At 42.8% G+C, this 72,089-nt stretch overlaps 1 long non-coding RNA gene across 1 annotated transcript; it reads right to left on the bottom strand.

The window, feature by feature from the left end:
• Nucleotides 1-33,461: 33,461 nt before the first annotated feature.
• On the bottom strand, nucleotides 33,462-61,536 carry LOC132893843 (uncharacterized). Its single transcript, XR_009655598.1, has 3 exons — nucleotides 61,310-61,536; nucleotides 34,635-34,731; nucleotides 33,462-33,869 (listed from the first exon to the last, which is right to left on the bottom strand). It is a non-coding gene; the product is annotated as an uncharacterized LOC132893843 (long non-coding RNA).
• Between the last annotated feature and the right edge of the window lie 10,553 nt (nucleotides 61,537-72,089).

Below are 72,089 nucleotides of genomic sequence, written 5' to 3'. Positions count from 1 at the left end.
CTAAGTCCCAGATTCATAGGTCCCTTCCCTATAGTGAAGCAGATTAACCCAGTCACTTATCACCTTCAGCTTCCTCCTGATTATAAGATCCATCCTGCTTTTCAGGTGTCTCTTTTGAAACCTTATCACTCACCCCACTCTCCTTCCTCCACAGAACCTGGCGCTGTCTCAGAACCCCCTTTGCTGCTCCTCCTGGACGAGGGTCCCGTGTATGCCATCAGAGAGATTATCAATTCTCGGCGTCGCAAGGGCCGTCTCCAATACCTCATTGACTGGGAGGGGTATGGTCCAGAGGACTGCTCTTGGGTCTACAGGGATGATGTCCTGGACCCCTTCCTGCTTGCAGAGTTCCACCGAGCCCATCCCAGTCGACCGGCCCCTCGCCGCCGAGGCCGGCCGCTTCACCGGGCACCCTCATCCTCAGTTGCGTCTCCAGGAGGGGGGGGTATTGTCACAGCCAGGCCAGGTTCCCAAACTGCCAATCAGTCCCACTCTACCACACCTGCCCGCTCACTCTCCCCAATTTACTAATTAACCAATCTGTCCCCACTGCTCTTTCTCCCTCTCTCCTGATTGGTCATCACTCACCTGCATGTCATTAGACTGCTCCCTACTTAAGTCCCACTCACCCAGCACTCTGTCTCTGACCTCTTCACCGGATGCCACAAGACTCTTGGACTCTGATACTGAAACCGTACCGAAAACCCTCCTTTGTTGATGTTTGGTGTTCCTTTGTTCTTCAAGTACAGTACGAACTCTCTTCTGAACTTTTGCCTGTTGGCTTGTTTTAGTTTTTCCATGGAATGTCCAAGAGAAGATTTCCTACGTAAGTTGCCTTTGACACTGTGTGCTATAATAAATCACCCTGGATTGAGTTCTTGTCGTGTCTGTCTCTGTGGGTCCTGACAGTACCCTAGCAGCTGAGTTTTGGACATATTGCAGTCTATTTAGTCGCTTGGCTGGAATGCCATCGAGCAGGGCATTGCAGTAGTCCAGTCTTGAGGTGACAAAAGCATGTATGTGTTTCAGCTGCAGATGAAGTCAAGGAGGGACGGAGTTTGGAGAGACTTTTCAGATGAAAAAAAGATGTTTTAGTGATACTTTTAATGTGTGAATCAAAAGAGAGAGTACAGTCCAGAATAACACCCAAATTTCTTAATTCAACAGTAGTGGAAGTAAAATAACCAGGAATAGATAGCTGTGAGTGCTCCAGTTTTTTCAAGATAAAAGGGGTGGAAATGAGGATGGCTTCTGTTTTGTCATGATTTAATTTAAGAAAATTCTGCACCATCCAGTTGTTAACAGCATTTAGACAGTTGACGAAATTAGACGGAGGGAGTGAGTGAGAGGGTTTGGTATGAATATAAATTTGGGTGTCATCTGCATAACAGTGAAAGTTAAGCCCATAATGCTGTATTATGTGGCCAAGAGGAAGGATGTATATTACAAATAATAAGGGTCCCAAGACAGAGCCCTGAGGGACACCATGAAGGAGGGGTGATTTCGGGGATCTAAATTCTCCAATTGACACAAACTGTTCTCTCATGGTAAGATAAGATTTAAACCAGGCTAAAGAAGAACCAGTGATACCAAGCAGAGTTTCTAAGCGGCTCAATAAAAGATTGTGACATACAGTGTCAAAAGCTGCTGTAAGGTCGAGGAGAACAAGTATACTGACATGGCCAGTGTCAGCAGCTAACAGCAAATCATTGACAACCTTGACCAGGGCAGTCTTGGTGCTGTGCATGGCCCTAAACCCAGACTGAAACTTCTCCCAAAGATTATATTGAGTTAAATGCTCTTGGAGCTGATTGGCAACAATACGCTCAAGGACTTTTGCAATGAAGGGAAGATTGGAAATGGGGCGATAATTTTTTTTTTAAATCATCAATAGCTGCTCCAGGTTTTTTCAAGACAGGAGTGATAGCTGCTGTTTTGAGAGCCTGAGGGACTAATCCAGTTGAAAGGGATGAGTTTATTATCTTAACCAGCAGGGGACAGAGAACTGGCAGGCAAATCTTGACCAAAGAGGTGGGCATAGGGTCGAGGAAGCAGGTGGTAGGCCTGGATTTAGATACTAAGCCAAATACATACTGCTCATCAACTAATGAAAAAACAGAGAAAGATCCAACTGGTGGTGGACAGGAAAAGGGGACATTAGAGGCAGTGATGGAAGTGGATTTGATCTGCTTGTATATAGAGTTGATTTTATTTTGGAAAAATTCAAGAAATTTACAACAAAGGTCAGTGGAAGGAGTAAGAGGAAAGTTTTTAGCAGACAAAAGAAGTTTGTTTACAGTAGAAAAAAGCGCTCTGGGGTTTCCTTGGCCTCTGGAAATAAAGGTGGTGTAATAGCTGGTCTTGGCATCAATTAGAGACTCTTTATAGGCAGAGACATGGTTACTATATGCTAGTGCATGAACTGTCAGGCTAGTTTTACGACTTAGTCTCTCCAGCTGCTGACCAGCAGCCTTCATTTTACGAAGCTCAGGTGTAAACCACGGAGCAGAGTGAGAAAAAGAGACAATACGCATCTTCAGGGGGGCAAGGTGATTGAGAGAGTCAGCAAGGTGAGAGTTATAGAGCATGACTAACTCCTCAGGGGATGAGTTTAATGATTTAGTGGTCAGAATAGGATGTAGTGTGTCAAATAAATCAGCTGTAGCTGTTTTTTGTGTTCCTGTATGTGATGGTGCGAAATTCACGCCTACGATGGAGAGGCTCAGGGACAGCAATATTAAAAAAAATAGCCAAGTGATCAGAAACACAGAAATCTCTGGAATATAAATTTGATGGTGTAATGCCAGAGGTACAAACAAGATCCAAGATATGACCCTTTGAATGGGTGGGAAAATCTACATGTTGGGTGAAATCAAAACAATCAAGGACAGCCACAAAGTTTTTAGCAAAATCACAGTTATCTGAGTCTACATGAATGTTCAAATCACCAAGCACCAGTACAGATGGACACAGAGCACTGACAGATGAAAGCAGCTCAGACAATTCATTAATAAAAACAGAGGAAACTCTGGGAGGCCGGTAAATGAGCAAAAGCAGTAGAGGTAGACCACCAGTAAACTTCAGAGCAAGACATTCAAATGATGAAAAATCCTGCAAGGGCATAGATACAATCCTGTAACTGGAGCGATAGATCACAGCAAGACTGCCCCCCCGCCCAGTTAAACGTGGCTTCTCCATATACTCATAACCTACAGGAGTAGCTTCATTTAGAGCCAGAAAATCATTTGGTATTTGCCACGTTTCAGTTAAACATAATACATCTATGCCAACATCAGTGATCAAATCATTAATATAGGGTGCTTTTTTATTAAGAGATCGCACATTTAATAAAGTAAACTGCGCATTTCTTGAGGAAGGGAAATTCTGCGAAGTTTTAACGAAATTTATGGGACACAAGTTCGTAAAGTCAACAGAGCGCCTCTCAACGACAGTCCGCTTGATGTTACGATTCCAGCTCCAAAACGAATCAACGTTGTTTGGATGTTGATGGCGAGCAAACGTCCGTCCAGAGCCCCTGTGTATATATTTAGGTCGACGCAGGAACCCAAGATGTTTGTGCGCAAGCAGAGTGTCAGGGAACTTATATGTTTTATTCCCCAAATAGTGGAGATAGGCAGACGAATATTTAAGCGCCATGGAGAAGTCCCAGGAAAGCCGATGCAAGAGTTTTGGCTCACTGTAAAGCCGGTGTCGGTGGCTTAGATCAAGAACAAGGAGCCAGAGTAGAATCACTGTTGCACGCACCATCCAAGCGAGCAAACGTAGGCTACACATAGAACAGCTAGACAAACACCTGTGCCCTTAACACGTTAGCCAACAGGATACTCACTTGACACTCCAGAGGGCAGGCAACTGAAATAGCCAGCCCTAGGTAGAGCAGTAGTTCATTCAAACAAAAAACTTCCCCTCATAGCGAGTAAGAGACTTACCCAAAAGACAGAGGTGGAAAGAGTACTAAAATATTATACTCAAGTACAAGTAGTGTTACTCTGATGAAATTTTACTTAAGTACAAGTAAAGTTACCAGACAAAAAATCTACTCAAGTAAAAGTAAAAAGTAGATCATTTAAAATGTACTTTGAGTAAAAGTAAAACGTTACTTTTAACAATGGGTGTTTTCTGCCTCCATTGTGTTGTGCAAAAATGAAAAAGAATAGGAAACAAGGATATATGTACATCTCAACCCAGATGTTTTATTTAAAGGAAGTGTATCAAATTTAATGCTTAGGATAATGCTGCATTAAAACTGAGACAAACAAAAAAGGTCAATACACACAGTCATGTCATTTACATCACCCTGACCACACACAAAGCATTGTACACAAAATATGAAAGTGAAATGTTGCACTGAAATCTCGTAGCTTGCCTGTGTGCACTGTGTGTTATTGAACAATTCAATTCAAACATTATTTGTTTTGCTTAGTATTCCTTTCTGGCCTGTTGGATGAAGAATGGTAGGAGGACTGATCACGTCAGGTTGGCGAGCTAACTTGCTTGCATGATTAGCCAACCGAATAACAGACTAGTTACCGTTATGTTACAGTACCAACAGGTTGCTACTTCAACATTAGCAATGCCATCCACTATTTTTGGAATATAACCAGCCTATTGTCGGTTTTACTATGGAAAGGAAACATTATGATCAGGGGCGCAGATATGTTTTTTGAACTGGGGGGGACAAAAAACTGGGGGGGACAAAGCTGCCAGCAAACCAACCCCAACCCCGATATGCCTGTCAAACTTGTTGTGGGTAACCATAGCAACCAAGCTCGAGCTCGCAACCTGTGCAGTCTGCGCAGCTCAACCAACCAAATATCAGTCTTTGTTTTGTTTTATGTGAGTTGTTGCAACTATGTATACACTGCTGTGCACCTCAATAAACCGAATGGTAATTAGTCTTTTGATTTTTCCGTGAGGTTTGCCTTATGCAAAGAAAGACAGCATAGACGTTTTTTCCTCCCTATAAGTGGGGGGGACTGAATGAGGTGAATTTAAATCTAAGTGGGACGAATCCCACCCGTCCCACCCTCTATCTGCGCCCGTGATTATGATGCCAATGACAATACTTACCTCAACATGCTTGCGCAGATTAGACGTCGAATTTTTGTATGCCGCAATGGTTGTCTTCTTGGGCACACATAATCTGCATTGCATAATGAAACTGTCACCCCTTTTCTCTACGAAGCTGAAGTGATCACATATGTAGGGCCAGGGGTGCACTTCATTACTGGAAGAAATTGCGTTTTCTGCAGGGTCATCCACCACAGGTTTCTCAGTCTCCTCCATGTCCACAGGGGCACTTTATCAACACCCGTGGCCCAGGGGCTAGGCCCCTCATAGGCTACCTGTCAACCCTACCCTTACCGTTGGCCAGGAAAACACTCTTATTTTATTTGCAATACGTGTCAAGCATTTACAGTGTAAGCGCGTAATTAGCCTAGAAGCCTACGATAGGTTACGTTTGGCTCAGTGTAGCTGCGCAAGGCCCACGCTCACATCGCTCAACACATCCGACCACAGAGGGAGAGAAGAACGCGCGCATTATCATTACAGAGCTGGTTCTGATTATTACCACGGACAGGACAGTGATACTGCATAACTTTCACGCAGGGGCATGACCAGAGATAACCACACAAGCGCTAATGTAGACCTATGTGTTGTAAACATAAAACACACACACCTACAGACAAGTCCTTTTAAAAAATAAAATACATAAAAATAGCTCGGCGGCATGAAAACAAACATTCACTGCAAGACAAGGTGCCCTAGAATCGCCATCAGTTTTTAATATCTATATGGACTTTGTTGTCAGGATTGCACAGCATGAGATATCAAAACTGTACCCAGATACAGGCTTCAAGTTCAGATATTGCATTCCAAATGAGGTATCCACAAGAGAAATGCGTACGAAAGCACGAGCATCAGGAGAGGGTTGCATAACAGAGATTCTATACGCAGATGATCAGGCCATACTCGCTGGATCCATCGAGGAGCTTCAGAATATTCTTCAGTTGTATGATAAGACCTACACCCACTTTGGTTTACAAATATCATATGTCAAAACAGAAACAATGGCTTTTAACATCAATGAGGAGATCAAATGTAAACCAAGTATCATTTCCCTTGGCGGCACTAATATTAAAAACGTCCGCACCTTTAAATATCTTGGTTATAATGTCAGCAACTGTGATGAATCCTCACACTTCCTGCATGCTAGGATAAGTGCTGCATTCATGAAATGGAATGAACTGAAACACGTTCTAACCGAACGTGACCTCCGGAAACTGACAGGAACCCAGGATATAAAACTATCCTGCTACGTACAACAACTAAAATATATTGCTCACGTTTGCCGGATGGGCAATAACCAAGTGCAAAAGCAGCTCCTGTTTGACAAAAATGGTTACAAATGGACGAAATGGGAAAATCTGCTGGGCATAGACACCCAACAGATAAAACGTATGATGATGGACAAATCAAACTTTGAGCAACTGCTGCAACTGCTACAGCAGAAGCACCCCTAGAGAGTTTAACTTTTGACAGGGGAACATGATGATGATGATGATGAAGGTACTTGGCTCGGCGGCCACATGAAACGTAAACACCATGGACAGCGGCCAAACTCATAACTCTACAGAACAGACCGAAATACACGAAACCAAGTCCTACTAGGGTCTATTTTACCGATCTATGTTCAAGCATCATGCAAGTCTTCCTTCTCCTTGAATAAGACCGTGCATTCAACTGCCTTTTTGACATGACTGCATCGAAATACCACTTGCAACAATATTTCACGCACTCCATCAAGAAAAAAGTTAAACATGATGAACACGGGCATACTGTTTTGAGCATATGATTTTTTAAAAAGAAACTAGCTACATCAAAGTCCTTCAATAAACCCATCCTTTAGCGCAAATGAGCTTAACCTAGTTCAAAGCATGACGTTAGCAGTATCTGCATAAGGCAAAATCATGTGGGCCTTTCGTCAACAACAAGCCACGGCGGGCAAACATTAATAATCAAGTGTCCTTACCTTAAAACGTTGTCTTGACCACAGAACTTCTCAAGTATTTCACTTAAATCCACACGGGTTAACAACACACCCAACACAGCTAGCGAGAAATGTGGATCTGCGCTAGCTTTGTATTGCTATTCCCCTCAGTATGCTTACTCTGTCTGCTGCCCGAACTGTGACAAGTATAGGCTACAATCTTTTCATCAATTTCTTCAGTAGATGCCGTTTTAGACATTTTATTATCCCCATCGAAATATGCTATTATACTAACAGGATTATAACTCAAATCACACGACACATATTCAAATCACAACTGATTTATTTTACTGTTGGACAGATCATAGCATATCTAGCCTAGCTGCACATAGCCTAGCTGCTGGTAGGCTGATAACTGATAAGTAGCTGATATTCTGAACAGATTGGTGATCCTTACCTTAAAAAAGTCTGTGACTTTAGGCAACGATTCTATCATTACCTGCATCTCTCTTTTTTCCTTTTATGCGCCCCGCTAACATGTGAACGCTTCATCTTTCAAAGCCTCTAAAGTTGTGTCTCTGTAGTCTGCAGTCTTTGGCGTGCTTTCGTGCGTGACGTTACATTTTGGCTACGTTCACACTGCAGGCTGAAGTGACTCAAATCCGATCTTTTCGCCCATATGTGACCTGTATCCGATCTTTTATTGACAATATGAATGACACAGATCCGATTTTTTCAAATCCGACCCAGGCCGTTTGGATATGTGGTCCTAATTCCGATTCCTATCTGCTCTTTTCATATGCGACTTCAATCTGAACCGCCAGGTCGCATTCATCTGACTTACACGTCATCAACAAGCCACAAATGTCACTATTCTGCGCTGAAGTAGGCGGCGGGTCTCTCAAAAAAAGTTACAACAACATGGCGCATAATCACGGGCGCAGATAGAGGGTGGGACTCGTCCCACCCAGATTTAAATTCACCTCGCTCGGTCCCCCCCACTTATAGGGAGGAAAAAACGTCTATGCTGTCTTTCTTTGCATAAGGCAAACCTCACGGAAAAATCAAAAGACTAATTACCATTCGCTTTATTGAGGTGCACAGCAGTATATACATAGTTGCAACAATTCACATAAAACAAAACAAAGACTGATATTCGGTTGGTTGAGCTGCGCAGACTGCACAGGTTGCGAGCTCGAGCTTGGTTGCTATGGTAACCCACAACAAGTTTGACAGGCATATCGGGGTTGGGGTTGGTTTGCTGGCAGCTTTGTCCCCCCCCAGTTTTTTGTCCCCCCCAGTTCAAAAAACGTATCTGCGCCCCTGCGCATGACATCAATGCGAGGGACACTTCGGGCTGTGAAGGTTCTGAATCTTCTCAATGGAAGGACGCAGAGGTTAGGGAGCTGATTTCCATTTGGGGGGATACAGCTATTCAAGCTAGATTGGATGGGTCATACCGCAACCGGGCGGTTTTACTTCCGTAAAAACTGGCCATGCTCACTGCGTGTGACGTCGTCGTATCCTGCAATGCGCATGCGGAACACTTTTAGGTCGCTTTTCGTTCATACTGAGGATCACATACAAGTCGCACATATTTGTTAATGTGAACGACCTCACAAAAAAATCGGATTTCACAAAAAAATCCGAATTGAGCATTAAGCCTTGCAGTGTGAACGTAGCGTTTGTTACATTTTATTCTGGTACAGTTGTGGGTGTTCGTTTCGCGAACCACATCCACCATGTCTCTTACAGCAGGCTACTGTGCGCTCATTTATTTCTAACCTTATTTCTATCCGTACATTAATATAGGCCCACGATTCCGACAGTTTATTATTTTATTAATATTACAAGGCCCCTGATTGGCTGTGGCCCAGGGGCTTGAGCCCCCCCCCTTAAAGCGCCGGTGCATGTCCGCCATCGTCTGTGTGAGACTCACGCACGCGACAACTGTCCTTCCCGTGATTCATTTCCAGAACGCATTTCCCCTTCTCCATTTTAGCCTTTTTTAAAATTTTTTATTTATTTATTTTTTTTACTCAGTAACGGTTGTGATGTAAAATGTACCGAAGTACACTACTTAAAAGAAAACATACTTAAGTAAAAGTAAAAGTAAACTCTTTAAAAATTACTTGAAAAAGTATAAGTACACAAAAAAGCTACTCAAGTACAGTAACGCGAGTAATGTAATTCGTTACTTTCCACCTCTGCCAAAAGAACAGGTAAGGCGGACACAGGGTAGTCAGCGTTAGTAGCAGCCTAGTCCATTAGTTTGACCAACAGTTCAGTAAACTCCTGTTAAAGTCCAGACAGGTAGATAAGATGAATCCCCAGTCAGTACAAAGTCTATCTCCTGATTTCAACAGTAGCAGATGGCTTGGGCTCCGGAACCCAGCTCCTTGAGAGGGGCTGGACTCTCCACTTCTCTGGAGGTGCCCACGGTGAGCGGCGGCGGGCTGGTGTGGGCTTGCTTATAGCTCTCCAGCTCAGCCACCATGTGTTGGAGTTTACCGCAGTGAACGAGAGGGTTGCCTCTCTGCACCTTCGGGTCGGGGAAAGGGCTCTTGCTGTTGTTTGTGCCTATGGGCTGAATAGCAGTATAGAGTATCCAGCCTTCTTGGAGTCCCTGGGAGAGGTACTGAGAGGTGCTCAGACTGGGGACTCCATTGTTCTACTGGGGGACTTTAACGCTCACGTGGGCGACAACAGTGACACCTGGAGGGGTGTGATTGGGAGGAATGGACTCCCTGACCTGAACCCGAGTGGTGTTTTGTTATTGGACTTCTGTGCTAGTCATGGTTTGTCCATAATGAACACCATGTTTGAGCATAGGGGTGTCCATAAGTGCGCGTGGCACCAGGACACCTTAGGTCGGAGGTCGATGATTGACTTTGTTGTCGTTTCATCTGATCTCTGGCCCTATGTCTTGGACACTCGGGTGAAGAGAGGGGCTGAGCTGTCAACTGATCATCACCTGGTGGTGTGTTGGATCCGCTGATGGAGGAGGAAGCCAGACAGACCTGGCAGGCCCAAACGTATGGTGAGGGTCTGCTGGGAACGTCTGGCTGAGCACTCTGTCAGGGAGGTCTTTAACTCCCAGCTCCAAGAGAGCCTCTCCCAGCTTCTGAGGGAGGTGGGGGACATTGAGTCTGAGTGGAACATGTTCTCTGCCTCCATTGTTGACACGGCTGTTCGGAGCTGTGGCCGCAAGGTCTCCGGTGCCTGTTGGGGCAGCAATCCCCAAATCCGGTGGTGGACACCGGAAGTAAGGGATGCCGTCAAGCTGAAGAAGGAGTCCTATCGGGCCATGTTGGCCTCCGGGACTCCTGAGGCAGCTGACGGGTATCGGCAGGCCAGGCGTGCCGCAGCTCGGGCAGTTGCGGAGGCAAAAACTCAGAACTGGGAGGAGTTTGGTGAGGCCATGGAGGAGGACTATCGGTCGGCCTCGAGGAAATTCTGGCAAAACATCCAGTGCCTCAGGAGGGGGAAGCAGTACTCTGCCAACACTGTTTACAGTGCGGGTGGGGACCTGTTGACCTCGACTGGGGATATTGTCAGGCGGTGGAAGGAATACTTCGAGGATCTCCTCAATCCCACCATCACGTCTTCCATTGAGGAAGTGGAGGCTGGTGACTCAGAGGTGGACTCGTCCATTACACAAGCCGAAGTCACTGAGGTGGTTTGCAAGCTCCTTGGTGGCAAGGCACCGGGGGTGGATGAGATCCACCCTGAGTATCTCAAGTCTCTGGATGTTGTGGGGCTGTCTTGGCTGACACGCCTCTGCAACATCGCGTGGCAGTTGGGGATAGTGCCTCTGGAGTGGCAGACCAGGGTGGTGGTCCCTCTTTTTAAGAAAGGGGACCAGAGAGTGTGCTCCAATTATAGGGGAATCACACTTCTCAGCCTCCCCGGGAAGGTTTACTCCAGGGTACTGGAGAGGAGAATTCGGCCAATAGTCGAACCTCAGATCCAGGAGGAACAATGCGGTTTTCATCCTGGTCGTGGAACACTGGACCAGCTCTATACCCTTCATAGGGCGCTCAAGGGTTCATGGGAGTTTGCCCAACCAGTCCACATGTGCTTTGTGGATCTGGAGAAGGCATTTGACTGTGTCCCTCGTGGTATCCTGTGGGGGGTGCTTTGGGAGTATGGGGTTCGAGGCTCTTTGCTAAGGGCTGTCCAGTCCCTGTATGAACGGAGCAAGAGTCTGGTTCACATTGCCAGCAGTAAGTCAGACCTGTTCCCAGTGAATGTTGGACTCCAGCAGGGCTGCCCTTTTTCACCGGTTCTGTTCATAATTTTTATGGACAGAACTTCTAGGTGCAGCCAGGGGCCGGAGGGAATCCTGTTTGGGAACCACAGGATTTCATCTCTGCTTTTTGCGGAAGATGTTGTCCTGTTGGCTTCTTCAAACCAGGACCTTCAGCATGCACTGGGGTGGTTTGCAGTCGAGTCTGAAGCGGCTGGGATGAGAATCAGCACCTCCAAGTCTGAGGCCATGGTTCTCAACCAGAAAAGGGTGGCTTGCCCTCTCCAGATTGGTGGAGAAGTCCTGCCTCAAGTGGAGGAGTTTAAGTATCTCGGGATCTTGTTCACGAGTGAGGGAAGGATGGAGCATGAGATCGACAGGCGGATTGGTGCAGCCTCTGCAGTGATGCGGTGACTTTACCAGTCCATCGTGGTGAAGAAGGAGCTGAGCCAAAAGATGAAGCTCTCAATTTACTGGTCGATCTATGTTCTGACACTCACCTATGGTCATGAGCTTTGAGTAATGACCGAAAGAACAAGATTGCGGATACAAGTGGCCAAAATGAGTTTCCTTCGCAGGGTGGCTGGGCGCTCCCTTAGAGATAGGGTGAGAAGCACAGTCACTCAGGAGGAGCTCGGAGTAGAGCCGCTGCTCCTCCACATTGAGAGGAATCAGCTGAGGTGGCTAGGGCATCTCTTTCGGATGCCTCCTGGATGCCTCCCTGGGGAGGTGTTCCAGACATGTCCCCCCGGGAGGAGGCCCCGGGGAAGACCCAGGACACGCTGGAGGGACTATGTCTCTCGGCTGGCCTGGGAATGCCTCGGTGTTCTTCCCAAGGAGCTGGCCGAGGTGTCTGGGGAAAGGGAAGTTTGGGCTTCCATGCTCAGACTGCTGCCTCCACGACCTGGCCCCGGATAAGTGGAAGAAAATGAAATGAAAAAAAGAAAAATAAATTCCTATGTAAATATAAGCATAACTGCTGTGCCACAGCTTTTTCAAGGATCTTGGAGATAAAGGGGAGGTTTGATGTTGGCCAATAATTGGACAGCTGACAGGGATCAAGGTCAAGTTTTTTAATCAGGGGTTTGATAACTGCTAGTTTAAAGGATTTGGGTACATAGCCAATCCTAAGAGAAGAATTTATTATTTTTAGAAGCGGTTCAATTACTTCAAGTATTATCTGTTTGAATAGACGTGTAGGTAAGGGATCTAGTACACAAGTTGAGGCTTTTGATGCCGAGATTAATGAAAGTAATTACATTTTTCTAAGGGGAGTAAAACATTCTAATTGCTAATCTGATACAGTTATATTGTTAACTACAGGGTCACCTACATTGTCTGACCTTAAATTAGTAGTTTGAATTTTTTGTTGGATATTCTCAATTTTGTCATTAAAGGTCTCCTTGCATCGTTTTTTCATTAATTCTGCGGTGGTCTCTAGTATGAATGAATACCCTGTGAGCCGGTTTTGGTGAAACAAATGCTGTGGTTCTCCTGTTTCAGGCTGTTCTAGTTTGGTGGAGGAGTGGGTGGCGGGAGAACGACAGGATTTCAGCCCTTACTCATTAATATTCATGACATGTAAATGTGTTACCTCTGATTGGCTAACAGTAATCAGTAAACGTGTTACCTCTGACTGGCTAACAGCACTGTGACGCTACCTCCAGTGGGTCAGAACAAGTGGATGTGGGTGTCTTTGTAAAAACTGTTTTGATTGGTTATTATGGTCTCGACATTGATGTTTTGACCAATAACCATGTAGATAGCACAAATTTTACATCACATTCAACGAGATTTAAACGAGACTAAAGATGGCGACTTACAAATAATGTGTAAACATCGTTGGAGTTAATAAAGTTTGAACAGCATGAAGGAACATACCCCAACCCCCCGAAATTAATAAAAAAAAATTCTCAACAGATTTGGCATAATATAAAAAGGTCGTTTTTTACTCAGAAAAAGCGGAAATCCACCGAAAAGCGGGAAACTCTCATCCCTGCCTAGCTTGTGACCATGTCATGCATGCTAACGTGGAGAATATGAACAAGCTATTTTGTAACAAAAACCTTCAAACAAAAAGTTCATGTTTTACTTACAGCTTGTGAGCTGGTGGTCGATCGTCTTGATGGTACAGATCCATTAAAAACAACCTCGAAGCAAAACCACTACTGAAGGCACCGAAGTTTGAAAAGTCACTGTGGTTGAAATGATCAGAACACAGTACTAACGTTGCATTATACTTTGCTGGTGGTGTTCCAAAGATAAATTCCAACCATTTCTTCTTCAGCTCTTCTATCTTGGGCAAGAAATGCAACGTTGATGTGTTACTGCCACAAATAACACAGGCACAAACTTGTTCAGACATGTTTTCAACTTGCTGTTAGGTGCTCTTCGTTAAATAACACAGGCACGAACTTGTCCAGACATGTTTTCAGCTTGCTGTTAGGTCCTCTTCGTTAGCTACTGACGAGATGGGCTCTGCTATAGCCTCGGTCACAACCGGCTGTATGTGCTCCTACGGCCGGTCTACATGCAAAAAACGCAAGAAACACACGGAGGGCGCGCATGAAACGCATGGAGGGCACGCGTGTGATGTGCTGATTTTTGAGCCGTAGACTGGCCACAGAGGTTCTTTGTCATGTCAAACAAACTCTACGGGTGCTTACATTTTGTTCAGGTTGCAAGAAAAACTTACGGCTAATGTGCGTCTTTCTCCACGAACAAAAAAAAGGCAGCAATTTGGGAAATGCCAAAAATCGCACGGCCAAAAAATCGTATGTCCAGTTGTGACCTAGGCTTATCTCTCCTTGCGCTTAAATCCGAACTTTCTTCCCATGGGCGGTCACAAGCCAAGGTGGGCGAGGCCATGAATACTAATTTTCGAAGTGACATAACTTCGTATGGCTTTTTCTGATCTGCTCATTTTTCCGACTATTTTCTTTCATAAGCTAATACAGGGAATGGGAGTAGAATTAAATTTTCACATGCAGCATGCATATGCAACTCGGAGTGAACTATGGTATTTCAAGAAAAGCCAGTATTAAACGTTTTTGGTGGAAGGGCACCTTTAAAAAAAATTCATGAAGTCGTTGCTACTACATACTGCAGGTGTGCATGTGTCTATAGTGGACTTATTCCTGGTTAATTTTGCTACAGTATTAAATAGGAATCTCAGATTATTTTTGTTATCTTCTATTAGGGAGGAGCGATATGTTGATCTCGCAGCACTAAGAGCTTTTCTATACTTCAGGAAGCTCTCCTTCCATGCTAATTTGAACACTACCAATTTTTTTTTATGCCATTTACATTCCAATTTTTGAGTGGTCTGTTTTAAAGTGCGAATGTCATCATTATACCAGGGTGCTAATTTTTTGTCTCTGACAATTTTCCTTTTAAGAGGAGCTACATTATCTAAAGTATGGTGGAACATTGACTTTAAGCATTCAGTTGCCTGATCAAGTTCTGCAGGGCCTGACAGTGACCCGATCAAAGTTGATAACTCTGGGAGATCATTTACAAAGCTCTGTGCAGTAGTTGACGTGAATGTACATTTAATACAGTAGCGTGGTGAGGTGCATATATTATTACTCAGACATTGTTAGAACCTGCGTCTGTCCTAGTTCAGATGCGTCGACATAAGAGCGCTCTGGAGCAGGGTAAAAACAAACCACACGAATGAAATCAATCTGGTTTATTCTTGCACTGCTCAGTGATACATAGAAAAAGCAGGGTTTATATACATCAGAAGCTTGCGTGACAAGACAAGGTGAAACTCGCCAGATAAGGAGTCGTTTTTGTTATACATGAAAGAGCAGACCATACACCCCCTAGAACAAGAGGAACCAGGAAGGTGGTTTCAGCGAAACTAGAAGGTACAGAGAAAACAAAAGAGTCTGTTCTCGCGATTATGCACGTTTACCAGGGTGTGAAAGGGTCATAAAGCTCAGGACAGCTATGCACGAGAACACACACAATCTTACAATCCCCTCTTTTATACTTTGTTTACAGAGTATAACTACAGTTTAGACTCTAACGTATTGACAGACATAACAAGACTGATTAGTATGTTGTTTAGCAGTCCAATTGGCAAATCGCCAAAAAACGTTGTCCTCGTGGCTGGCTTGAGCGGGATTCCCTGCTCCAAGCGCTAAGACCAATACCAGAAGGAAAGTCATACTGGTCACTGACTTTGTTCTTTCTGTGTCCACAGGATGTAGATAGTTGAAGGTAGCCCAGGCTCACGTGTCTTCCAGATTCCTCAGTTCAGAAGTCTGCGGGACGCACCGACCATCCCCTCTTTGTAGATCAGCCGAAACCGGATCACTCCGGATGCTGGAAAGGGGATCCCTGAAAAGGCCGTCAGCTATTGTCACAGCAACTTTCTGAAACACAAAAACCTGTTAAGCATCAACAATATAGATTTCTATTACATTGGAGCCTTCTTTATTCGACTGGCATGAATCCACTGTGGAAAAAGGTCAGTTAGTACAGCCGTTCGAGTTACAGCGAGCACATCCGTGGGTTCACTGTAGGGTGGTTCCTCTAGAGGAGTGCCTAATTTAGCGAATTTCTTTACCAACACTTTATCCCCTACCTCAAAGGGGTGAGTGGGTGCCTCAGGAATGGGAGGCTTTTTGGAATTTAGTCTCGTCCAGTACTCATCCAACACCCGCATGAGACCCACGGCGTACTCACTGAGATGTACATCAAGATCACTCGTTCCTATAGCCTGCATACCTCTGCGCCAGGGTGTAGGAAAAGGCCGGCCCATCACGAGCTCATACGGAGACAGGTTGTCGAGGGCCACTTGAGCGGTCATTCGCATGTCAGCGAGAACTAAAGGCAAAACTTGTACCCAATTTTTAGTACCAGCTTCTTGCATGGCTTTACGCAGCTTACCCTTGATTGTTCTGTTTGCGCGCTCCACAATGCCGGAGGACTGCGGATGGTACGGGATGTGGAAACGCCAATGGATTTTTAGGTCCTTACATAGTTCTTGGGTCACCTTAGAGGTGAACGGCGTACCTTTGTCAGAGTCTATCCCTACCGGGAGACCATAACGCGGAATGATTTCTTGCGTCAATTTGTTTACCGCCGTGCGAGCGTCTTCTTTCCCACAGGGGAAAGCCTCCACCCATCGTGAAAATTTGTCGACCATGACCAAGAGATACTTAAAGGGGCCCTGTTTTGGCATGTGAGTAAAGTCAATCTGCCATTCCTGGAACGGCGTGTCAGGTATGGGAAGGTGCTGATGTACCGCGCCTGGTTTAGATGGATTATTCTGGGCGCACGTTAAACATCTGTCTAGAATGTGATGTACATCAGTGTGTATTTTGTCGATGCAAAATATTTTGGATAAATCCTCCACTACCCCCCTTCGTCCGCGGTGAGTGGGACCATGAAACTCGCGGACGAGAAATGGAGTGCAATGTCTAGGCAAACAAAGGCGGCCCTGAGCATCGATCCGAACGCCGTCAGACGGCTGCGCGCCGCATGAGTCCCAGAAATGGTTGTCTGAGGCCGAAGCGGAGGCCTGGAGGGAGATCAAGTCAATGTCCGGAAGAACGGCACTAATCATACGGCTGGATGAGACCAGGGAGAGAGTAAGCGAAGGCGGAAAAACACCGGAGGCAGCCGCGGCTTTGGCAATGCGATCGGCGAGAGAGTTTCCCCTGATCTCAAAAGAGTCCCCAATACAATGAGCACGAGTCTTAACAATGGCTAAAGAGCGCGGGAGAAGACACGCTGTAATAAGATCAGTAACAAGCGAAGAATGAGAAATGGGCTTACCGTCTGCAGTGGTGAACCCACGCGAAGCCCAAATCCGACCAAAGTCGTGAGCAACGCCGAAAGCGTAACGTGAGTCAGTGTAGATAGTGACGTCTGTGTCCTGAGCAATAACACATGCACGGGTTAGAGCGTATAGTTCGGCAGCCTGAGCCGAGGAGAAAGGAAGAGAAAAAGCTTCAACAGTTTCATCAGGAAGGCGGCACACAGAATAACCACACACAAAAACGCCGTCAGAGGGGCGTGAACACGAGCCATCCACGAACAGTGAATCACCTGAAAGTAACGGGGTGGAACGTAAGTCGGGGCGGATACTTGTCTCGAAAAGAATGCTAGAAATGCAGTCGTGTGTTTCAGAAGGAAGAAAATCATCCTGTGAATTGAGGAGGCGCTGAAGAGCGTGTGCGAGAGAATCAAAGGAGGAGGAGGGCTTAACAGTAAGGTTTTCGGTGGCCAAAAGAATAGACTCGTATCCAGAGCGACGCTGCGCAGATAAATGCTGGGTACTGAGGTTCTTTAAAACGTGCACTACATCATGTGAGGTGTGGAGAACGAGCGGGTGAGATAAGACCAGCCGTTCAGCGTCCGTGACCATGACAGCACATGCAGCCACCGCCCTGAGGCAAGCAGGGAGACCCTGAGCCACAGAATCGAGAGTTTTAGAGAGGAACGCACAAGGCCGCATACCCCCCCCGTGCTCCTGCGCCAAAACCCCAGACGCAGTTCCCTGCTGGTTGCACACATATAAATGAAACGGCAAACGGTAATTCGGAAGTCCGAGAGCAGGAGCCGAGCATAAAGCCTGTTTCAAGGCCCTGAAGGCCGACAACATCTCGTCAGACCATACCAAGGGCTGAGTCAAAGGGTCCGAGTGCAGAATTGCAGAGCGCAGACACTTGTCATAGGTGGAACAGTCAGGAATCCACTGGCGGCAGTAATTGATAAGTCCCAGAAAAGCCATGAGGGCGTGTTTGGTGGCAGGCACCTGAGTGTCTAGGATGACCTGCACACGCTCGGGGCTGAGCCTGCGGGAGCCCTGGGAGAGATCGTGACCCAGATATCGAACAGTGGGGAGGCAGAACTGAAGCTTAGTTCGTGAGACCTTGAAACCTTCTTGCGCCAGAAGAGAGAGGAGAGCGAGTGTAGCTGTAGCGCAAATGTCCTTATCCTCCGCCGTTACCAGAAGATCATCCGCATACTGGAGCACGGAGGAGCCCGAGGGGAGGCACAAATCGGCCAAGGCGTCCCTCACTACGGCTGTAAAAACCGCAGGAGAATCAACATACCCTTGAGGTAACCTGGTCCAGGTGTACTGCTTACCCCTATGCGTAAAAGCGAACAGGGGCTGCGTGTCGTGGCCCACAGGGACGCTGAAAAAGGCAGAACAGAGATCAATTACAGAGAAAAAAGCATGTTCACACGGAATCGAGGCCATAAGAGAGGGAACGTCTGGAACTAATGGGGCGACTGGGATAATTAACTCATTAATCTTACGCAAGTCCTGGGTGAAACGCCACGTGCCGTTGGGCTTCTGCACCGGGTTCACTGGAGTGTTATAAGGGCTAACACAGGGAACAACCACACCTTGCTCTAGGAGAGAACACAGAACATCATCAATGCCAGATAGTTTAGCGGGGGAAAGGGGGTACTGTTTCACATACACAGGCGAGGAATGTTTAATGACCGCCTCGTAAGGGGTACACTTAACAAAGCCCACCTCGTCCTTATGTTTCGCCCAAAGAGAATCTGGAAGGTCAGAAAGAGAGGGTGTGAGGTAGGTAGCGGCACAAGCAGCATTAAGAAGATTATGAGGAAGGGAAAGGGAAGTGAGAGCTTGGGCATCCGATGGAGCGTCGTCAGGTATATCCACACGCATGTGCGAACCACTGAAGGAAATAGAAAGCCCCAAAAGGCTCATGAGGTCCCGTCCTAGCAGATTGAAAGGGCATTCAGGCATGCAAACAAAAGAGTGAGAAAACGTTAGTAGAGGATCAAGGGCACAAGTAACAGAAAGGGGGGGCGTGCAACTGGAATGGAAAGGAACCCCTTCTATTCCCACAGAGCTTACAGACCGTGTAGATAAAGGACCCGCATATTCCCTCCCCACCGAAGACATCGTGGCCCCAGTGTCAAGTAAGAAAGAATACTCAGTCCCTGCTAGGCATAACACAATGGTAGGGAGATCTTCGTTAAGGGGGGAGCTGAATGAAAGATTTAACATAACAACGGTCGGGGTTTCATCGCTCTGAGGGCAGCCCTATGGGCGGGAAAAATCCCTCTGCCCAGAAGGGCTCGGGGCAGCGTGAATGACAGGCTTTTCACGTTCCCGTTCATCACGCTGTCTCGCATGGCACTCTCTTATCCAATGTCCCTCTTTTCCACAATAGTGGCACTTTCCATTTCTCCTCCCTCCCCCGCCGCGCGGCCCCATTCGGCGACCCCTCTCCTGTCGTCCATCCACCCGTCCGCCCGGCACAACAGATAAACATGCTTTATTCATCTTACAGTCTAGGAGACCATCGCTCTCCAACGTGCGCACCCGCTCCCCGGCCTGACGGAGGACCAGATTATTCCGGTCACTCCAGTGATGTTTTAATACGCTCTGTATTTCGGGGCGACAATTAGACAGAAAGGTGGACAAGAACATTGGGTTCGGGTTTGCCAAATCAAGTTCAAGACCTCCCAAGTGTTGCCAAACTTCCCCAAAGCGCTTCCAGAAAGCCGACGTCAGCTCAGAACGCTCCTGTTTGCAGTTAGTGACCTGTGACAGGTCTCTATTTGCTTGTTTTAAGGCGAGCAGGTATCGCGTCAACTGCTCACGAAGCTGCTGCAGTGCGTTCGGCGTGTCCTTCCAAAAGAAGGTAGTCACGGTGCGCCGACGCGGGCGACCGTCATCCCCTTCATACTCTTCCTTAATATTTTCAGCTTGATCATTGACGGGGGCGAGAACCTGAACGTTTTCTAACAGGGCTGTCTCATCATATGCGCCTCCTAATTTATTTTGCAGAATAAACCGGTAATCAGCTCCCGTAAGCTGACAATTACGAGAAACATTAATTAACTGATCAACAAAAAGCAAGGGCTTATCGGGTGACGGAAGAAGCGAGATGATGTCCTTAAGAGCCGACGGGGACGGGGGAGTTATATCAATACCACTGCGCTTTGCAACCCATACACAAGCAGCGTTTTGTGGCGGATAAGGACGCGAGCCGGCGTCTGGACCCACACCATCGGGATTATCCCAATCGTCATCATCAGTGTCATCATCGGTATCGTCACTACTTTCTTCGTCTTTGCCGTTCTTGGCTGATGCAGGTGCACCTTTTATCCCTCCGGGACGCTGCCCTCTGTCAACCGTGGGGGGGGGGCACGCAGACACAGCAGCCAGGGACGGATAAATTTTAGGAATTGTTTTTACAGATGACGACGATTTACCAGTAGCTTTTCCGGTCTTACTATAAGGTGGAGGTTTACTGTCTAACGAGGCTGGAGGAGCAGAATGAGATTTGGATTTTCCTAGCGCCGCCTCCTCCGTTTCCTTGGTGACGGGTGCAGCCCGAGGCTTCGGGATGGATTTCAGGACTGAACGGGGAGTATAAGCCTGTTTAAAATTATCCCAAATCTTCTTCATATCATACCATTTGGCATATCCATCCCGCATATACGGGCGATCCCAGCCGGGGTCCCCTAATCCCTCATAAATCATGCGATAGGCCGATGCAAGATAACCAGGATCGAAAGTACCTTGGCGAGGATATGAAGGAATTTGAGGGTTGGCCTCGGTCCAACCTGCCAAATTATCGAGCCAAGGAGAAACATAATAAGCGAAACCGCACCTAGTCATCCATTCGGCCGGGGTTTCCCCTGGCGCAGGCTTAGGGAACGAGCTTCCCATCGTACAATGACAACAGACGGATCTGAAGAGGAACAGACGGAAATGTGTCGTAAATTTGTATAGCGCGCTCTTCCTGGACTCGAACCAGGGAAAACAAAATCGAAACTACTGCCAACCAGGTAGTCAATTAAACATGTCTTACCTGATTGAGAGTATCACGTCGGGGTCACCAAATTGTTAGAACCTGCGTCTGTCCTAGTTCAGATGCGTCGACATAAGAGCGCTCTGGAGCAGGGTAAAAACAAACCACACGAATGAAATCAATCTGGTTTATTCTTGCACTGCTCAGTGATACATAGAAAAAGCAGGGTTTATATACATCAGAAGCTTGCGTGACAAGACAAGGTGAAACTCGCCAGATAAGGAGTCGTTTTTGTTATACATGAAAGAGCAGACCATACACCCCCTAGAACAAGAGGAACCAGGAAGGTGGTTTCAGCGAAACTAGAAGGTACAGAGAAAACAAAAGAGTCTGTTCTCGCGATTATGCACGTTTACCAGGGTGTGAAAGGGTCATAAAGCTCAGGACAGCTATGCACGAGAACACACACAATCTTACAGACATATTATGAATGAGATGAGATAATGATCTGAGATGACTTCAGACTGTGGAAGTATGACTATATTTTCTACGTTTAACCCAAATGTTAGTATTAGATCAAGGGTGTGACCACCATTATGGGTCGGTCCTGTGACATTCTGATTAATCCCTACTGAATCTAAAATGGACACAAACGCTATTTTCAAAGGGTCTTCTGGGTTATTGAAGTGAATATTAAAATCTCCGACAACTAAAGCTTTGTCTAAGGAAATAACCAGATCTGAGATAAAATCTGCAAATTCAGAAAGAAACTCAGAATATGGCCCCAGGGGCCTGTAAATAATAAGTAACAGAATTAACTGGGTAGACCTATTTTTTGAGGCTACATACATTATATGAGTATGAAGAACTTCAAATGTATTAAATTTATAACTAGGTTTGTGTGTTACACCTAGATAATCATTATAAATAACTGCGACGTCTCTTCCTCTATCAGTTAGACAAGGCTGGTGCATATAACTGTATCCAGGAGGACTCGCTTCATTTAATGCTATATATTCATTTGACTTAATCCATGTTTCAGTTAAACAAAGTACATTAAACTCCTGATCAGTAATAAGTTCATTAACCATTCGCGCTTTAGATGTAAGAGATCTAATATTTAATAGCCCCACCTTTAGATCAAAGGTGCTGGCAGCAGCTGTATAGTCAGTATGATCTAATTTTATATTGATTAGGTTACTGGAACAAACTCTCTACTATTTCTACTTTTTTGTTGAGCTTGGAGAAGAGACACAGTCTCGATGTAGTGGACCCTGAGTGACGACTCTGTGCAGCTAGTAGACAGTCGGTTTAGCCTGTTCGTCTGCTCCCTGGCCTTGGCTCTGGATTGTCAGAAATTAACTAGACCTGTTCTGAGACTATGACCTATGCTGCAGGAAATGAGAGCAGCACCTTCCCGAGTGGGATGGATACCGTCCCGCCCTAACAGGCCAACAGTGCCCTCAAAATTAGCCCAATTATCTATAAAGCCCACACTGTTTTCAGAGCACCACCTGGACAACCAGCAGTTCGGCGACCATAACCTGCTGTAAGCTACATCGCCACGCCGCATTGGGATGGGGCCAGAGCATACTACAGCATCGGACATCGCCTTCGCTAATTTAAACATCTCTACAAAGTTACTCTTAGTAACCTCAGACTGATGAAGGTGTATATCATTAGCTCCTGCATGGATAACTATCTTTGAGAACCTGTGCTTGCCTAGGACCCTAAGATTACCTGCTATGTCCGGCACCCTAGCTCCTGGTATACACCTGACTAAAGCTGCTGGTGCCCCTAAAGGCTGAGCTAATTTCACGTGCCGTATGATAGAGTCCCCTGTAACCAGAGCTCTTTCAGGTTTCTCAGTGGGTGCATCACTAAGGAGAGCAAATCTGTTCGACACATGATGCAGAGAGGAGTGGTGCTCCCATGGGCGAGCCTCAGCGGTAGCTTTGGCTCTACGCTTATGCCGCTGAGTCGTCACCCATTCGCCCCACTGTAAGGGCTCTAATGCTGGAGTTGGGGGATTACTAACTCCACCTAGGGCATCCAGACTTTCCCCTACAGAAACTACACTATTCTCATTCTCACTGACCTTCTCTAAAGCCTGGATACGCGCTTCTAACACTATAATCTTCTCTGTCAGAGAGCTAACTAATCTGCACTTATCACAAATAAAGCTATCACTAGCAATGGAAGAAGAATGACTAAACATCCTGCACTCAGCACACTGAACAGGCTGAAGGTGTGCCATGATGAAAGGATTCACGTACCTTAATCGAAGATCTGTTGATAATAAAGCAGATCTGATGTGGATGGCCTCCGCTTGTGGTCTTTACACAGGAGGAGAAAAAAAAGAGAAAGCTTCCGGTCTTGGTGTTCTTCTGAAAAAAGAGAGGGGGGAAAAATGGAAAAGGAAAGCAAAAGTGGAAAGTACAAAAAGGAAAGTGAAACTGGAAAGTACAAAAAGGAAAGCGAAAGTACAATAAAAAATTAAGAGGATACTGGAAAATTATTTGTAGAAAAAATAAAAAAGATTAGTAATTAATGCCAACACTCGCGGAAAAAAGACTCATCGCAAACAACTCGGGAACCAGGAAGTGCGTAGCACAGAATGCCACCACAGAATCTGTCAGGCTCATTTTAAAAAAAATGTTTTTGTGTAAGTAATACTGTTCTCACATGAATTATCACAGACAGTAACAACAACATATTGTTGAAAATTCAATATTATGTCATCATGGTCCCTTTAGATACCATATGAGAAGGTAAGGAGTAACTTAAAAAGACTGATCTAAAGAAGTCTGCTGGCTTGTCACCAAGGATCATAGGAAGCCCTCTTAGCACCAGTGTCCAAATATCAGTTGGCTCTAAAATTTTGGGGGGAGTAAGATGACAACTCAAATTAAACAATTGGTAAGTTAATGCTGAAAGCTCAGAGCAATTTTAAATTTGATTGTATATCCCATCTAATACAACAGCACTTTATGTGATATGTCAAGTTGTGAAAAATTAAGGATGTGCATAATGTCTATACACAAACCTTGGTTTGTTGTGAAAGCTGTGACAACAGCTGCCCAATGTTCCCTCTCTTTGATTGAAATATCTTGAGAAGATGAGGACTGTTACTATTGAGACTCATAGAATTCTTGCTTCAGGTCTTTGCCCACAATTCTGTTGAACTCCATGCACACCTGAAAGACATCGAGAATACTCCAGTATTACATTTTAAGAAAAAGAATACAATGGCTGGAAGCTCCAGCATGAATACCTGTATCATATGCATCTCAATACTGAAATATACTGTATATATATATATATATATATATATATATATATATATATATATATATATATATATATATAGACACACACACACTTGAATATACCTGATCTTCGGTGAAAAGAGCAGGCCAACGTTCCACCACAACGTTCCTGGCTTATGGCACTCCACCACCTCTTTTCTTCTCAGTGCAAACATCAAGTCCATCTTTTGTTTCACAAGCTGCCTATTTGGTGTTCTCTTCTGCATTTCATCAACCAAATCTTTGCGGGCATCTTCAAGGGCTGCTAGATCAAATCCCTCTGGAAAGTTCACCTTTCTTCACCTTCTTAATATTCTTGTTTGCTGGTTCTCCTTCTGCTGCTTGCCCTCCACATTTTCCTGCATTTACTGCAACATCAAGGCATCCTGATCTTCTGTGCTTTGTTCTATAATTAGCCATCTTGTATTTCAGGCCATTTTTCCAACCACTACAGCGATTGGATGAGCCTTATTCCTGGAGACAGGGGTGTTTGGTTATCAGTGCTAGTGCTACACTTTCGAACTGAGCATTATTTGGATATGCTGTGTAGCTATACATGCTCTCGGCCAGTCTCTTAAGGACCTCATGTTTCAGGTCCTTTGATACTTTCAGGTGTGTGCCATCATGAAGATACAGCAGATTTGCTTGCCTAAGTCTGTACTTTACGTCAACAGAAAAGTTTGGAATATCAAAGAATTCTGGCCACGGTTTCTGTCGATCCTGGGATGATGTTGAGAGGATTTCTGTGTCTGCTGAACTGAGTTTGTCACTCTGGAGTTCATCAGATGTTGAGACAGGTACCAGATCAAGTACAGGGATGAATTTGACTGTTGTTTTTCTTGAAGATCTTTAATATCTGTCAGATTGCATAGTTCATAATTGAATTCTGGATCTTTGTACTGAAGAGAGAAGTTGTAATTAAGTCCCAGTGTTGCTGTAAGCTGATTAGAAGAAGAAACCTTTATTTGTCACATGCACACTTCAAGCACAGTGAAATTCATCCTCTCCATTTAACCCATCTGAAGCAGTGAACACACGCACACACCCAGAGCAGTGGGCAGCCACACTAGAGCGCCCAGGTTAAGTACCTTGTTCAAGGGCACTTCAGCCCAAGGCTGCCCCACGTTAACCTAACTGCATGTCTTGGACTGTGGGGGAAACTGGAGCACCTGGAGGAAACCCACGCAGACATGGGGAGAACATGCAAACTCCACACAGAAAGGCCCTCACTGGCCGCTGGGTTCGAACCCAGAACCTTCTTGCTGTGAGGCGACCATGCTAACCACTACACCACCGTGCCGCCTGCTACACCACAAATGCCTGTAGCAGGCCATGTATTCAGGATGACCTTTCTTATATCTGACTCTGTGAGAATGACCCTCAAGGTCATCTTCTGGTATGCCAACATCTTGGGAATAAAAACAATAATTAGCTCATTAGAAATATGCATGTCCTCAAGAACAGTTGGTTGCTGAGCCATTGCCAAATATAACAGGAAAGTTACAATATATGTAATAGGTGCAGCGCATTATCAAGAAATAGTTTAATACATCTGGGGCCCAACCGGGCTCAGCCCAAAGTGGTGATGTAGGTCCGACCTCCTGTGGGTTCACCACCCACAGAGTTAGCCGTAGGGGGCCGGTGCAGTGTGGATTGGGCGGCAGTCGAAGGCAGGGGCCTCGACGACCTGATCCCCGAACACAGCGGCTAGCTGTTGGGACATGGAATGTCATGTCACTGGGGGGGAAAGAGCCTGAGCTTGTGTGGGAGGTTGAGAGGTACTGGCTAGAGATAGTTGGGCTCACCTCCACGCACAGCTTGGGCTCTGGAACCCAGCTCCTCAAGAGGGGCTGGACTCTCCACTTCTCTGGAGTTGCCCATGGTGAGTGGCGGCAGGCTGGTGTGGGCTTGCTTAAAGCTCCACAGCTCAGCCGCCATGTGTTGGAGTTTACCTCAGTGAACGAGAGGGTCGCCTCTCTAAGCCTTCGGGTCGGGGAGAGGGCTCTTGCTGTTGTTTGTGCCTATGGGCCAAATAGCAGTATAGAGTATTCAGCCTTCTTGGAGTCCCTGGGAGAGGTACTGAGAGGTGCTCAGACTGGGGACTCCATTGTTCTACTGGGGGACTTTAATGCTCACGTGGGCGACGACAGTGACACCTGGAGGGGCGTGATTGGGAGGAACGGCCTCCCCGACCTGAACCCGAGTGGTGTTTTGTTATTGGACTTCTGTGCTAGTCATGGTTTGTCCATAACGAACACCATGTTTGAGCATGGGGTGTCCATAAGTGCGCGTAGCACCAGGACACCTTAGGTCGGAAGTCGATGATTGACTTTGTTGTCATTTCATCTGATCTCTGGCCCTATGTCTTGGACACTCGGGTGAAGAGAGGGGCTGAGCTGTCAACTGATCACCACCTGGTGGTGAGTTGGATCCGCTGGTGGAGGAGGAAGCCGGACAGACTTGGCAGGCCCAAACGTATGGTAAGGGTCTGCTGGGAAAGTCTGGCCGAGCACTCTGTTGGGGAGGTCTTTAACTCCCACCTCCGGGAGAGCTTCTCCCAGCTTCCGAGGGAGGTGGGGGACATTGAGTCTGAGTGGACCATGTTCTCTGCCTCCATTGTTGACATGGCTGTTCGGAGCTGTGGCCGCAAGGTCTCCGGTGCCTGTCGTGGCGGCAATCTTGGAACCCGGTGGCGGACACCGGGGAGAGGGCTTCCATGTTGGCCTCTGGGACTCCTGAGGCAGCTGACAGGTATTGGCAGGCCAGGCATGCCGCAGCTCGGGCAGTTGTGGAGGCAAAAACTTGGACCTGGGAGGAGTTTGGTGAGGCCATGGAGGAGGACTATTGGTCGGCCTCGAAGAAATTCTGGCAAGCCATCCGGTGCCTCAGGAGGGGGAAGCAGTACTCTGCCAACACTGTTTACAGTGCGGGTGGGGTGCTGTTGACCTTGACTGGGATATTGTCGGGCAGTGGAAGGAATACTTTGAGGATCTCCTCAATCCCACGGTCACGTCTTCCATTGAGGAAGTGGAGGCTGATGACTCAGAGGTGGACTCATCCATTACCCAAGCCGAAGTCACTAAAGTGGTTTGTAAGCTCCTCGGTGGCAAGGCACCGGGGGTGGATGAGATCCACCCTGAGTATCTCAAGTCTCTGGGTGTTGTGGGGCTGTCTTGGCTGACATGCCTCTGCAACATCATGTGGTGGTTGGGGACAGTGCCTCTGGAGTGGCAGATTGGGGTGGTGGTCCCTTTTTTCAAGAAAGGGGGCCGGAGAGTGTGCTCCAATTATAGGGGAATCACACTTCTCAGCCTCCCCAGGAAGGTTTACTCCAGGGTACTGGAGAGGAGAATTCGGCCAATAGTCGAACCTCGGATACAGGAGGAACAATGCGGTTTTTGTCCTGGTCATGGAACACTGGACCAGCTCTATACCCTTCATAGGGTGATCGAGGGTTCATGGGAGTTTGCCCAACCAGTCCACATGTGCTTTGTGGATCTGGAGAAGGCATTTGACCGTGTCCCTCGTGGTATTCTGTGGGGGGTGCTTCGGGAGTATAGGGTTCGGGGCTTTTTGCTAAGGGCTGTCCAGTTCCTGTACGAACGGAGCAGGAGTCTGGTTTGCATTGCCGGCAGTAAGTCAGACCTGTTCCCAGTGCATGTTAGACTCCAGCAGGGCTGCCCTTTGTCACCAGTTCTGTTCATAATTTTTATGGACAGAATTTCTAGGCACAGCCAGGGGCCGGAGGGAGTCCTGTTTGGGAACCACAGGATTTCATCTCTGCTTTTTGTGAATGATGTCCTGTTGGCTTCTTCAAACCAGGACCTTCACTATGCACTGGGGTGGTTTGCAGTCGAGTGTGAAGCGGCTGGGATGAGAATCAGCACCTCCAAGTCCGAGGCCATGGTTCTCGACTGGAAAAGGGTGGCTTGCCCTCTCCAGGTTGGTGGAGAAGTCTTGTTTCAAGTGGAGGAGTTTAAGTATCTCGGGATCTTGTTCACGAGTGAGGGAAGGATGGAGCATGAGATCGACAGGCAGATCGGTGCAGCCTCTGCAGTGATGCGGTCGCTTTACCGGTCCATCGTGATGAAGAAGGAGCTGAGCCAAAAGGCAAAGCTCTCAATTTACCGGTCAATCTACGTTCTGACTCTCACCTATGGTCATGAGCTTTGAGTAATGACTGAAAGAACAAGATCACGGATACAAGCGGCCGAAATGAGTTTCCTTCGCAGGGTGGCTGGGTGCTCCCTTAGAGATAGGGTGAGAAGCACAATCACTCGAGAGGAGCTCAGAGTAGAGCCGCTGCTCCTCCACATCGAGAGGAATCAGCTGAGGTGGCTAGGGCATCTCTTTCGGATGCCTCCTGGACGCCTCCCTGGGAAGGTGTTCCAGGCATGCCCCCCCGGGAGGAGGCCCCGGGGAAGACCCAGGACACACTGGAGGGACTATGTCTCTTGGCTGGCCTGGGAACGCCTCTGTGTTCTTCCCGAGGAGCTGGCTGAGGTGTCTGGGGAGAGGGAAGTTTGGGCTTCCATGCTCAGACTGCTGCCTCCACGACCTGGCTCTGGATAAGCGGATGAAGATGAGATGAGATGAGATGAGATGAGATGAGTTTAATACATCCACAAAAAAAGTGAAAAATGTGACCATTTAAACCTAATTTAGACTCCTTTCTGAGCGACATTTGTTAAGAATCCAGCAAGGACACTTTTGGCTTTTTAACAGAGAATATAACGCCTCAGTGTCACTATGAAATTCTCCCCAAATTTAAACTTTTAGCTGCAGTAACGTTAACCTGACTGACAAACCTCTGCTAATGAACGGGTCTAAAAATAACACAAAACAACGACGGAAAAGAAATGTAGTCGGCGAATTCTGAATGACCGTGTTAACACCCGACTCATATTACCATGGTAGCCCTACCAATGGTCGCATCCTTTGAAAAATTTGTTACGTTAACAGTATTGATATAAATGCAAGAATCACCTCTGTTTGATACCAAATGCAGGTTAACTATGTTAGCCCGCCAGCTTGTGGTTAGCATTAGCCACAAACACATGCAAACAAGCGCGTTACTGTAAACACTGAACCAACAGATAACCTTCTTCTTAGTTGACATTAGCATTTAGCTACAGTAAATCATTATCTGGACTGGTCTTATGGGTCAATCCAGTAAGATATCAACTTTAACACTCACCAGCTTTCTTCAAATACTCGTCCAGGCAAACTCCTCACAGTGGGGTTGAAAACGCAGGACTCCAGATACATTGAGTTTCGAAAAGAGCCCCACCCCCTCTGACAGAAACATAACATGTTCAGTTATCTTTGCTAATCATGACTATTGCACTGCATAATGTTGAAAAGTATTACAAACAACTTATTTGGTTCTAGTAATGAGACACTGTTTATACAAAACACGAAATAATAATTAATCACTACTAAACAGTTTATATTCAAACAAAATCCAGGTTTACAGTGCAGTAATTATCCAATCTTATCCAAGGCTCTTATGTATTTGATTATTTAAATCCAAATGGCAGCTTTTTTTTTTTTTTGGCCGGGCAGTGTAGAAGATACCTTAAATTTTGGTGTTACTATTTTACGATTTTTAATATAAATTAGTAGCACTTCACTTTGTGTGAAATGAACAAAGGTATTTCTGGGATTTTGACAAGAGGCTAATTCTGTGTCCTGGAAAGGTAATGGGGTCAGAGAGATGTCCCTCTCTTACTGCTCTGTTGAGTGAAGCTGTCACTGACAGTGCAGGAACAATGGCTCTTAACTACAGCTTCTGGACTCCATGTGTTTTGGACTTCCTGTCTGTGGAAAAAAGAGTGGAGCAGAGGTGAAGCCTTCAACTGCTTATTGTGTTTTATCTCATGTTGGTATAAATGACCCAAATCCAATGGGAAACATGAAGAAACGCTCATCGCTGCTAGCTGTATACTAATATTTATTAGGTACAAAATTGTATGTATGATGAGTGCACCAATATTACAGAAAAAATATCCCTTTGTGAGGTCATTTCACTGCAGCCTAAAAAAAAATCTTTTTAACAATAATTTTTTTTTAATTCCTAAAACAGTTAAAGTTAGGTGTGTGGTGGAATTATTCAGTTAAAGTAGTACACAAACTAATAGAAATAGAAATAAAACTACATGGGAAGGTATATTACTTAATTACTTAATGGGGCTAGGGCATATTGTAGATCTTTCTATATGAAGTTTAAATCATTAAAATTTCCTTTAAAAACTTTTTTCAGTCTTTACATATATTTGTACTGATTGTTTCTGGGCAGCATGGTGGTGGAGGTAGTGTAGCTAAGGTTGCTGTTGTTGCATAGTTCCTTGTAGTCTCCCAGTGTCTGTGTGAGTTTCCTCCAACCCCCAAATACATGCCAGTAGGCAAATTGATAACTCTAAATTGTCTCAAGTGGTTAGTGTGTGTGTGTGTGTGTGTGTGTGTGTGTGTGTGTGTGTGTGTGTGTGTGTTTTGACATCCCACATTGAGTGTATTCCAGCCTTTTCTCCAGTGTTTCCTTGGATGGGTCCACTGCGTCCCTGACATGGATAAAACTGAAGATGACTGAAAGCTTTTCAGAGTTTGAAGAGTACGTTGATGAAAATTTGATTGAAGTTTCTTGAAAATTCTACTTAAGAACATTTGTAACACACATTTGTAAGCCAAGGAGGTCCATCTTTTATGGTGCTACTGTTGTTAGGAATGAAAACAGAGCTGTTCACTTTACTTTTTAACAGAACTTGCGTATCTCACATTGATAAGAAGTGCTAATCTACTTGGAAACATGAACCAAATGTCACTGCTGTGTGTGTGTGTGTGTGTGTGTGAGTGTGTGTGTGTGTGTGTGTGTGTGTGTGTGTGTGTGTGGCATGCACATATTTTAACCTCATTGGTATATTTGGCTGGTTAGGATTAGATTTAGGTGTAAGCATAGAAGTAATCAGCTAGATTAGTAATTATGACAATGGAAGGCCCTCAAGCCTCACAAAGAGCTGTATTTAGAGTGAAAATAGCACATATTAGTATTCTGGACTTCAACGTACTGGCACTACTACACACTTAATTGCTATTCATACAAACACACATTATGATTTCATGATCTGAATATAGTATCTCATGGGTACATTAAGTTGTGTGAACAAGTACTATTTGTTGGTGCCTGATATTAAAAAAATAAAATGCAAAATAATAAGATGTGCTGGTTCTAGTGCTATTTTTAATCTTCTAAATTTGGATTGTGATAAGTACAACTACTGTAGGTCTAGGTCTATTCAAGCAGCAATATACTGGCAATATACTGTAGTGCTATTAGATGTGTATTTCAATGCTTCCCATGTTTTCAATCATATATCGTTGTATTAGTCTTCTTTCATTTTTCGTATTTAAATTGCCTCTTGCTTTTATGTTACATTGTATTACATTTGCTCTGCAATAGATTGGCAGCCTGCCCAGGAAGTACCCCGCCTGTAGCCTGAAGTCAGTTGGCTCCAGAGCTTCCCCCGCAACCATAAATGATAAGCAGTGTAGATAATGGATGGATGGATGTATTACATTTGGCAGCAAAGAAAAAATTTTCTGTCCCTCTTCAGCCCACATTTTCTATCCCTCATTATTTTTTTCAGGGTTAAAGACAAGTGCTTGTGTTTAAAGTCAGAAAATTTACTTAATTAAGTCCATGCGTAACCAAACTCTGAACACATACATGTTTCTCAGCATAAATGTTGATGTAATAGCTGGACTTAGGGTACCAAGTCTGAATACGGCCCAAGGACAGTAAGACAAATGTGTGTGTGTGTGTGTGTGTGTGTGTGTGTGTGTGTGTGTGTGTGTGTGTGTGTGTGTGTGTGTAAAGGATTCAAATTGTCATTGAGGCCACAGACACCGCAGGCTAAAATGAAGTACCTGTCAGTCAAGTGACAGATTTAAGCTTGCATGTAGCATGTGCTGTGCATGCTTTCATGCTGACCTCCACTTACACATCTGAACTTCTCATAACGCTGACATTCACATGCTGATAGTGACTCAAATACCAACACCATTTAAGCCAGGGTTAACGGAAGATCATAATAGTGCACAGCACATTTCTGGCACGAGCTTTTCATATTCAACGTTGTTGGTCTTACAGTTTACAGTCAAAAGTCTGTGTAATTTCAGAAAGTGAGAATATGAGAGACAAACAGAGAATGAAGATTATGGATATGACTACCAATAGAGATTTTGTGTGTGTGTGTGTGTGTGTGTGTGTACTCTCTGATGATGCTCTGCCTATTGTACATAATGCAGCCATTTTCAGTTTCTATTTCAGGTTCGAACCAAAACACACTAAACTCTAAACAGCTCTGTCATCTGTTTTTTTGTGTATTTGTATATTGATTGGACAATGTGTGCTTGGTCCATCTACTTTTAGTTTCTCCTCCAAAGACATTTCATGGTAAATTAATGTAGAGTATATAATCCACCTTGTTCACATCCATTACATCTGCATCTGTTTTTCACATGTGCCTTCTCAGTCATTTCAGAAGATGTATCAGCAGAGCAGGCTGAAAAACATCAGCCAAAAAGGAGATGAACTCTAGAGGGTGTTTCACTCTGTGTAATCACCTGAAACAACTGTCACTGATCAGCTGCATGAATCTATAGACTGGGCTTTAAAGAAATCATGCCCTGCTTGGCTTTTTCATACCATTCAATGTATTTTTTTCTTAAAACATTTTTACCAGCAAATAATGTGGTGTAGTGGTTAGCGCTGTCGCCTCACAGCAAGAAGGTCTGGGTTTGAGCCCTGTGGCCGGCGAGGGCCTTTCTGTGTGGAGTTTGCATGTTCTGCCTGTGTCCGCGTGGGTTTCCTCCAGATGCTCAGGTTTCCCCCACAGTCCAAAGACATGCAGGTTAGGTTAACTGGTGACTCTAAATTGACCGTAGGTGTGAATGTGAGTGTGAATGGTTGTCTGTGTCTATGTGTCAGCCCTGTGATGACCTGGCGACTTGTCCAGGGTGTACCCTGCCTTTCGCCCGTAGTCAGCTGGGATAGGCTCCAGCTTGCCTGCAACCCTGTAGAACAGGATAAAGCGTCTACAGATAATGAGATGAGATGAGGGTGGTATGGTGGTGCAGTGCTTAGCAGTGTCACCTTACAGCAAAAATGTCCTGGGTGAGAACTTTGCAGCTGACTGGGGCCTTTCTGTGTGGAGTTTGCATGTTCTCCTCATGCCTGTGTGGATTTCCTCCAGGTGCTCCAGTTTTCTCCCACAAACCAAAGACTTGTAATTTAGGTCAGCTAGCTACTCTAAATTGTCTGTAGGTGTGAATGTGAATGGATATTTGTCTCTGTGTTAAGCCAGGGAGAGACTGGTGACCTGCCCAGATTGTACCATACCTCTCGTCCAAAGTCAGCTGGGATTGGCTCCAACTTCCCCTGCAACACTGACGGATAGTGATATGGATGGATGGATGGATGGATGGATCATTTGATCTTCACTTCACTTGCTTTATGTCAAGACAGTTTTTCCTTGTTTCTGGAATTGACAAATGTAAAAAGAAACACTGAGCAAACTCAAAGGCCAACTCAATTAGGCAAGTGCCATATGCACCCCAGTGAAGATTTTAAAAAATGCTATTTGACTTTATATTAGGTTACAGAATACATAACAGGTTACATAATACTAGTCAGCTTGCTAGTGTTAGTTAGTAGGTTGCTAGCAAACTTTGCTAACTTTTGTAATTGCATGATATAATAGATTAACCTTTGCTTGTTAATGTCATATTTAATATCTAACATTTGCTAACTCTCTAGTGAGTTTAACTAGCTTGCTAGTGTGCTTTGATACCTATTCATGTCATATGCCTGCTTATGAAGGGGTAATATTAGTAACTTTGAGATTATCTTTAGTGCATTTCTAGGTCTAAATAGCCTAGCTAATGTTGTTAAACTATTATTTTGTGTAAATAGTGGTGACCTTGTGATCAAATTTGCAACTGACTGATTCGTTGTTATGATGCTATTTTCACTCAAGGCAAAAAGATACTCCAATTAAATTATCATCCATTATTAAATTATTTGTAGTCTCAAAGATAAACCTTAGGTATAATATCCTACTGGTGTCCAGTGGCATTACATCATATTTGCCAGGCATTACCAAGGACACCTATATTAACATCTGACCCTCAGCTTCAACAGTTTATAGTTGTTTTACAAACATGATGAATGTTTGAATATTTCCTCAGGCCATAAAATTTTGCATGTTAACTTGAATTAAACTTGAATTAAAATGTCAACTCACCTGATATTTCTGTGAGACTCACTGACCTTCACCCAGGGGTCTTCCTTGTGATCTTATATCACATGATTTTCTTGTCACCAAATAATAAATCAGCTTTCTAAACATGAATAAACAAAACTATTAGATCAGTACTTGTTCTGCAGTCATTTGCCTATCTCATCTCATCTCATTATCTCTAGCCACTTTATCCTTCTACAGGGTCGCAGGCAAGCTGGAGCCTATCCCAGCTGACTACGGGCGAAAGGCGGGGTACACCCTGGACAAGTCGCCAGGTCATCACAGGGCTGACACATAGACACAGACAACCATTCACACTCACATTCACACCTACGGTCAATTTAGAGTCACCAGTTAACCTAACCTGCATGTCTTTGGACTGTGGGGGAAACTGGAGCACCCGGAGGAAACCCACGCGGACACGGGGAGAACATGCAAACTCCGCACAGAAAGGCCCTCGCCGGCCACGGGGATCGAACCCGGACCTTCTTGCTGTGAGGCGACAGCACTAACCACTACACCACCGTGTCGCCTCATTTGCATATTATTATTATTATTATTATGTATTCTATCAATTTACATCAATAAAATAGGATTGGAAATAGAATAGGACTTTTCGAGAAAATATGCATTATTAGGTAATAACATTCATTATACTGGTTCAGGTTTGTTGTTTTTTCATATATTCATGATTCTGAATCAGTTTTAGGTACGGGTCTAACTTTAATCAAAAACAGCAGATAGGCATCCATTTTAATCAGCATATCAGCCTTGTTATATGCGAGCCCATGCGTGTTGTACAGCAACATGTGAGGTTGTGCAGGCCGTACTTGGCATGCAGGCATTGAGATTGTCACCTGAGCAGTTTCGTTGAAATTACTTCCAGCACTACAGCTATCTTAACAGGTCGCACTAAAGACACAAGTCTGTTTTTTCTTCTCAACCAAGCAAACATTTAATTTCAACACATCTTATGATTTGGATATGTTTCAGATTTTCCCAACACTTGTAACACATCTCCAGTCTACAGCAATAGATATGTTTCCTAAAACTGAGTCAGTCGTACACTGAGACACAAATGAGCAGTCAACGTTATAATTACTTTTGGTTTTCTACAACAGTCTAATTATTATGATAATATTTCTCTTTTGCAGTTTTACATGATAGTTTCACCATATCACTATGACATCACCATCAAAGTACATACAGACAGCTCTCTTTGTGTTTCTGTGTGCATACTTTTCTAAACGATTTAGTATAAAACTGTTATTTTTAGACACACAGGCATCGTTGCCTCATTGGAAAACAGGATATCCCATCCTTTGTTTTTGCACAGTGTGTGTGTGTGTGTGTGAGTTTATATCTTTGTGAGGACCAAATGCCCCCGCAAGTATACAAATATCTGATGGGCACACAAACACAATATGCAATACACACCCTTGTTGGGATATTTGGCTAGTGCTCACAAGTGTATGTGTGGGTGGGTGTGTTTGTGCCTATTTTGTGTAGTAAGAATTTCATTATTGCTTTATTTATTGTGTCAAATAGATGATTCAGTGAAACAAAAATAAGCATTATATTTTGCTACAGCTTAGAGCTGTATAATATTTATATGCATATATGCACAGTAAGTTTAATTTTAATCAGCTCTGTGAAGTAACTCCATAATGTTTTATGAGATTGAGTAAATTAAAGAGAGCTAAAAGTCAGTTCTTATTCTTGTGAACAGCATGAACTTTGAACAAACGAGAAAGAGAGATATAGTTTGAAATAGGCCAAGTTTAAATGACAACTCAAAACCACGACATTATCACTCAGTACCCTGCTGCCTCAGCTATGGTGCAGCTGTGTGTGTGTGTGTGTGTGTGTGTGTGTGTGTGATGTGGTGTGATGGCAAAAACCAACACTTTAACCACTTGGCACTGTGGAAGAATGGCTACGTGCAGCTGTGCACTTTGTGTGTGTGTGTGTGTGTGTGTGTGTGTGTGTGTGTGTGTGTGTGTGTGTGTGTGTGTGTGTCCTTAAATTGTGTAGGAGGGTTGTGTATCAGGGTGGAAGAGTAGAACAAACACTGAGAAGGTTAAACTTGTGGTGGCTCAGAAGAGGCAGACGACCTCGTGTAGGTTTTAGCCGCACGCTTTTGCCCTGTTTTTCAAATCATCACTAAAGATATGCACACCCTCACACTGCCTCTCCACTTCCTTTATCTCCTTCTAGCTCTCTCGTCCTCCCTGACTGGATGCGTGAGTTGTTACTCTTGGCAGGCTGCCCACTGCACCCTTACAGTGTAGAGCCCATGATTGTTTTTCTTTTTCTCTTGCTTGCTTCACCTCTCCCTTTCTCTCTCTCTCTCTCTCTCTCTCTCTCTCTGCCTCCATATCTCACGTTACACACACACACACACACACACACACACACACACAGAGAAAAGAAAGAGAGAGAGAGAGAGAGAGAGAGAGAGAGAGAGAGAGAGAGAGATCCAGCTGCTGGCTGACTCATGGATATTATTCCTCTCTACCATTACTATTTATTGTTCCTTTTTAGAGCTTTGTGGTCAGTGAGTGTATCTGCCCTTTCTATACTTTTATATTCCTTTCAAAATCCCTTTTAGGTCAACGGGTCAAACATAAGCAGGGATTAATTGACCGTTGATGTATTTTTAAAAAAAAAAAAGATGTAGGAAACAGCAAGACTGTATGTGACTTGTTTTTTTGTGCAGGTAGAACAGGTACTAGAAAAGTGTTCTCGTTTCCATGAGAGGAAAATTTGTTACATTGTCTCTCTTCTTATAGTATCCTTTTACAACAGTAAATCAGGAAAAAAGTTGGGATGGTATGGAAAATGCAAATTAAAAAAATGAAAGCAGTGATTTCTAAATTTACTTTGATTTGTATTGCACTGAACCCAAGATATTTCATGTTTTGTCTGGTCAACTTCATTTCATTTGTTAATATACATCCATTCCTGTGTTTCAGGCCTGCATCACATTCCAAAAAAACTTGGGTCTCGGTCAATTTAGGGTAAGTAATGAGGTAAAACAAATAACGATGTGATTTGAAACAGGTGATGTCAACAGATGATTGTAATCATGATTTGGTACAAAATCAGTATCCAGGAAAGTCCTAGTCTTTGAGGAGCAATGAGGGGCTGAGGATCTCCAGTGTGTCAACAAATGCATGAGAAAATTTCTGAAATGTTTAAAAACAAATATTCATCAAAGAAAGATAGGAAGCGATTTGGATATTTCACCCTCTACGGTGCATAATATCTCCGATCCCTCAAATGGCACTGCATCAAGAATCGTCATTCATCTCTTGCTGATATAACCACATGGACTCAGGATTACTTTGGCAAACCTTCATCAATACTACAATACGGAGTTACATCCACAAATGCCAGTTAAAACTTTACTGTTATAATAGGAAGCCTTATGTTAACTGTGTCCAGAAGCGCCATTGACTTCTCTGGGCTTGGAGGCGTCAGGGACGGACCATCACACAGTGGAAATATGTACTGTGGTCAGACAAATCAGTATTCCAGGTCGTTTTTTGAAGAAATGGACACCGTGTGCTCTGTACCAAAGACAAAAGGACCATCAACAAATCCAGCAACAAATCCAAAAGTGAGGGTCTTTCATGGTATGGGGTTGTGTCCGTGCCCTTGGCAAAGGTAACTTACACTTCTGTGATGGCAGCATTAATGCAGAAAAGTACATTGAGATTTTGGAGCAACATATGCTGCCTTCAAGACAGCATCTTTTCCAGGGAGATTTCAACAGGACAATGCAAAACTACATTCTGCACACATTACAAAGGCATGGCTGTGGAAGAAGAGGGTGCCTGTCCGCTCTGTTCCCAACAGAGAATGTGTGGCGAATTCTGAAACAAAAAAATATGACAAGAATGACCCTGTACTGTTGCACACCTTAAGACCTGCTTGCCAGAAGAATGGGACAAAATAATACCTGAAACACTTCATTACTTGGTGTCTTTGGTCCCTAAACATCTTGTAAGTGTTGTGATAAGGAATGGCAACATTACAAAGTGGTAAATGCTTTACCATCCCAACTTTTAAAGAGAAAAAGTCAAATCAGAAAAAATTGTGATGGTAGGTTGAAATTGAAATTTGTAAATGTTTGTAATATCTCATATCATCTCATTATTTAGTCACTGTGAGTTGTTAACCTAGGGAGAAATAATAACATAAGCTTAACTATTTACCCCTTAAAGCAGTTGCTACAGCCACCCTTGTATATGTATATAGACCCCTTTCACTGATGTCACCCGAAACCGGAAGTAAACAGACCCTGCGCCATTTTGGAAGACCAACAAACTCGTGATTAGGGGGAAATAACGGCAGCGGTATGTGAACCCACGAGAATAAAGTGGAGTGGCAAACGACTCAAACAAACAAATCTGAGCTGTTTTATTTATGATTTATTGGCCCAACAGTAGACTTGAAAGAAACCTGTGTGAGACTTCGCAAAAAACTGTGGATATAATGGATAAGTCTGTGCATGATCTGCGGACACTTTGAGGTAAGCAAACGCAAGAAATTCAGATTTAAAACATGCTAAATTGGCCCCAAGTTGATAACTGTATGAGGAGCAAGCCTCCCAGACTTCTACAATTTAATAATAATAATAATTTAGGATGGTTTGGGGCTTGCTCGCTGCTGCCAGGTTGGTTGTTGAGTAGCCTGACTGTTTTTTTTTTTTTTCTTGCGTGTGGTATCATTGTTGACGCGAGGTTGTTTTTTGAACATGCCAATGCGGACACAATTTCCCCTGATGAGTTATGACTTCAGACGCGATGCGTGTGTGGAGGTGTGGAGTCCGCGTGATATGTGCGTAAGATAGGCTTCTCATGTGTTTGGAGATCCGTGCTCCGAGACAAGCGCAAGCGCCCCCCAGGGAAAAAAAGGGACCCCCCTGAAAATATCGACATAGTTCGAACACTGAGTGTAGGCACTGGGTGTAAACAACAAATAGTTTACAATGTCTGGGTAGCAAACAGATGGCAGAATTGGTGTCCGGTCCTCCTTATGTTTCCATTCTCCCTTGCCGCAAGTCTTATCATATGGGTCAAACCCATCAATCACAGCCAGTTTCTCCACATACCGTGCCCTTTCTGCAGCTGGTAATGTACTCACATACCCAGAATTATCATCCATCGTGTCACTTTACTCTCGCTCGTACTTTGTTTTATATTGTGAGTGCATGTACTTGGTCTTCCAATATGGCGCCTAACAACATCTCGCGGCGCGGTGACGTCATGTGAAAGGGGTCTATACTGTTCACCCTTAGAACATCTCATCTCATTATCTCTAGCCACTTTATCCTGTTCTACAGGGTCGCAGGCAAGCTGGAGCCTATCCCAGCTGACTACGGGCGAAAGGCGGGGTACACCCTGGACAAGTCGCCAGGTCATCACAGGGCTGACACATAGACACAGACAACCATTCACACTCACATTCACACCTACAGTCAATTTAGAGTCACCAGTTAACCTAACCTGCATGTCTTGGGACTGTGGGGGAAATCGGAGCACCCGGAGGAAACCCACGCAGACATGGGGAGAACATGCAAACTCCACACAGAAAGGCCCTCGCCGGCCATGGGGCTCGAACCCAGACCTTCTTGCTGTGAGGTGACAGCGCTAACCACTACACCACCATGCCACCCTGTTTGTAATATGATTTGTAAATAATCTTTGACCTGTATTGCACTCAAAACAATACAACAGCACATTATTTGATGTTTTGCTTCATTAATTTTATTTTATTTTTTAAATAAACACATTTCATTTTTGATTCTTACAGCACATTTCAAAAACAAAAGTTGGGACAGTAAAGCATTTACCACTTTGTAATGTTGCCATTCCTTCTCACAACACTTGAAATATGTTTTGGGACTGAAGACACCAAGCAATGAGTGTGAATGGTTGTCTGTGTCTATGTGTCAGCCCTGTGATGACCTGGCGATGAAGCGTTTCAGGTGTTATTTTGTCCCATTCTGTCATGCTCCGCCCTGATCATCCACTCCGGAGATTACGGATCTCTCACGCCAGCGCGGATCCGGGACAGTAATTCCTTCTCCCCTCCTGGTTTTCACTGCTGCCTATTTAAAGGCCATTCTCAGACTCTGTTTTTGCCAGAGCGTTTCGTTTGCTCCTCTAGCCAGTTCTGTGCCGCTCTTGCTTCTCATGGGTTTTTTGTACTAATGTTTTTCTTGTTCATGGTTTTTCACCAGGGGCATCAGAAGCATTTTTAATGTGGGTGGGGGTCCTCCCCCAGAAAATTAATTAATTAGATGCCATTTCTTGTATTCTGGTGCATTTTTAACAGATTGTGAAACACCTAATTTTACCTACAAAAGTTACTTAATGACTATTTTAGAGACTCAACAATAAGTCCTCATTCAACTAGTCCATATATTCATCAGCCTGTTTTTAAACCCACTGCTATGCCTAAGATAATAAGATGAATGTAACACAATTTATCACCAACAATGACTTTTTAATGAATGAACCCTTTATTATCACTAGTCACAAGTACCAGCGAAATTGACCATCAACCTGTCCTTACATACACACATACAATTGACAGAGGGGGAGTAGACAGGGAAAATAAAAAAATACAGAGTAACATGAGGAAAGGGGAGGAGAAAAAAAAGCAACCCCCACACTATGCTCCTGTGAGGAGTACAGTGTGGGAACATTAAAAAAAACACCTCAGCACATAAGCACAAAATAACACAAGTACACTTTACAACATGAAAACTCGGGACTTGAGGGGGCGATCGGGGGTAAGGGGGGAGGAGGTAGAGGTAACCCAGCGCAAGCAAGCAGCCGTCCGTTCCTGCAGCCATGATGGCACTGGTTCACGCACCTGCTTGTCACACTGGGGGTAAAAGCGGTGACCGTGGGAAGTGGGGGAAGGAATGCGAGAGCGTCTCACAGCAGTGACCTTCAGGGGGAGATGTTGACCCAGCAACAGCCTTGGCCGAGGCCAGTGCTGTCTGAGGGAGCCGAAAGCAGACAAGATTGGGATTGTTTGGTCTTGGGGCGAGTAGACGCATTCTTTTACACGACCACTCTGTTTGTCCATTCTGGTCTCCAAATCAGTCCATTTCCTTTGCAAAGCCGAAAGTTTCTCCATGATGTCATCCATGTTGCGGTTCAAGTTCTGAATAGCCAAAGTCTGAGTGCCGACAGCTCTGCCCACCGCTTCAATCATGTCGGGCAGCTTTATGGGGCTTTGAACAGCTGTCACCGTTTTCTGATTTCCTTGATAAACCAGGGCAATGCCTAATCCAATCAGCAAAAGTCCTGTAATCATGGTTCCGAATAGGTAGATGTCTTCAATGTCCTCCACAGAAAGAATCGCCAGGCACATGAGCCGCCACTGCTCCCACGCATCCATCGTGTAGCCAGCCGTGAACGTTCCAGCAGGACAGGCGGGTTCCCCCGAACCCAGGCTTCTGGTCGAGAAAACTGTGTCAATTTTGTTAAGAGACCAGTTTATCAATTCCATGATTTTTTAGTTTGGAGAGCAGTGCGGAGAGAGTCTCTCAAACGTATAGACAGATGAGATGAGACAGAGGAGCACAAGCAGGAAAAATAAGGGAGAGGAGAGCAGAGAAATGTGACTGCCTTCCGTAACAGCACGGAGAAAAATACCGTGCATGGGTGCAGTTTACTTTTTATTTTGTGTTTCCTTTTTTTATTTAGTTTTAGATGTAACACAACATGCCACTGTGCCAAGCAAGAGTGACACTCAACTGTATGTTTAAAAATAAGAATATTCTTAATTCCACACAGTGAACAGGCATGACATGGCATCATGCAAACTTCATAACACAAAATCACACTGTGTCAAGCAACAGTGACAAATAAAAAACAACTTCACACAATGAACAGGTGCAATTTTGTTAACCACCAACAGTGACTTTAGTGGGTGCATTTTACTTTTTTCCGATTTAGTGATACTCATAACAAAAATGACATGGCATCATGCAGTCTTCATAACACAAAATCACACTGTGTCAAGCAATGACACGTAAAAGAGAACTTCACACAATGAACAAGTGCAGTTTTGTCAACCTACATGCAATGGTGGTACTACAGTAACATTTACAGATTAGTATAACAAATAGATTTATAGATATATCTCCTTATTACATTGGTGCCACCACAATTTCTACCACTTCATAACTTTTATCCCCCTTTCCTTCACAATCCACTTGGAATAACATCCAGCATAATGGAATACCCCATTAGGCTAAGCTTATGTCATTGTTTAGTTGAACATTAATTTAACGTGGCCTAGGGTTAATTTTGAGGGCATATAACAAAAGAATAAGGTTTTAGCAAAAGCTAGACATTGTGAGGTGGCAATGGGGCTGACGTCACCTCCTCCACTTTCGAGCAGCTGCACCAACATGTCTCTGCTCGCGCTGAGATTCACTCGCGTGCGGTGAGTTGTTGTAGGTAACGCCCGGAAAACCCGGAGTGGATTTTCAGTGGTCTGTGTATTTTCTTATCGATCAAGTGGAATGGATTCTTTCACGAAGCAATAGAAAAGGTGCTGGGTGAACTAATATTTTATGTTAAATGGGGGGGGGGGGGGTTTCAAACGAAGAATTATGAAATGTGAAGGGGACACGTCCTCTTCACATTCAATGGTGGCGACGCCCATGTTTTTCACACTAGCGTTTTTGTCTTTGCCTGCCTCGTGTTTTTGTCAAGTTGTTTGTCTCTTTTTGCCTGGACTATTTTTGCCATTTGTTTTTTGTCCTGTCTGTTTACCTATTTGCCACGCCCTTTCTTCCCTGTATTAAATAATCTTATTTATTGGATTACTGTCTGTGTTCTGTTTTTGGATCCTAGTTTCGCCATACCTCCACCAGCCCTAACACATTCTTCCTGCAGCAATTTCGAAGGTTCGACTCCGGTCACACTACAGCTCACAATGCTTTGCAATGAGTTATTGATGAAAATGAGGCGTTTGGTGGCAATACTTCCTTGAGCTTTGGGAAGTACTCCCAAACCCATCTGCAAGCATTCGCTGCTTAGTTTGCCAATGAAAACATCGCCACCAAATTTCAATGCATACACTGCGAAAAATTTCAATGTTTTTGCCCACTCACAAGGTGGAAACACACCAAAAAACCAACTTGCGAAGCTCAGAGAACATTCGCCATGCATCACACGATTGGTGGCGATGCTACCAATTTTTCATCACCAAGTATTCGCAAACCCATCGGAGCTGGAGTGTGACCAGGGCCTTACATATTTCTAGCTAGCTTGCATCTAGTCCATAAAATTATTGTAAAATAAATGTGGTAATCACCACATGGGAAATATTTTTAGAGAAAAAACATTACAGAGTAAAAGGTCAATGTTAATTTTGTGATATGCACACAGGGCCGTCGACAGGGGGGACAACCGGGTATTTTGTCCCAGGCCCAGGCATGAGGGGGGGCCCAGAACTGGTCCCTCATGAAGATGCCATTAATCATTCTGTTTCATTTCAAAATGTGTTGATTTGGGGGGGGGAAATGTGCTATATTTACATTCAATGAATGATTTCTGGTTCTTTTGCCTTTATTGTCTTCGAAAATAGATTCAAGAACCCACCTACCACCCCTAATGCAGAAATGGTTTGGTCTTTGATTAAGGCGCCAAATAACACGGCACTATTCCATCATAACGCTTCAACAATAAGCGTGCGAGCCCGTTTGCCAACATGCACAAGTCAGGAGCAAAGAAAAGAAAAGAGAAAAAGAGATGAAGAAGCCAAGAGCCTCAGGGGCTCACTGCATAGATATTTTAGAAAAGATTCAGATGATGCAGTGGGGCAGCTGAGCCAGGTAAGACACAGATAACTTTTTTCCAGCCCCGTAATGTAACCCCAGCACGCGCGACGCGCCATTCATAATTATAAAGTAGGGGATAGCAGGGTACACTGAGTGAACACTGAAATGCACAGGGCATTGAATTATTTCATAAACATATCGGTTTAATAACACTGTGTTGCATATATCTCAATGAAGCAAAGAATAGCACATTGGCCCGCAATCATATCCAAATGTTTTAGGCACGCTTGCTGAGCTGCGCTGAGCTGGACTCCGGTTAGCTGAAAGCCCGTGGAACGCTGCCTCTTGTTAATTAAACCTTATTTTGTTGGAAATCATCCCGTGTAGATACGACGGCATGTGAAAAATTGCCAGCTAGATAGAGTTTAATGTAACGAATGGGCTATAAATGGGGTGTTTTGAGGTTAGTCTGTTGCAAAACATTAAACTTTTGCTTAGACTGGATACTCTTCAAACAATTCCCTTGCTCAAGTGAAAAATGATAGGCCTGTATGAAAAGCGCAATTAATGAAAGTAGCCTAATAAGCCTTAAATGAATAAAACAACCTCTGTTTTATTGTTGTTGCTTACACGTTAAGATTTTGAAATCTTCTCGGTCCAGTTCTATGTCCAGGGAACGTTGTAATCCTTTTGGTTTATCCGTAATAAACGTGTCAGCCCCCAGGTCAGATAGGCTAATGTTACGTGGTTGGGAGGGTGTCAATTTTTTTTGTAACATTCTAAATCGAGTACGGAAAGGACGTTTATGAAAAACAAGACAAAAAAATACACTGAAAAACTCACTGTACACATCACTAGTGGTGATGCTTCTATGTTCAGATTTTGGGAAAGCCATAACTCCGTTCTCATTGAGGCCCAGTTCCATCCCGTAAACAATCATTTTGGTTTATCAACTACCTGCGCTCAAACATGTCACAGGAGAGGCTCAATGGGCTGGCTATGCTCTCTATAGAGCGCGAACTTGCAAAGAAGCTGGACTTCAATTACCTTATTGACGACTTTGCCACAGCAAAAGTCCGGCACATTGCATTTCGCACCTGAATAGTTGCAGACTAAGGAAATGTTCAAACTGTAAATATGTTGAAATGTTGAAATAAAATGGTTGACTGTGGTTGCTGTGTGGCGATGTGCGTGCGCGCGTATGTGTGTGTGTGGGGGGGGGGGCACTCAGATTTTTTTTTGGGGGGGGGCCCACTCAGATTATTTTGTCCCGGGCCCAGCCAAAGCTGTCAACGGCCCTGTATGCACATACCTATATTTATTTCCATCTGATATCACAAGATAAACAGTGACTTTTGGTTCTGTTCAGAAATATCTTTGTGAAAACCTTTGGCCTCTCAGGATTAGATGTTAGATTTGTTACTAATCTTGATGCTAGTGTTACTGATAGGCACTGATCTACAACCCCGATTCCAAAAAAGTTGGGACAAAGTACAAATTGTAAATAAAAACGGAATGCAATGATGTGGAAGTTTCAAAATTCCATATTTTATTCAGAATAGAACAAAGATGACATATCAAATGTTTAAACTGAGAAAATGTATCATTTAAAGAGAAAAATTAGGTGACTTTAAATTTCATGACAACAACACATCTCAAAAAAGTTGGGACAAGGCCATGTTTACCACTGTGAGACATCCCCTTTTCTCTTTACAACAGTCTGTAAACGTCTGGGGACTGAGGAGACAAGTTACTCAAGTTTAGGGATAGGAATGTTAACCCATTCTTGTCTAATGTAGGATTCTAGTTGCTCAACTGTCTTAGGTCTTTTTTGTCGTATCTTCCGTTTTATGATGCGCCAAATGTTTTCTATGGGTGAAAGATCTGGACTGCAGGCTGGCCAGTTCAGTACCTGGATCCTTCTTCTACACAGCCATGATGCTGTAATTGATGCAGTATGTGGTTTGGTATTGTCATGTTGGAAAATGCAAGGTCTTCCCTGAAAGAGACATTGTCTGGATGGGAGCATATGTTGCTCTAGAACCTGGATATACCTTTCAGCATTGATGGTGTCTTTCCAGATGTGTAAGCTGCCCATGCCACACGCACTAATGCAACCCCATACCATCAGAGATGCAGGCTTCTGAACTGAGCGCTGATAACAACTTGGGTCGTCCTTCTCCTCTTTAATCCGAATGACACGGCGTCCCTGATTTCCATAAAGAACTTCAAATTTTGATTCGTCTGACCACAGAACAGTTTTCCACTTTGCCACAGTCCATTTTAAATGAGCCTTGGCCCAGAGAAGACGTCTGCGCTTCTGGATCATGTTTAGATACGGCTTCTTCTTTGAACTATAGAGTTTTAGCTGGCAACGGCAGATGGCACAGTGAATTGTGTTCACAGATAATGTTCTCTGGAAATATTCCTGAGCCCATTTTGTGATTTCCAATACAGAAACATGCCCGTATGTGATGCAGTGCCGTCTAAGGGCTTGAAGATCACGGGCACCCAGTATGGTTTTCCGGCCTTGACCCTTACGCACAGAGATTCTTCCAGATTCTCTGAATCTTTTGATGATATTATGCACTGTAGATGATGATATGTTCAAACTCTTTGCAATTTTACACTGTCGAACTCCTTTCTGATATTGCTCCACTATTTGTCGGCACAGAATTAGGGGGATTGGTGATCCTCTTCCCATCTTTACTTCTGAAAGCCGCTGCCACTCCAAGATGCTCCTTTTATACCCAGTCATGTTAATGACCTATTGCCAGTTGACCTAATGAGTTGCAATTTGGTCCTCCAGCTGTTCCTTTTTTGTACCTTTTAACTTTTCCAGCCTCTTATTGCCCCTGTCCCAACTTTTTTGAGATGTGTTGCTGTCATGAAATTTCAAATGAGCCAATATTTGGCATGAAATTTCAAAATGTCTCACTTTCGACATGTGATATGTTGTCTGTGTTCTATTGTGAATACAATATCAGTTTTTGAGATTTGTAAATTATTGCATTCCGTTTTTATTTACAATTTGTACTTTGTCCCAACTTTTTTGGAATCGGGGTTGTACATATGACTCATTGTGGTAGTCTTTTAGTAACCGTGTTCTTTCTGCTTGAGGCCTCTCACCTTAAGTCTATTCGAGTAAAACAACACTTCATTTGATTACATGCCCTGCTAGTGAAAAACGAATCTGATTGCCAGTTCATCCTTCTTCATATTTTGCACCACTATGTTTGAGGAAGCATGTTGGCAGATTACATGGCTCATGTAGTAAGAGTAATTCACATAGGACACAAATTGAGCACCTTCTTTCATATGTGTATGACTGTGATTTTCATATTAGAACAGGTGGGAATTCAGCTAGCATGTTTAGCAATATTCAGCCCTATATTCCCACTCTACAGCTCTGCATTAGAAGTCTGAATTTGACATTTAAAATGTGATATTTAAGCATGTTACATTAGAGTAGTATTATTAATCTAGTTAAAAGAATCGGTGTATAGCTGAAGAACACATGGTTTTCAGTGTTGTGAATTTGCAGTTACTTGAATTAATTAGGGTGGCGTAGTGGTTAGTGCTGTCGCCTCACAGCAAGAAGGTTCTGGGTTCGAACCCAGTGGCCGGCGAGGGCCTTTCTGTGTGGAGTTTGCATGTTCTCCCTGTGTCTGCGTGGGTGTGCTCTGGTTTCCCCCACAGTTCAAAGACATGCAGTTAGGTTAACATGGGGTGGCCTTGGGCTGAAGTGCCCTTGAGCAAGGAACCTAACCCCTGACTGCTCCCTGGGCACTCTATTGTGGCCGCCCACTGCTCTGGGTGCGCGTGTGTTCACTGCTTCAGATGGGTTAAATGCAGAGGATGAATTTCACTCTGCTTGAAGTGTGCATGTGACAAAGGTTTCTTCTTCTAATTGTCTGTACCAGTGGTACATCATCAGTCTTTTTAGGAAGTGAGTGTACTGCTTTAATGATTGGCTGTTATGGTCATTGTGTCACTGACTCACTTCTTTCTTTTTAATGCCTTTTTTAATACCCTTATTGCACACCAAATTCACCCAGCATAACCGTACAGAAAACCAAAGGCCAATGGGCAGCTCACCATAGCTTACCGCAGATCATAAGTACAGTAATTGATGTTAAACTTGGTTTAATGTATGCTTAAAGAGTAAGTAATATACATAAGTGCATGCCAAATGTTTTGGTGACTGGATAAGACCATAGAGTGAACCATTTAGATTTATCCTGGTAAAGGTGACAGTGGATCTGGAGCCAATCCCAGTAACACTGGACACAAGGGCAACACACACACACACACACATACATACATATATATATATATATATATATATATATATATATATATATATATATATATATATATATATATATATATATATATATATGCACAATAAGAAGACACATGGGTAAGTTAGTGTAGCCAATCCAACCACCAGCTTTTTGGGGGGAGCTGAGAAGAAACGGAGGCAAAGAGTTTCTTTCTCGTCATGGAGTTTCCTCCAAGTTATGCAGGAAACATGGAGTTTCCTCCATGTTGTCCCTGTTTCCTTAGGGACAACATGGAGGAAATCTGTTACAGCACAGATTTGACAGTAGTACCAGATACCTTGCAGGTACCTTGTTCTAATACATTACTGCTTCTATAATATCAACTTACACAAGGATTTGTATGGTGGACCCTGCATATATATGGACTAAAAACACGTGTAACTGTTGATATGGTGAAGATTTTATAAGGAGATATATGTTTAGCATTTTTGGAAGCAGTCTTTGTAACAGTCAGAGCTGATGCTATGTGGTTTCTCTGTAACACTGTGCATTTTTTGTCTTTTTGTACAAGGGAACGACAGTTTACAACTGCTATTATGTAACTGATAATAACTAATTTGTTGCACAGACCTTAAACAACATTAAATGTAACTACAAATGGATAAAGAATATGATTGTTTAATAAATAAAAACTTGTTAGTGTGGGCAGATGAAACACTTTTTTGGTTGTGCAACTATAAGGAAATCATCACATGACCTTGTTGATGATTATTTTTCTATTACAGCATGACCTTTCATGTTCTTAAACCTTATATAATTTCCAAGAATAATAGGTGTTTTATCAGTGAGGAGAGCTATGCTCGTCTTGTTCCACATGCCTTGCAAAACTCTATAGATAATCGAGGTAATAAACACCAGCATTTGCATGTCAGAATCACCAAAGTATCAGTGTGTCATGAAACTGTCTGTGGTGTATAGGGGGAAAGAGAAGACTGAAGTAAACAAACAGGAAAAAATAGGGTGTATTTGCTCCTGAGTTTATAGCCTCACCCTTCTAGTTTGTCATCTCATATAACTTGCTCTATGCTTTCACTGCTGTTGTAAAGCAACATTGAACCTTAAGTTATTATTATTATTATTATTATTATTATTATTATTATTATTATTACTCAAGCAGTTACTATTATTAGTCAGTTACACTTCATAGCCTGTGGTATAGCCAATGTGCATTTTATAATCCAAAACACACAACCAAATATAGCATCATTTTTTACTGGCTAATGCTAAACTGTCATTTTGTTATGTGACACTACATTGTATTTAACTGTAACATGATGCCTTAGTCACACCACAGCTGCCAGCCTTAAACTGACCTCAATTTCCCCCTTGCAGTAACTACAAAAACATACTCCTGTGTTTGAAGACAATTTCTGCATGTTGTCCTTTTTCATATTTAGACTCAGTATTTCCTTGCAGACCCCCCAGGGGAAGTATGTACTTTTTAATAATACAGATCATATGTTGTCAATAGATCCACATTTTCAATACTAGTAGGTGACACAAGATTGTGCATGATAAAAACAAAACCATGCACACACAGCCCTCAAATATCTCACTAATGGAAACTTTTTATATACCCATCCTTAGCTAAACATCCCCGCAGGTCTAGTACTGTGGAGAGAACCTCGAATCCCTATTGGATAAACAAATAAATTTGCTCCATGTGAATCCAACTGTGGTTCAGTTCTCCCTCTGCTGTGTTTGTATTCCATGCTTGTGTAATTAGCTATATAAAAAGGTCCAAACAACCCAATGGCAGCCATGCTTGGAGCCTTTAAAATAGACCCATCCCATAAAAAGAGAAGGGTTGTAGGGGTTGTGGGATGGTCAGAGTAGTTTTAGAGGAGCTTGTTGTTTGCATGCAGACTCTGGGTTTTAGCCAGGCTTTTGGAGTCTAGCCAAGTACACTCATAGGCTAATTGCTGTCAGGAAAATCACTCAACAGAGCCAGAGACTATTGTTTGAACAATATGGTCTCTGTCACAGCCTAGCAGCTCTAGGTTTGATTCTGAGCTCAGGTTTCTGTGCATGTCTTCGAGTGTCTGAATGGACTTTCTCCAGGTTTTCCAGTTTCCTCCCACCTCCCAGAAATATGCTGGTAGTTGGATTGGCTTAGATAAATTGCTCCTAGGTACAAAATGTGTTTGCATAGTGACCTCCAATAGACTAGTGTCCCATCTAGAGGGTGTTGCAGGCCCCATCCCCAGGATAGGCTTCAGATACACTGCAACCCTGACCAGGATAAAGCGGTTACTGAAGAAGTGTGAATGAATAAATGACAATCACACCTAAAGGTTACTGCAATTGTATAGTTATGCTAAATTCTCAGAAAACATTATGTGGGGGAAGTTTACTTCTCAGTTTTATTTCCCTTTGAAGCTTAATGATTTGTGCTCACTGAAGTGTCTCAATGAGCGCCTGGAAAATATCAAAAGCTGAATGGCAAATTATTTTCTTCAATTACATTAAACAAAACAGATGTTATTCATTATTTTTCTTTGGAACACTAAATCTACAAACAGTGTAATAAATAACCTAGGGCCGCTGTTACAGAATGTTAAACCTCATATCAGGAATTGGGGATTGCAGATTTGATCAAGAAATCAACTCTGTTGGCTGTTCTCTGCTCTCAGCTAAAACTCAGGGGTTGTGCTTTTGTGATCTCTGTCCAAGGTTGTGGAACAGCTTACTGCTGGACATTAGGTTGCTTTTTCATCATTTAACATGGATGCCTGTGTTTATTTTTTTCTTTTAATACTTGTTGCAATTGTATGTACATAGCATACTTACAGCATTCAGTCAAGTGTCAAATTGCTAGTAGAAAAGTAAAACCTCTTGAAATGCAACAAGAGAACTCAGTGAAACCAAAATTCATGAATAAATTATAACCAGTCAGAATAGACTAAATGATGCTCCAGCAAATTGCATATTAGGACCACTTTTTTTGTTTGTTTGTTTATTTGTTTTTAAGTCACTGGCATGACAGCAATAAGTCATGTGCTTGTGTACATCCAGATGTGAGGTGGCCATACATGGGCCACCATGCCATCACTAATAATAACAAAGTATACTTAATTGGCTGGTGGTTGCTCAGTGGTTAAGGGTATGGCTTACCAATCAGAAGGATGTGAGTTCACATCCCGCCACTGTCGGGCCTTTGAGCAAGGCCCTCAACCCTCTCTGCTCCAGTGGTGCCATATCATGGCAACTCTGACCTCAATTTCTTAACAAGCTGTGATATGCAAAGTAAATAATGTGACTATACTGTATTTATGTGTAACAGAAGACTGTCTGTCTTTCTTTTTTTCTAATCCAAAGTCAGGCCACTGTTCCCATTGTTTGTAATGCGTGTACTAATAAGTACACAAATTGAAGCCAGACCTGTTATCACCTGCATCAATGCTGTTATCAGAGAAGAAATCAAGAACTATTATGCCTGGAAGAATAAGAATAAAAGTAGAAACCAAATGGATACTTCTAAACCAAGTGTTTACTCTGTTCCAGGGACTCTTTGTTTGGCCCCTACTGACAAATGGCAGTACAAGATGGAACAGATTTTGTATTTTGTTGAAGAAGGTCCCATGTTGCAATGCTGCAAACTGCCAACTGTTGTGAATTGTGATTGGTCCTACATGTGCCATCTCAGAGATAACAGTGAAAGCCTCAGCTTTCAGATGATAAACAGTCCAAATCTTGGTTTCACAGCTCACTGAGTGGATCTCTTAAGGCAATAAGGTTGTCTTATAAGGTTGTCAATAAGGTTGCCCTTCAATTTGAACTCATGCCTCTGTGGATTTGATGCATATAAAGAGACACCACAGCAATTGATTCTACCAGGTAAGTAGTTAATATAATGTGATTATTTCCACTAAATCTTATGTTTTGGATCAGTGTTTGTGCTACTCACAGTCATTTGCTCTCTTTTCACAAAATCATAATTTTATGTGCTTAGCTAAAAACATCTCATCTCATTATCTCTAGCCGCTTTATCCTTCTACAGGGTCGCAGGCAAGCTGGAGCCTATCCCAGCTGACTACGGGCGAAAGGCGGGGTACACCCTGGACAAGTCGCCAGGTCATCACAGGGCTGACACATAGACACAGACAACCATTCACACTCACATTCACACCTACGGTCAATTTAGAGTCACCAGTTAACCTAACCTGCATGTCTTTGGACTGTGGGGGAAACTGGAGCACCCGGAGGAAACCCACGCGGACATGGGGAGAACATGCAAACGCCACACAGAAAGGCCCTCGCCGGCCCCGGGACTCGAACCCAGGACCTTCTTGCTGTGAGGCGACAGCGCTAACCACTACACCACCGTGCCAGCTAAAAACATATTAGCCATTATTTGTCAGCAAAGAAAGTGTTTATATATGGTAACTATTAAAAAGGAGGTAAAAATTTGATGTCACTCTAACATCTGTGTCTGATGCTGTGACAGACATAGAATTCATCACTATCATAAATCACATAGAACACAGGATCTCCAAAGGGCATGGGTATTATGTATTTAGTTATATTACTGCCATTAGTTCTTGCATCAGTTACACAGTACTATGCCATTATGAGCAATCTGACAAGCAGTCCTGTACTTTGTGGTGAAGGAAAGCACAAGTGCTAAGGGTAAAATACTTGGTTCTTTTTAACCTGTGCCTACAAGGTTCAGTAAAATGTTTTCCCCTGAAATAACTTGAACACTTTAACAATAAAACCACCAAATTCTACAGCACTCTAACAAGAAAACCACTGCACTGTTTAACAGACAGCCTCAAATCAGCCAGGCGGAGGATCTACCATATCCCTATCTAAATGCTTCTTCACGAAAATACCAAAGGCTTTATCAGTGAATCTGTAAGATGAGCTTGTTCTCTATTATCTAAGTACAAAGTATTAAGTATGTCCATCAACTCGGTCATGAACAGGAATAGGAGACAACAAACTAGTACAAACAGCAAAACAGGTTCTTTGACTATGGATTTCAAGGTATTTTCATTTTAATTTATTGTATCCATCCATCCATCCATCCATCCATCCATCCATCCATCCATCCATTATCTATACTGCTTATCTTTCAGGGTCATGGGGGAAGCTGGAATCAATCCCAGCTGACTTCAGGGAAGAGGCGGGGTATATCTTGGACAAGTCGTCAATCTGTCACAAGGCTAACACAGATGCCCCTTTTCCACCAAAGCAGTTCCAGGGCTGGTTCGGGGCCAGTGCTTAGTTTGGAACCGGGTTTTCTGTTTCCACTGACAAAGAACTGGCTCTGGGGCCAGAAAAACCGGTTCCAGGCTAGCACCAACTCTCTGCTGGGCCAGAGGAAAGAACTGCTTACGTCAGCGGGGGGCGGAGTTGTTAAGACCAACAACAATAACAAGACTGCGAAAGATCGCCATTTTTAAGCGACAAGAAGCAGCAGCTGTACAAACGCGAAGTCATCCATTATTATTATTGTTGTTGTTGTTGCCGCTGCTGCTTCTTCCATGTTGTTTTTGCTTCGATATTCGCGCCAAGGTTTATGTAAACGTAGCGCCGTAACTTCCGTATACAGCGGCGTAACTGACGTATACAGCGACGTAATGACGTGGCTCCGCTTAGCACCGCGAGCGATGGAAAAGCAAACTGGTTCTCAGCTGGCTCGCAAGTTGAACGAGTTGTGAACCAGCACCAGCACTGGCTCCGAACCAGCCCTGGAACTGATTTGGTGGAAAAGGGGTAAGAGACGAACAACCATTCACACTCACATTCACACCTATGGGCAGTTTAGAGTAGCCAACTGACCTAATTCACATGTCTTTGTACTGTGGAAGGAAACCAGAACACCCAGATAAGCAGACATAAAGAGAACATGCAAACTCCACGTAGAAAGGCCCCAGACAGCTGCGAGGTTCAAACTCAGAACCTTCTTGCTGTGAGGCAACATGGCTAACCACTGTAGTGCTGTCCACTATGCTGCCTCTAATTGTATTCATTTTCAAATAAATGAGTTTGGGATTACAAGAGATTATTTCATTACATTCCACTCAGTTCAATTTTATTTGTATAGTACATTTAACAGGGCTGAAAGTGCCAAGAAAAAGCTCCCTGAGACGACATGTGTAAGAAACCTTGAGAGGAAACAGTCTCAAAAGGGAACCCATCCTCATGTGTGACACCGGATAATATGTAAATAATTTATTTTCTATAACTGCATACTACATAGTCAAAAAGAGCAACTGTGCCAACAGGAACTTATGAGCAACTTATGAGTATGAGCATCACAGTCATTTCTGAATTCATTACAGTTTAAACTTAAAGTCTATTAAATCTTAGAAATATTCCTGAGATGAAAGAAAGCTATCCTAGTAAAATTATCTACATGAGCTTAAAAGGAGAGCCAGTGATAAAAATTATTTAACTGAAAGGCCATCCAGAGCCAGAAAGCTTACTTCTAGTTGCCTGTGGTCCTAGTACAAGTAAGAAAGCAAAAGCACAACTTTATTCATCATACACTTGTGAAACTCTTCTCTGCATTTAACCCATCTGAAGCAGTGAACACACACATGCACACACACGTAAGCAATGAGCACACACACATACATACCCAGAGCAGTGGGCAGCCATGCTAACAGCGCCTGGGGAGCAGTTGGGAGTTAGGTGCCTCGCTCAAGGACACCTTAGCTCAAGGTCATCCCATATTAACCTAACTGCATGTCTTTGGACTGTGGGGGAAACCGGCGCGTCCGGAGGAAACCCATGCAGGCACGGGGAGAACATGCAAACTCCACACAGAAAGGCCCCCGCCGGCCACTGGGCTCGAACCCAGAACCTTCTTGCTGTGAGGCAACCGTGCTAACCACTACACCACTGTGCCGCCCTAAAGTACTTCTGTCTTATCAGAATTAAGCATAAGGATGTTACTAAGCATCCAGTGTCTAATGTCCTTGACACATTTATTAAGCTGGTGTTTCAGGTTTTGATGAAATATATAACTGTGTGTCATCAGCATAATGGTGAAAAATTATACCATGTTTGTGAATTATTTTACCTAGAGATAGCATATATACAGAAAAAAGCAGTGCGCCTAAAACAGAACTTGTGGATCACCAAACTTTACCTTAGTTTGGATAGAGAAACCATTATTTACATACCATATAAAAATTATAATGATAAGTTAAATAAGACCTGAGCCAGCAGAGGATCATTCCCTTAACTCCAACAAAATTTTCTAGTCCATTAAGGAAAATGCTTATGGTGCAATCAATAATCAGCAGATGGGAACCGTCAGGGCCTTCCAAACATATCAGCATTTGTTATATTTAATTCCTTTCATTCTTTAATGTCTTTCATCATTTCATTATAATTATTCTCTTCTGATTCTAATTTGGCCTCATTTTCTATCAAATTTGCTTCAAAAATGAAAGGGTTACTGTCCTGAAAACATTAGAGTTATCCAATGAGATTTTTTTTGTTTGTTGTCTCTAGGTTGAGAAGAGTTTAGAGCTGACTCACTCATTGGTTAGGACTTCATTGCTGGGGCAGAAGGCCATGGCAGTGTATGTTTATGTGGGAAGTGACAGATGAATTAACCAAACAGATTTTGATTTATAGTGGGAGGGACCAAAAATTTATTGCCCTCAATCTTCTCGAAGGCCAGCGTGAGCAGAACTGTAAGTCGGCACTGTCAGCACAGCACTGAGGTAACCTTCCAGCCAGTGTTGCCTTCATCAGTAGTGTTAGTGAATGCTAATAAAGCAGTCAAGCCAGTGCTATCCAGAGCAATAGCACAGGCTAACAACGGCGAAACTAAGGCCCTGTCCACACGGCAACGGATTCAGGTGAATCTGATAAAATTGTTTATCGTTTCGGCCTGGCGTCCACACGGCACCGGTGTTTTGGGTGCTCCAAAACAATATTTTTTGAGAACGGGTTCCAGAGTGGAAAAATCTGGCAACGGCGCCGTTGCGAAGTCGTCTGGATGAGTAGAACGGATTTGTTTACAATGACGTCACAACCACATGACTAGAACAAGCAGCACTCTTGCTGTTTTGTATGAACCACTACATTGCATTCACTTTTGTATACAGCTTTTCTTTTAAATAAACAAGTAACTGAACCATTTCTTGAATTTCTTTTTTTTATTGGATAAGACTGCTTTTCAAAATGTTCACACACAATATAAAAATTTATATAAATTATATAAAAATGCTTTTCAAAATGTTCACACAGAATAAGAAAATTAAGTTATATAAAACTATGCACACTAATAAAACTAATTTGTACACACAGAAGGCATGATTTCCTCGCATAGTCGCAGCCATCTTCTTGTTGTTGTTGTGTGTTTGTTCCTGAGAGTGCTTCACGCCGGGTAGAAGAAGGGGTTTATGTGCATGCGTCCTACTTCTTCTATTGTTCTGGTGTCTCCGATGGGACCGTCTTACAGCGCATGTAGAGGTGTGGTATGTGTATTGCATCGTTTTCAGCAAGCGTTGCGTTGCCATATGTACCTGATATTTTACTGATCCGTTGCCCATGTGGACGCGATATTTTTTTAATAAAACCTCGTTGCCGTTGTCGTGTGGATGTAGCCTAAGATTTCTGTCTCCAGACTCTTCTTCCACACACATGTAGCAATGTCATAATTTCATATGAATAAAGTTTTTGGGGTTTTTTTTTGAACTTCCCCAAATCTCTCTATTGTAAAATAAGTGAATTTGTTGGGTTCCATTAATGGTTCCACTATTGTTTCTGATGGGGTGTTAATTAGTGTAACACACCTGTGGACATCATCATGCTTGGGCTGTCGGGAAAGGGGTAAGCTGGCTTTGTGAATCTTGCATGGACAATATTCATTAATACAGTACATTTTATCTTTTCCTCAAGATATGATGTTTATTTTTTGAAGTAAGAATGTTTTGACACACATCTGCTGTTTGTATCAGATCAAATATGTAAATTAGCGTCATAAAATTCCGTGTGAAAAGTCGAGTGTTTATCTGAGGAGTTATTTGGCTGGGTGCTAACTGGTGTATTATGTTGTAGGGATGCCAGAATGCTTTCCCCTGTCTCTATGTGTTGATAGCCCTGTCATTCATTGTTTTCTAGGTATGTTTGCCTGACTGTGTTAAGAAAACTCTTAAGATCTGTCTAATATTTTATTTATTATTGTATGTTTTTTCATTTATTGTACATTGTAAACTACACTATATGATCAATATTAAATGCTCGACTATTATAGTCTGTTTTATCTCACACAGTGTAATGTAGCCTACTGAACAGTATGTAGCCTACAGTATGTCAATGGGTTTTTTTTGTTTGTTTTTGTTTTTTGTTGTTTTGTTGTTTTTTTTAAATCATGTTTGAAATGTCTGGAAAGGGGTATGCCAAAATTCTTTCCCCTGTCTCCATGTGTTGATAGTCCTGTCATTCATTGTTATCCAGAATAAATGTTGACAGATCAACTCTTCGCCTCCTTTGCATCATTCTATTAGCCACACAGAGACTTTGTCATTTACCACTTTAACAAGTGTTGTCTCAGTGCTATAATGAGGCCACAAATCTATCCTGACTGATAGATTTCATGAATGTAATTCCTGTATAGCTGTGAGCATAACCACTGTGCTACAAACCTTTCTAGGATCTTGGAGATAAAGGAAAGGTTTGATATTGACCTACAGTTGGACAGCTGACAGGGGTCAAGGTCAGGTTTTTTAAATCAGGTGTTTGATAACTGCTAGTTTAAAGGATACAGAGCCAGTGTGAAGAAAAATATTTTAAGAAAAGGTTTGATTGCTTTTGGTAGTATCTATTTGAAGAAATATGTAGGTAAGGGATCTACTGCTTAAGTTTCTGCTTTTAAAAAGGAAATTCCCTCCCTCAAAGGGGAATAAAACATTCTAGTCACTGATCTGATATGGTTATATTGTAATCTACATAGGTTATTGAATTCTCTGACTTTAAATTAATCTTCAGATTTTTTTTGCATGAAATTTTCTATTATGTAATAGAAAAACATTCATGATTCATGGTAACACTCTTTATGAATACATTTTATGAATTTTATCATATGAATAATTATAAAGCAAATAATGCTTATAAACACATTATAAACTTTTAAAATGTGGCAACAATGCTACCCTTTTTTAAAATCCGTTATTTGGAATGTGTGAACTAATGTGTACAGGTCTTGTAGCCCAATCTGTTGTCATCTGTAGAGAGCACCAAAGGTGTTTTTTTTTTTTAAATGTCATCACTGAGTCAACACTTGGCATTATAATGAGTTCACTAATCATTTGCCTTACAACATGATTATGATTGCATTACAACATGATTTATCAAAGAATTATTTATAGGACCAACTTACAAAGATTTTAAGCACAGTTATGATTTATGAATATGGGATATATATAAAGCATTACTATCATTATTACTCCCATTACTAGAAATGTCCAGTCTCATGTATCTATTATATACAATTAGGTTAAAATTAGGTTCATTTCATGTTTCAGGTTAAGCCACACTGTCAAACTGCAAGTGCAAGTTTGAAAGTTTAGCTCTCTATATAACAAGTGAGCAGTTACTTAACTAATTAGTCTAAGTTCAATGACACAGTGATACCAGACATAACTACATTCAACAGAGCTGACAGAGACGAATGGGTAGAATTGCAGTTTGTTTACTAACATGAACAAGATATGATTAACACACCCAGGGGTGTGTTTCCAAAAGTGGGGGTGTTCTAGAATGGGGAAGCCATATCATTAGAAATCAGTTTATGGCTATATACACGCCCGGCGTGTACACTGTGATGTACTGTCAATGACCGATATGGAACTTTTTCATACCCATGGTCCATGGATGCAAATGAAAGGGAGGACAGCAGAAAGCCTATAAATCCAGTTGACTCCAGCCAAGTTCTGCATTTCATGCAGAGATCTATCATGTTGGGTTTTGGTGTTGTTACTGCCAGGGCTATGTAATTATTCAGTAAGTGAAGGCAAAAAGTATTGAGTGATAATTCTAGGTAACAGGATACTGTTCTATAACAGAGATGTCAGTATTGCTGCCTACACTGGTATACACAAAACCAAAAACTTCACATAGCCCAAGAAGTCATACACAGTGTATAGATCATACACCATCATGCATAACAGTTTGGACTGGGATCGCTTTGTGTGAGCAGGAGTCATGGCTAATCAGTTCATGTTGGAGAAGCACAGCATCCTGGAAGGACCTCTTTAGTATAGCATTCAAATAAGACGGGGCAGTTCCTGCTTTTAATGTCTTTAATTAATCAAACTCGTGTACAAAACTTGTTTGCATCATGCATTACATCAGGTTTAATGCATAAAATTTGAAAATGATGCAATAGACTACACATACAACAAACACTTAATGGCCAAATAACATTACTGTACAACAATTATTGAACATTCATTCGATTTGAAATGCCTTTAAATCTCAATTGAAAAACTCTTTTAAAAAGTGATAAGCAGTTATAATGCATGAAAAGTAGACTTGGTACAAACACACACACTCGTAATAAAAAACTTGCCTCAACTGACTTTACAACTAGTAACTACTACTATTTAACATCACTGTCAACAAATCCCGACAACCTTACTTTACCCTGACACACTATTTGTGTTTGAAACAACCAAATGTGTTTTTTCTTTGCTCCTTATAAGAAACAAATTGTTGAGCAATCATTTGTCTGTCCAACAGGTCAAGTTTGTTCTTCTGAACATGACACACAGCTACACTATTAAGACGTGTTTGTGTTATGCTACTTCGCAGCCACGTTTTCAGCCTTCGGAGGCTACTGAAACCCCTTTCAGCTTCTGCTGATGTTACAGGAACAACAAGAAGCAGTCTAAGCACAATTATTTGCACCCTGATTTTCATGAGCATCCTCATCCTGGCATTCTCCTTCCATTTGTCTGCCTTCTCCTTCCTCTCATCTGCCTTCTCCTTCCTCTCGTCTGCCTTCTCCTTCTGCCTCCTCCATACTGCTGTCCTCACTCCTGGCCCCATCTTTCTCATATTTATCCTCCTAATTAAAACATCTTAAATTAAAATGTGGAATTTTGATTTTTACTCCCTGTCCACTGTAGCCTGGCCTTAGCCATCCTTAACCTTCCACTCAATTATCATTTGCCTACACATCTTGATATTTTGAGCAAGGCCTCATTAGTTTTGTGAAAACCTGATACCCATTACACATGACATATCAATCAAGCACAACAGAAATGTGCTGTTGGTGTAGATTTGAGTGCGTTCTGTCAACGTTTGATAATCACACGAGTCAACACGAGTCACATAAGCATAGCTAATATTGCCTCTCTCTCTCTAGCCGGCTAGTATGCTACTAACATTAAGCATTTCAATCAATACTGCCTTAAATAAAACTAGTGCACCACGGATCCTCGATCTTGAAATGAGTGCAGTGGTTGAGTAATTGAGCAGTAGGCTACTCAAAGTAGTGGCACGTTTGCAAGCCTGTAGGTGCAGGGGTAATATAGTCAACTTACTTGGGTCTTCTTGAAAAAGGAGTCAATCGTCCCCTGCCTTTTCCTTTTCTGCATCCTTGTCAATATTGCACGACAAAAGAGGACAGCATTAATAGTCCTATGGAAATTAACACAATCTTTTAGGGCATGGCACCTGGGACAACTGTTTGAACGATGGCATAGCAAGCGCTTTGAGAAGGGTCTGTGTGCAGAGCCGCAGAGCCAGGCACAGTAAGCACCGCATGCGACGTCAAACCTGGAACAGTGAATCAGGAGCGGTAAAACTGGTGTTGGCTCTGCAGCTCTGCAGACAGATACTGTATTATTGAGTGCTTTCGGCACACTATGCAAACTGGCTATTATATTCATGCAACTGCTGATTGGTCGGGTGAGAAAAACTGTTTTGAGTCCATTGCGTGGCTGTTTTTTGTCTAACGTTATGGCAATAGTTTACTTCCTTGTTACACATTTTATAGTAGCTGTATAATTTTCATAATGATGTCATTTTAATCTGACAAAAGTGCGGGGGATGAAATTGTGTTTCAACAAAAGTGGGGGGTGATGAAACGTACGCATCCCCCGTGGGTGATACGTCCCTGAACACACCCTTGGGCTTTCAACAACTTATGGAGGATAAATCATTGTGAGATGAACACTACAGCTTTCTAATCACAATAATCTTGTTGTGCTCCCTGTGGTTTTTCTCCTTGTTTCAGAGTGGATTACAACATGGCAATTATAGCATGGCAAACAACTAAGTGCCTAGCATGACACAACAGGGCAATAAAAAATAACTGAGGTGTGACTGAAACTGACTCATTCTCAAGTCATCAGGGTTGTTAATCAAACATCAGTTAGTGACTATACATGTACAAAATAATCTGATAACGTTGAATAATAATCTGATGAGCTCCAGAACCAGTTTATAGGCAAATATTTATTTGGGAGTTTACATGACTAAGTTTAACATATTTTTCTTCTTCAGGCTGTCCCTGTTTTGAACTTTGGCCTGAAATGTTCAACTGAACCCCAAGACTCCAACAAAGGAACTGGTGAAGGAGTTGGAGGCACCAGGTACTAAAGGATTTACTTACAACATTAAGAGGATCATATGTACATTTCCATGGTCTGAAATACTGTTGGACATGGAAGGAGCAACTATTCCAAGACTAGCATAAAAAAAAAGCCTGAATGAAGTTTGCAGATGATCACCAGCCTTTAGGCCAAATGCAAAAAAAAAAAAAAAAGAACTTTGTGACAATAATGATCAGCAGTATGTATGGAGAAAAAGATAAAGCTTTTAATCTAAAGAACACAATTTCAATTATAAGTCATGAGGATGGAAGCATCATGGGGGAGTTTTGGATGTTATGGATAAGGAACTGGTGCACTTCAGAAAATAGATGGCATCATAAGGAAGGATGATTATCTAGAAATACTGAAGCAACACCTCAAGACAACAGCTAGAAAGTTAAAATGATGTCTTGATGAACTGAAAAAGCATGTCTAAGCAAGGATGTTCAAAACCTGAGTTACGCCAGTTCCAACAGGAGGAATGAGTAAAAATTCAGCATTACTGGGTATATTGTGTTACTGTATATTTTGTGTATATAAGTATTGTGAGGAGCATGTGGATGGCTGCCCTATATGGTTGATTAAAGCAATTAAATGCAATGCCATATATTGCAATCCTTTAAATTACTCTCACTGTACTCTCTGTGGATATAAAGGGCTTTGTGCATTCAGTCTATGTTGGGGCACAGTGTCTGCTGATATTCATCAGTCCAGCACATCACCACCTGTTTGCACTGATGAGCTTCACAATAAAAAAAAAAAAAAAAAAGGAAATCTAACCCTTGAAACCATCTGCAGAGCATTTGGACTGAGTTGAGTACTACTCTATGGATTACTAACAGGATGTGCAATGATAACACTTCAGTGAGCTGCATTATAAGTTTTTTAACATTTGTATTTATTGACTCACCATAAAATTTGACATGGATATTTTATCCATGGACAATCAATCTGTTTTGAACAGAAATTTAAACAGGGCATATAAGGTGCACTAAAAAGCCTTTGTTTTTTTTCAGCAATGGCCATTTCAGTAAGAGCTAACAAACCGTTAAATGGTCAGAGACAAAACATTTACTGTTAGCCTAAGGACAAACACATTACAGGCTACAGAAACATCTGGTGTCTTAAAGCCTGTATTTTTTTTTTAATCACCTTGTTAGTGAGAAACTTGTAACAGCATCATCAAGACCAACAATAAATGACATTGTTTGTTCCTTGTATATTTTTCAGACCAAAATTCAATTTTAAATCATGCAAAAGAAGCCTCAAATCAGTCATAGTTAATTCAGTCTATCATTCATTCATTTTCTATGCCACTTATCCATTGGGGGTTGCATGGGAGCTGGAGCCAATCCCAGATAACACTGAGCCAGAGGCGGGGGACATCTTGGACAGGTTTCCAATCTTTTGCGGGGCTAATACACGGAGACAGATAGCCATTCATAGTCGCATTCACACCAGCATACAAACTCCACACAGGAAGATCCCTGTTGACTGACAGGTTTGAACCGAGAACCTGCTTGCTATGAGGCGACAGCGCTAACCAATGCACCACCATTAGTCATAGTTATATTATAATCATATCTGATTCTTACCTGCAGATAGAGATTATGTAAGTGGTCATATAAACAGTGTATTACAGACAGCTGTGGTTTCGGCCAACAATCGTTTACTTCACTCCAGGTGCATCCTTTATCTATTGTTAGTTATAGCTTTATACAAAATAACCAAATATTAAATGTCACAGACTTAAATATTACACCCCTGAAAAGACAGCAAAACAACATTTTAAAGCAAAGTTGCAGTAGTATATATGAGCAAGGAACATAAGTTTGGAGCCACTAATGGGTTCCTGTGAGTTAAAGAGGTTAAAAAAAAGAAAGAAACTGCATTTATATGACATTCGTTTTTCTTTAGATTGTTGGCAGGTTGCACTGTATCTGTGTCAGGACTGCAGACATTAAGCAGAGGCAATTCCAGTAAAAAGTTTCATTCAACTGCAGGCAGACAAGTCCAAAAAGTGTGGCACACTGAGCGTTACTTCACAGAGTCTTTGTATGGAGTCTGCTTATATAGGGTGCAATCATGATTGGAAATAGGTGTGTAATCAGTAGTCAGGTGACTGTGAGCATACAAGTCTGTGTGTGTGTGTGTGTGTGTGTGTGTGGTGGGAGTTATAGTCCATGACAGCCATGTTTGAAGGCTATGGTGCATTCTGGGAAATGGAGTTCTGGGTGGATTCCACCAAATGCATTGTAACCTGTAAAGATGCAGGAGCCATGTGTTTATCTCATCTCATCTCATTATATCTAGCCGCTTTATCCTGTCCTACAGGGTCGCAGGCAAGCTGGAGCATATCCCAGCTGACTACGGGCGAAAGGCGGGGTACACCCTGGACAAGTCGCCAGGTCATCACAGGGCTGACACATAGACACAGACAACCATTCACACTCACATTCACACCTACGGTCAATTTAGAGTCACCAGTTAACCTAACCTGCATGTCTTTGGACTGTGGGGGAAACCGGAGCACCCGGAGGAAACCCACGCGGACACAGGGAGAACATGCAAACTCCGCACAGAAAGGCCCTCGCCGGCCACAGGGCTCGAACCCGGACCTTCTTGCTGTGAGGCGACAGCGCTAACCACTACACCACCGTGCCGCCCCATGTGTTTATACATTTTGATAATTTTTGATAACTATTTGATAAGCTTCAATGATTGACTTTAGTAAGCCAATGATCCCATGATCACATTACTTAAATACATACAGTACAAATGTGAAAATCAGTTTTTTAATTATTATCAGATTATATTATACGTGATGACTTTTCCTTTAATAAGACTTTTTAATTGCATGGAAACAGAGGATACTAATTGTTGCAGTTTTGCTATTGGAATTTTTGTCCATTCTTACTTGATACAAGACTTTAGCTGCTCAACATTCCGTGGTCGCTGTTGTCTGATTCTCCTCTTCATGATGCACCAAACATTCTCAATAAATGACAGATCTGGACTGGCAGCAAGCCAGTCAAGCACATGCACTGTGTGTCTATGAAGCCATGCTATTGTAGCCCATGCAGAATGAAACCTGGCATTGTCCTACTGAAATAAGCATGGATTTCCCAGGAAAAGACATTGTCTTGATGAATATACCTCACTAAAGTCCCAATATATGCCCCAATATATCAATGGTACCTTCACACACATGCAGCTCACCAATGCTGTGGGCACTGATGCACCCCATGCCATCACAGAAGCTGGCTTTTGCACCTTTCTCTGATAACAAACTGGATGGTCGCATTCACCTTTGGCCCTGAGTCTGGTTTTCCTGAAACAAGCTGAAATGTGGACTCATCTGACCACAGCACACATTTCCACTGTCTTTCAGTCCATCTGAGATGAGTTTGAGCCCAGAGAAACCGGTGGCATTTCTGCATATTATTGATGAATGGCTTCCTCCTTGCATAATACAGTTTCATGCTGCATTTCTGGATGCAGCGTCAGACTGTGTTAAGTGACAGCAGTTTTCCCAAATACTCCCGAGTCCATGTGGCTATATTTATCACATTAGTATGACAGTTTCTGAGGCAGTGCCGTCTGAGAGCTCGAAGGTCATGCACATTCAAGAGTGGTTTCCAACCTTGTCCTTTACGCACTGAGATGTCTCCGAATTCCGTGAATCTTTTCACAATATTATGTACTTTAGATTTTGAAAGACCTAAAATCTTGCATTGAGAAATGTTCTTTTTGAATTGACTAACAATACTGTCACTACTTTTGGTACAGAGGAGTGAGCCACAACCCATCTTTGCTTGCAAAGTCTGAGCCTTTGGTGCATGCTCCTTTTATACCCAATCATGATAGCAATTATTCTGCTTATTGTGGAATCTTCCAAAATGGCGTTACTTGAATATCCTATGAACTTTTCAGTCTTATTTTGCCTCTGTCCCAACATTTTTGGATTGTGTTGCAGGCATCAAATTTTAACTCCATTTATATTTACAAAATGCAATTAAGTTGGTCAGTAAAACTACTGAAAATCTTTTCTTTGTATTTTTGTCAGTTAAATAAAGGTTCACACGAATTAACAAATCACATACAGGTAGTCGTCGACTTACGACCTATGCGACTTACGACCGATCGACTTTACGGCCGTCTGGTTATGACTGGCAAGTGTTTCCTAGCTGAGCGTACGACAGTTTCCGCCCCAGCTCCTGGCAGTGCCTCTCGCCGCGTACAACAGTTTCCGCCCCAGCTCCAGGCACATGCGCAGTCTCTCTCGCGCTCCCTCACGCACTCCATCATACAGTTTCCGCCCCAGCTCCAGGCACATGCGCAGTCTCTCTCGCTCTCCCTTGTACACTCCGTCATATAGTTTCCGCCCCAGCTCCTGGTTTATGAAACGAGCAAATGCTCCCGCCAGCCTGAGCGCTGCAACAGCTGATGATGACATAGACGACCCACAGCCAAGCACCAGTGATGTCAGCGGTCACTAAATTTTGTATTTTGCTATGTTTTACATTTGTACTTTGGTCTGTTTCAAACTAAAATGTTTTCTATTTTTCACACCTGTATTTCATATTTTTTGTTTTGCACATATTAAACGAATTGTACTGTACGCAGTGTAGTATGCAGTGTTTGACTTAAACCAAATAATGAGCCAAGGTAATGAAATAAGAAAATGTTGATAAAACAAGACTTTAAGATGATTACAATATCATTACACATCACAATATACTTACGTTCATTTAACATAGGCCGACTTACGACCAGATCAGTTTACGACCGGTCAGTCGTAACCAAACGCAGTCGTAAGTCGATGACTACCTGTATTTTTGTTTTTATTGCATTTTGGAAAATATCCCAACTTTTCTGGAAATGGGGTTATATTTTTAATAATAATTCATCTCATCTCATTATCTCTAGCCGCTTTATCCTTCTACAGGGTCACAGGCAAGCTGGAGCCTATCCCAGCTGACTACGGGCGAAAGGCGGGGTACACCCTGGACAAGTCGCCAGGTCATCACAGGGCTGACACATAGACACAGACAACCATTCATACTCACATTCACACCTACGGTCAATTTAGAGTCACCAGTTAACCTAACCTGCATGTCTTTGGACTGTGGGGGAAACCGGAGCACCTGGAGGAAACCCACGCAGTCACAGGGAGAACATGCAAACTCCACACAGAAAGGCCCTCACCGGCCCCGGGGCTCGAACCCAGGACCTTCTTGCTGTGAGGCGACAGCGCTAACCACTACACCACCGTGCCGTCCTTAGTAATAATTTTACACACGATTATAGAAAGTTTAAATTGGCCACTAATTTAACTAAACTTAATTAAACAGCATTCAACTATACTTTGTTGTTTTGCTCTATGAAAGCCATCTTGTGACATGATTTCTCTACACACACTACATGCCTCCATTCCCAGGTGGAAGCAGTAGTAATGTTCATTGAGGTGAAAGTTGAGGGAAGCAGAGGTGCATGCTGGGAGGGGGAAACGTGTTCCACAGCTGTCAAGGCCTGCAGCAGGATTGCGCAAAATCTACAACTTTGTTGATTGCCTTTGGGACTTGGCTAGAGTATGCCAGCTACTCAGGAGACTGTTTGAGAGGAGTTGGCTGCGGTCCAGGCCTGGAATAAATCAGCACAGTCAGCTTGAAACAACAGCTAGCTGAGGGGTGGAGGAGGGGAGCAGGAGTAGGAAAGAGATAGAGGTTATAGTTGAGAAACAATGGACTGCTCAGAAAAAAAGTGGTGTGAAAGACAGATGGGATGACACAGTAATAGCATGAAACCTCACGTTAAAAAAAAATCAGAAATGTATCTGCAACACTAATTAATCTTATTTTAATTTCACACTCCAAAAACATTTTCTTATGAAATCAACACATATAAAACTAGTAATTTGATTCACCATTCAAAGTACTTAGGGAATGGGACCATATGTAGCTGGCAGGCATTATCTTATTTTCTGTCTTTCATCGTCATTCTTACTCATGTTTTGAGAGAGTTGGAGGTCAGTGAGTGCACTTTTCTCATTAATGTTCACCACATGCTGGGTGAACCTGGTGAGGACGTCACTCTAGCTATGCTTACATAAAAAGGAAAAAACATGAAGAGAGTAACAGATAAAACAGAGGGGGCTTGTTGGCTAGTTGTGGTGCAACGAGACAGATAATCTTCAATTAGAGGCATACTTTCTATGATAGCCTCTCTTCTGACAAAGGGGCTGTTTGCTGAAATCCACAAAACAGTTTAGCGTCATCAAATGAAACTATGTGGTTTGTTACACAGAGCACAGAGTAACATTGTACTAATTCTATTAAACACAACTATATCAACACACTTGTATTCAGACCCTAGGGCTCTTGTATGCACAAAAATTCCCTACAGCAAGAAGGGAAAACAGAGTTCACTAAGTTTGTAATGGCGTGCTTGGTGAAATTTAGGTCCCTCCCTTTGACCGCAGGATTGGATTGTGTGTGTGTGTGTGTGTGTGTGTGTGTGTGTGTGTGTGTGTGTGTGTGTCACAGCTGTGAGACTGGGAGTGACTGCTTCTCCTAATCCAACAAAAGGCTTGTGCCTGCTAAACAAAGCTAGATAAATGTGTTGATTTGAAATGCCAGTAAGTAGAAAGAAACACAAGTAGTTACATTACATCAATGTATTAATGCTAGACAAAAACATCTACATAGTCCAATAATATGAAATACAGGTTAAACTCAACCTCTTACAGGTTTAACCTGTAAAAGAAAAGAAAACCTTGTTTTGACTTTTCTTTCCCATTCAATAAAATGATCTGTAATCATAACTGAGGTCATGAAATCATTTGACTCAATATTAATCATGGTCAGAGGAAGAGCCTTATTAAAACAGTAAACAGGTTTTGCAGTTTAGTGACAATATTATAATTCCAACACAGACCTTACACAAGTTTAACATTACATCCATTTTCCCTCTTTTTTAGAATGTGTGATATTTTGCTGACTTGATGACACTATTTCGCTCAGTCACAGTAATTTCTCTGCCCATTTTGTGTGTTGTGATTCCAGTGACAACTCTTTGTTTCTTGCTGTGGTATAGAGGGGGAGGGTTGATGTCCCGTTTTCTTTCTCTGTCTCCTTCTCACTCTCTCAGAATGACTGCAAAAATCATATCATTTACCCTGCACATAAATTATGGATCAGGTGATGAGGCATGTTCCCTCATACTGCAAGTTAAGATCATGTTTAAATGTACACAGTTTTCCACTTGCCTCAGTCAGGCAAAATATATATTTTTTTTATGTCTGGTGTTTGTTTCTCTGGTTTTGCACTGGAGGTTTGAGGCTAATGTAGGTAACAAGAAATATAAGTCTATCTTACCTAAAATCTATCATAAATAGTTGAAAACAAACTGTTCATGTCCCCTTCTGACATAATATGTACAATTGTACACATGAAGTTCCATAGTATGAAGTTCCATAGCATTTTTCCTTGTGTCCAAAGGGGATATACACAACATGGCAAAAAGTTTGTACACCCCTGAGCATCACACTCATATGTGCTTCTTAAACATTCCATTCCAGATTTAGTCGCCCTTTGCCATTATAATAACCTCCACTCTTGGAGCGGATGATGTAGGGATTTGTTCATTCAGTCACAAGAGCATTAGTGAGGTCAAGCACTGATATTGAGTGAGGAGGCCTGAGACGCAGTTGGCATCCCAGTTCATGCCAAAGGTATTAAGTGGGGTTGAGGTCTGGGTTTTGCACAGGCCACTCAAATTCTTCCACTTCAGCCTTCACAGTCTTCAGGGACCTCCCTTTGTGCATGGGGCATTGCCATGCTGGAACATGTTTGTGCTAGGCCTATTAATTCCAATGAAAGCAAATTACAGCAACTTTGTGGCAACAGTTTGGGGAAGAACCACATAAGGTGTGATACTTGCTTATTTAGGAAATGCAAAAGTTCACTCACTCACTTTCAGTAACCACTATATGAAGATCAGGATTGCAGTGGATCCCTAGATTGGACAGAGGGCACCATGTGTATACACACACACACACACACACAAACTTAAATTTTTAAATATGGAATAACCATATCTCATTATCTCTAGCCGCTTTATCCTGTTCTACAGGGTCGGAGGCAAGCTGGAGCCTATCCCAGCTGACTATGGGCGAAAGGCGGGGTACACCCTGGACAAGTCGCCAGGTCATCACAGGGCTGACACATAGACACAGACTAACCATATCATTAAATTGTTTATTTAAGATGAATAATATTAATAAAAGTGTTATATTTTATTATACCAAAGCACTCTTAAATTATTGAATTTGACAGTGAGGAGAGATGAACTTTTGATAACAGCAGCTCTGACAGTAGTGCAGAATATAGTTCAAATTATAGGTTTATAACCCCAGTTTCAAAAATGTTGGGATGCTGTGTAAAATGTAAATGTAAATGAAAACAGAATGTGATGATGTACAAATCATGGAAACCCTATATTGGTTTCAAAAAGGTACAAATAACATATTAAATGTTGAAACTGAGAAATTTTTTTTGTTTATTGAAAAATATATGGTCATTTTGAATTTGATGCCAGCAACACGTTTCAAAAAAGTTGGGACAGGGGCATGCTTACCACTGTATTGCATCACCACTACTTTTAACAACACTCTGTAAATGTTTGCAAACTGAGGAGACAAATTTCTGTAATTTTGAAAGTGAAATGTTGTTCCATTCTTGCCTTATATTTTGCTTTCTGTGTCTCTTATCCGTCACATTTTCTTTTGGTTGATTTGCATCTCTTTCTGTAGTGCCATTACTTTGTAAAGCACCCATAGGTTGGTGAAAGGTGCTATATAAACTAAACTTGTTGTTGATGATGATGACATACAATTTCAGTTGCTTAACAGTAGGGTCTCTATTGTTGTATTCTGTTATTTTGCACTTCATAATGCGCCAAATGTTTTCAGTAGGAGACAGGTCTGGACTACAGGCAGGCCAGTTTAGCACCCAGACTCTTTTACTATGCAGCCATACAGTTGTAATATGTGCAGAATATGGTTTGGCATTGTTTAGCTGAAATAAACAAGACCTTCCCTGAAAAAGAGGTCATCTGGATAGCAGCATATTGCTCCAAACCCTGTATATATCTTTCAGCATTAATGGTGCCTTCCCAGATGTGCAAGCTACCCATGCCATGTGCACAAATGTCCCCCATATAATCACAGAATCTGGCTTTTGAACTCTGCACTGATAGGTCCCTTTCCTCTTTCGCTTGGAGTACACGGTGTCTGTGATATCCAAAAAGATTTTCAAATTTCAATTCGTCAGACCACAGACAGTTTTCCATTTCACCTTAGTTCATCATAAATTAATTCTGGCCCAGAGAAGGCAGCAGTGTTTCTGGATATTGTTTATATGTGGTTTTAACTTGGATTTGTGGATGCACTGATGAACTCTCTTCACAGATGATGGTTTTCAGAAGTGTTCCTGAGGCCATGCAGTGATTTCCACTGAGTCATATCTGTTTTTAATGTATGTGTCGCCTGAGGTCCCAAACACCTTGGGTATCCAATTTTGGTTTTCGGCCTTGTCCCTTATGGTCAAAGATTTCTCCGGATTCCCTGAATCTTTTAAAGACATTATGTACTCTACATCATGTGATCCCCAAATTCTTTGCGATTTCACATCAAGGAACGTTATTCTTAAATTGTTATGCTATTTTG

The sequence above is a fragment of the Neoarius graeffei genome, chromosome 11, assembly GCF_027579695.1.
Source record: "Neoarius graeffei isolate fNeoGra1 chromosome 11, fNeoGra1.pri, whole genome shotgun sequence".
Classification (NCBI taxonomy): Eukaryota; Metazoa; Chordata; class Actinopteri; order Siluriformes; family Ariidae; genus Neoarius; species Neoarius graeffei.
The sequence above is the reverse complement of the archived record's forward strand: the minus strand, read 5'-3'. Positions and strand labels throughout refer to the sequence as shown.